This window comes from Pezoporus flaviventris, unplaced genomic scaffold (assembly GCF_033815535.1).
Source record: "Pezoporus flaviventris isolate CSIRO_AGI_PZ_B2104156 unplaced genomic scaffold, CSIRO_AGI_Pfla_v1 ptg000341l, whole genome shotgun sequence".
Classification (NCBI taxonomy): domain Eukaryota; kingdom Metazoa; phylum Chordata; class Aves; order Psittaciformes; family Psittacidae; genus Pezoporus; species Pezoporus flaviventris.
Window position 1 is genome coordinate 40,593 of NW_026892888.1, and position 72,089 is coordinate 112,681.

General features: G+C 41.8%; 1 protein-coding gene across 2 annotated transcripts; it reads right to left on the minus strand.

Moving 5' to 3' along the window:
- Positions 1–19,260: 19,260 nt before the first annotated feature.
- Positions 19,261–58,495, minus strand: LOC133263520 (72 kDa type IV collagenase-like). Of its 2 annotated transcripts, XM_061443306.1 has the most exons (13): positions 58,183–58,492; positions 53,763–53,989; positions 52,131–52,279; positions 49,914–50,042; positions 48,141–48,314; positions 45,360–45,533; positions 42,303–42,476; positions 40,994–41,149; positions 39,091–39,238; positions 29,947–30,083; positions 28,019–28,178; positions 21,336–21,445; positions 19,261–19,937 (listed from the first exon to the last, which is right to left on the minus strand). In XM_061443306.1, the coding sequence occupies exons 1-13, from the start codon at positions 58,324–58,326 to the stop codon at positions 19,834–19,836; spliced, it is 1,986 nt and encodes a 661-aa protein (XP_061299290.1). In that variant the 5' UTR covers positions 58,327–58,492; the 3' UTR covers positions 19,261–19,833. The 2 variants fall into 2 exon arrangements, with proteins under 2 accessions (XP_061299290.1, XP_061299291.1); XM_061443307.1 differs by lacking the exon at positions 48,141–48,314 and having other exon boundaries at positions 58,183–58,495.
- Between the last annotated feature and the right edge of the window lie 13,594 nt (positions 58,496–72,089).

Sequence of the window (72,089 nt, forward strand, 5' to 3'; positions counted from 1 at the left end):
ATTATCCCCGTGCGTCTCAGTGCTGAATAAAAAAGCATACCTACTTTACAACTTTAATGAGTTGTGGAGTCAATCTGCGCATCACAGTGATTAAAACCCTAATGAAGAGGAATGCGTTAGTGCCCACAAGCTCACTCTCCCCCCCGTCTTCCTCTGACTGGAAGGGGAAGACAGTTTGGATCAGTCCACAGCAGATGGACTTTTTCCTGAGATAATCTGTGCCAAGGATGCGTGGAGCCTCTGAAGCAGTCACAATAGGGTGCTTTTGACACTCCTTCCCAGTCAGGCTGATTTCAGCCTCCAGCACAGTCAGCTTTTGGGATCCAGCTGCCACTCCAGAAATACAAATGGGTTCCACCCCTTGGTAGTGCCATGGTTTAAGTCATCAATGTACCTTGATGGCATCAGGGTACCCTGTGCACTGGTATCTACTAGAGCCTTATACTCCTGTGGGACTGATGTGCCAGGCCATCTGATCCACGCATTCCAGTAAACCCGATTGTCCCTCTCCTCCACCTGCCTGGAAGCAGGGCTCCTCTAATAGTGATCATAAGATTCTTCACTTCTTTTACAAAGGTATTAGCATTTATAATAACAAGAAATAACAAGGGAAGAGAATACAACATCTCACCACCTGACAACCGACACCCAGCCCAAACCCAGCAGAGATCTGTCCTTCCAGGTTTATATACCGGACATGACGTGCTCTGGTATGGAAAACCCCTTTGGCTAATGTGGATCAGGTGTCCTGTCTCTGCTTCTTCCTGGCTTCCCCTCCTCCCTGGCAAAGCATGAGACTGAGAAAGTCCTTGATTGGAGTAAGCATTACTTAGCAAGAACTAAAACCATTGGTGTTATCAGCGTTGTTCCCAGACTGAAGTCAAAAACAGCACTGCACCAGCTACTAAGAAGGAGAAAAATGACTGCTACTGCTGAACCCAGGACACTTAGAGAAAGTAAGCTGGCAGATTTGCCAATGTTGCAAAACAAATACAAAAATTGTAAACAAAAAGACACTATTTCAGTCATTATTAGAGATGTGATTTAGGAAGTTCAAAGCTGAAAAGGCCCATTGCAAATGTTCCTCTAGTATATCTATGTACCAATCCCCTTCCATATTAAATACAGATGCTAGAGTGTGTGGTTTGGGGTAGTATTGACTCAAGAACATAAAAATCTTCAGGGGATGGTTATTTAGGATGCTTAAAACAAAGCTTAAATTCTCTAGGGAAAAAATATTGCAAAACTCAAAAGGATCTCCTAACAGTCATTAAAGCTGCAGAGTATTTTTAACAGCGGCATAGTAAGATGTTTATGGTCAGGACAGAGCGTACATCCCTGAAGTGGCTCACTAGGTCCTGCAATACTGAGAAGATTGTCAGGTGTATGTAGAAACTGCAGCATCAACATTTTACAATTACATCTACTTTGTTTTGTGCCTTATTTTGTTGACTTGTGTGCAGGACTAATTGGGAAGGTGAGAAATGATTTCTGTAGAGAATGAGGATGCTCAGAAGGAGACGAGCCATCTTTGATTTTGGCATAAATGAAAATAATACTGTTTATCCAGGAGAGAATTGTCTGTAGTAATCAATAGCTTCCCAAAGTGGTCATTGTGTCTGGATAGTGTGTAATGGAAAATGATTCGGCAGTGCAGACAGTTTAGAAATGGTATGTTTTCAGAATACCATAGTAAAAAACCTTCTTAGAACAGGAAAGCACTGAGTGTAAACATGAAGAGAGGAGAAGAAGCCAACTGATCACTGTCTCAGGTATTACCCGATTACTAGCTAGTTCTATGAATCATGGACTCAAAAGACGTGTTAAGAAGAATCTGGGTTGACTGCTTGCATGATGCAGTCCAGTGTTTTACAAAGAATTTCATGTGCATGGAGCTGGATAAGATCCTTGGCCAAATGGTGTCTGATCTCATGGGTGAGGTTTTACATCTGTTTCTCAAGCTTACATTCCCTAGGGGATATGTATACCACTGAGTCTATGCTGACTCTTTGTGTCTGTGCTGTGATGAGCAGATTGACTCCACAACTCGTTAAAGTTGTAAAGTAGGTATGCTTTTTATTCAGCGCTGAGACGTACGGGGATAATTCCTCAAAGTCATGCGTGCCTCAGTGTTGTTTCCTTCTACATTTATAAGGTTGCACAACACGGCTATACATATTCATGTCCTATCCCCGCTTCGTATTATAATGAGCCAGAAGGTCCTCTGCACCTGCGCAGTGCCCCCTCTGGTCATGGGCAGGGGTCTCAAGATGAAGTGAATGACTCTTCCTCCTGTAGGTAGGGGTCTTCAAGATGAAGTAAACGAGTCTTCCTCTTCTTGCATTTTTCACCTTTTAGTCTTCACATATGGCCTTAGGGTTTGGTCGGTATCCCAGCCATAAACCATCTGCTTGTCCCCCTTATCACTAGATTCAGGCTTCTGCTTTTCCTTATCAATAGCTGCTTATCAATAGAACCAAGTGTCTGCTTTTCCTTATCAGTAGGACCAGGTGCCTTTGTTCTGCTTAGCAGGCATTTACAAAAGACAATACTTTTGTTTAAGCAAGCAAATTCCTCTAACCAGCTTGTACAACCCCCCTGTACATTGGTCAACTCTCTGCATCAATCCCCCCTTTTTCTATAAAGTTAGTAAATTCTTTTACTATATTATTCATGACAGAGCTATCCATGTTCCTTCTATCGATTTATGAAGTTATTTTGATATACACTGTATTATACAAGGTACAATCATTAAAATGAGTAGTCCTATAGCTAAGATAAAAAGGCCTTGTTTCAGTATGTCCCTGAACCATCCAGTAACTCCTAGGTTATTTAACCATTGATCCAATCTGCCTCCAACAATTCTAAGCTCTTGCATATTTTCCTGCAATTTTCACAGTTTAGCATGAATTGATTCAGAATGGTCAGATAAATTCATGCAGCACATATATTTGAAATTCTCACGACCATCCTGTAACAATCTTTGTTACCTCCCGGGCTTGTGCACTTCTAGTTGGAAAGGCTTCTGGCCAGCCTGAAAAGGTGTCTATTAGTATTAACAAATGTCTATACCCCTTTTTTCTGTCCTTTTGCAAATTCTTTTGCAACATGTTTTCATCCAGAGTCTTTTTGAAATAGTTTCTTGTTTCTATTTGCTCCTGAAAAATTCTTAACATAAACCCAGTCTCTGGATCTAAAAGGGTGAGTCGGGTAATCCACGCCTCTCACTCTTGTCCTCAGTATTCTCTTATTTTTTCTAATTGTTTTCCCAGATTGACCAGAAATTTTAGGAGATAACCTTCTCCCACTTCCAGAAGACTTTAAACTGGGACTGATATGGTCTTCTATATAAAATTTTTACATAGGATAGCCTCTGGTACTCCAAAACCTACAAAGGAATGCTTCTGGCCACCCTAAAAAAGTATTCGTTAACACCAACAAATATTGGTAAAAATTTATTTGTCTAATTGAACTATGATACATAGATTCCTTCCTTCAATTTGTTCATCTAAGTATTTATATAAAGACTTGTTATCTCAATGAGTTTTATTATTGTTAGCGTAAGAACTGACACATAACCACCGGAATGGTTATATGAGGTGCTTTATTGCAGCGCTGGGAAACCAGGGGCACACGCCCAAATCTGGCTTCAACCCCGTTACATTGCGCTCGCAATTTATACACTAAAAATGTCATCACTAATACATATTCAACACAGATTACATCATTGACTAATACATATGCATCAAGGATTGCCACATCAGTCTATTACGACATCAGCCTCTTCTGCACTTGCGCAGACCCCCTCTGGTGGTCGTCCTGATTAAGTAAGGAGTCTTCCTCAGATGAAGAAGTCTTCCTCAGATCATCCTGTTCACTTTTCTGTTCCTTGGACATGTCCCAATCATTATGTGGACGCCAGCATTCCCTTATTTTCACTTGACTACTCCTGGTACCTTCGTGAGTTCTGCTTCGGTACAGTTTCACAATACTCCCCTGGATCCACCCATATACCCTTCCCCATATATGGCTATGTTAATTGCTTATCATTATAGCTACCATTGTAATATTTAGTTATAAAGTAACTAAGATACACAATAGCAGAATTTCAACTTGTTCTTAATACAAAAAGAAACCCTCTACTGATTAACAGATTTTCAAATATAATCATCTCTTCTGTTTGTACTATTGTTTCAACACACAATTTCACCTATTACTAACATTTCCCCCCTTTGAAAATACTTCATTTAACTTAAGCAAGTATTTTCATTTCCTCAGATGATTGTCTCCTGATAGGTAGGTGGAGGTGTAGGGTGCTTTGGATATTCCCTAGTAATTGCTCCTATAATTCGATGGGTCCATGCACTGCTTTGGGTTATTTCCTTCCAGATACAAAGATACATCAGATATAGCATTAAAAATACAATCAGTATTACAATTACAGTTTGCACGAGGGAACGAATCCATCCTGCAAGGTGAAGGCCCAAACTATCGAAGAGTGCTCCAATCCAACTTTGCTCAATATACTCCTTTTCTTTTTCTGCTTCCTGTTCTATTTTAGTCAGTTGGGAAATATCATATTCTATATTCGCAGTTACGTTAGGAATATGAATACAACAGTGATCTATTCTGTCTTTCAAATATTCACAAACACCATGTTCTTTAATCAATAATATATTCAATACCATTCTGTTCTGCAAGGTCATTTTCGTTGTTGTGAGCCATTTTATTTTAGCCTCTTGACATATTTTACTGATCTGTCTTTTTTATTGTCTGATTCATCTTTTCTACCTGTCCACTAGATTGGGGCCTCCAAGGAGTGTGTAAGTTCCATGATATTCCTAGTAGTTTACTAACTTCTTGTACTATGGTTGCAATAAAATGTGGACCCCTATCTGATGATATCCCTAAAGGGACTCCAAATCGTGGAATGATTTCTTTAAGCAACCACTTCACCACTTCTTTTACCTGATTGGTGCGACAGGGAAAGGCCTCCAGCCATCCAGAAAAGTATTAACCCCTACTAACAGATATTTGTATCCTTGTACCTTTGGTAGTTCCGCAAAATCAACCTGCCAATAATCTCCTGGTTCCATTCTTACTCTAATTCTTCCCATTTCAACTTGTCTTTTTACAACTGGATTGTTTTTTTAAACAAATTTCACATTTTGATTCCACTGATTTTGCCATAGTTAACATCTGTGTGGAAATTATTCCTCATTTTAAATAAGTTACCAATGCTTCTGCACCCCAATGACATTTCTGATGTTCAGTTTGTAGAATTTTCCGCATTATTGTCGGTGGCACTATTACTTGTCCTATTGTTGTTACATACCACCCTTCAGAGTTCTTTTGGGCTTTTAAGAGTCCTGCTAACTTTTCATCTTCTTTTAAATGTTTGGACTTTGGGGAAGATAGGTGTGAAGCAGGCTTACCTTCAGAGGTATCAAAGCCATCATGTTCCATACCTTCCAGGCTATTCGTCAGGCCGTCCAATCTGCCAAGTATTTCCTTCAGATATCTTTGAAGTTCCTCCTTGATGCGCTTTGCAGTGCATAATAGCCACCTGTTTAGGCTTTTGTACAGCAATTATTAATTCCAAAATTTCTTTCTGATATTTTATATTAGTTCCTTGTGAGGATAAAAGTCCCCGTTCTTTCCATAACGTTCCATGAATGTGTACCACACCAAATGCATATTTCGAGTCTGTCCATACATTTACCTTCTTGTCATTACTCAGTTCCAGTGCTCTCGTGAGAGCTATTAACTCTGCCCGTTGGGCCGATGTTCCAGGAGGTAGTGGTTTGGCTTCTACTACCTCTTGTTGCGTTGTCACAGCATATCCTGCGTATCGTGTCCCGTTCTCCACAAAGCTGTTTCCACCTGTGAAGAGTTCCCAGTCTGGTTGTTCAAGAGGTACATCCTTTAAGTCCATTCTGGTTGCATATGTATGTTCGATGACTTCTATGCAGTCATGTTCAAGAGTTCCTTCTTCTAGGTCAGTTCCTAGAAAAGCTGCTGGGTTTAGCAGATTAGTAGTTCTCAAATTTATATCATCCTCTTCCATTAGGATTGCTTGATATTTCATCATCCGGCTAGGGGACAACCAATGCCCCCCTTTTTGTTCTAGAACAGTGGTTACCATATGTGGAACAAATACATCGATATGCTTTCCCAAAGTTAATTTCCTAGCTTCTTGGATCAAAATGACAGTTGCTGCTACTGCCCTCATGAATGAGGGCCATCCTGCACTCACCGGATCCAGTTGTTTTGAGAAATATCCCACCGGTCTTTTCCAGCTTCCGAGTTTCTGAGTTAATACTCCCAATGCCAACCTCTGTCTTTCGTGGACAAACAATTGAAAATCTTTTGTCAAATCTGGGAGTCCCAATGCTGGTGATTTTGTTAACGCCTCCTTCAGATTTTTGAAGGCCTCTTTCTGTGGTTTGTTCCATGTAAGGCATGTAATTTTTGGGCTTCATATAAGGGTTTGGTAATAAGTCCGGAGTCCATTATCCATAATCTGCACCACCCTGTCATGCCCAAAAATATTCTTAATTCATGCAAGTTTCGTGGTTCTGGGATGGCACAGATAGCCTTTATGCTATTTATTCCCAGCTTTCGCTGCCCTTGTGAAATTTCACATCCTAAGTACAACACAGTCGTGCATGCAATTTGTGCCTTTTCTTTTGAGACTTTATACCCGTTCAGGCCTAGTTGGTTTAAGATTTCAGTGGTTACCTTTATACACAATGACTCCTGTTCTGTTGCAATAAAGATGTCATCTACATATTGTAACAAAAGGTATTGTGATCTCGGTACCTGTATTTTCCCTTGGGTGGCCCATGCTTCCAATTCCTTGGCCAGTTGGCTTCCAAATAGTCGGACTGTTCTTGAATCCTTGTGGAAGTCTGATCCATGTCAATTGTGTTTTCCGTCCATTCTGTGGATTTTCTCATTCAAATGTAAACAGTTTCCTGCTACTTTTGTCAAGGGGAATGCAGAAGAAGGCATCCTTTAAATCAATTACTGTAAACCATTTATATTTCTCCTTCACAGATGTTAGCAATGTATAAGGGTTTGCCACCACTGGGTGGATGTCTTTTGTTATTTCATTTATTGCCCTCAGGTTTTGTACTAATCTATACTCACCGTTTGGTTTCTTTACTGGGAAAATTGGCGTGTTATATTCTGATTCACATTCTTCTAAAATTCGATATTTTAAAATTTCTCAATTGTTTTTATAATTCCATATCTTGCTTCTAGCTTCAGTGGATATTGTTTAATTCTTACTGGCCTAACCCCATCCTTTAGCTCCACTATTACTGGTTGAGTTGCTTTTGATTTTCCCAGGGTTTCTGTTTCTCAAACTACCGGTATTACAGCCTCTTCTACCTCCTTTGGGATTTGAGCAATAGGCTTTTCTTTAAGAACCAAAATCTGTCCTGCTTTTGATTCAGGGATTTGCATTATTAATTCACAATTCTCAAAAATGATCATTGCATCTAATTTGGCCAATAAGTCCCGTCCTAAAAGGGGAATGGGGCATTCAGGTACATATAGAAATTCATGTGTTAATTCCTTTTCTCTAAATCGCAGATCTAGGGGCTGCAAGAATGGCCGTATTTCCTCCTTCCCTGTGGCTCCCACAATTGTCGTAGTTCTTTCCCCTAACCTCCCGTGTAAATCATTTAAAACTGAATAGGTAGCCCCTGTGTCTATTAAAAACTTCACTTATTTTCCTCCCAATTGGATTTTGAGTTTTCATAATCATTTTCATTACACGGGCTACTTTATCAGGGTTTTCGCTATACGTTCTTGCTGATTGTTTCCAGATGATTAAATCTCCAGGTGAGAAAGGTACCTTAACATACACCGGGCCCTCAGCTCCCACCCCCTGTCTTAAAGGCGCCAGCACTGCTTTAGGTACCTGGATTCACATTTTTCCTTCCCAATTTCCCCTCCAGTGAGTTCTGTGTGAAACCAGAGTAGCGGGGAGGGTTGCCCTCTGATCTTCCCTACGCTGGCAACTTCCCATGCTTTCAAGATCACTATCACTCTCTTCCTCACTGTCATCTTCTCACACCCCCCTCCCTCCTTCCTCCATTCGAAGCCAGTGGGGCTGATGGGGTCACTACTAAATCCAGACTTTCAATGTCCCTCTGGTGTTGTAAACTATTGTCTACAGCAAGGCATTGCATATACCTTTTTGGTAACACATCCCTTATACTGTTGATTAGCATTTACCTTCACATCCATTATTCCACAGGATTTTTTTTTTTTTTTGCCACTCATCATTATTTCTTAAAGCAAAGAATAGATAAACATATGGTACCTCATCCCATTTTCCTTCCCTTTTACAATACAACATCAACTGCAATATAGTATTGTACTGTAAAGTCCAACTTTCGAGCCATTTCTCCTGATCCTCTAGTTCATACTGTGTCCACCATACATTACAGTAATCAATCAATTTACTTTTTCCGCATACTTTGCCCAAATCCCCCTTCCTTCCAATGGCTTAGCAGACAGCCTAGTGGAGAGGACTTGGGAATCGGCAGCATCTTGTGAGTACAAAGGAGTTTCCTTTTGTACCACAAATCCTAAGGAAAACTGGTTTCCCTTACACCACTAAGTTACAACACTTATTTAAACCGATGCTGTTCCTGCAGCATAAATGCCAATACCGAACCACGTTTGCCGAACCTGCAGAGCTTTCGCTACTGTCTAACGGACGGCGCCTAGGCTTTTACCCCTGAGAGCTCTCTAGCCCCAACCAAGCGCAGCTTTCGCCGCGTCTAACAGGCAGGCTTTACCACAAGCCTAGCCAAACACAGCCCCTTTGCTGCGTGTAACAGGCAGGCTTTTACCACTAGCCTAACCAAATGCAGCCCCTTTGCTGCATGTAACAGGCAGGCTTTTACCACTAGCCGGCTTTACCACTAGCCTAACCAAACGCAGCCCCTTTGCTGCGTGTAACAGGCAAGCTTTTACCAGACCTTTACCAAAGGTTAATACCATACCTTTACTAGAAATTGGTACCGAAACCCAAATCAAAAGCACCTTTCTTACCGTGTAAGAGGTCCGTCGTGAGCAGCGGAGGTCGGTCGCGGTAGATGGCTCCCCGAGAATTTCTCGGTGCCGGCTGGAGCAAGATCGAAACGCGATCCGCCTCAGCAATGCCCACGAGGTCCCACCTGGGTCGCCAAAATGTTAGCGTAAGAACTGACACATAACCACCGGAATGGTTATATGAGGTGCTTTATTGCAGCGCTGGGAAACCAGGGGCACGTGCCCAAATCTGGCTTCAACCCCGTTACATTGCGCTCGCAATTTATACACTAAAAATGTCATCACTAATACATATTCAACACAGATTACATCATTGACTAATACATATGCATCAAGGATTGCCACATCAGTCTATTACGACATCAGCCTCTTCTGCACTTGCGCAGACCTCCTCTGGTGGTCGTCCTGATTAAGTAAGGAGTCTTCCTCAGATGAAGTAAGAAGTCTTCCTCAGATCATCCTGTTCACTTTTCTGTTCCTTGGACATGTCCCAATCATTATGTGGACGCCAGCATTCTCTTATTTTCACTTGACTACTCCTGGTACCTTCGTGAGTTCTGCTTCGGTACAGTTTCACAATACTCCCCTGGATCCACCCATATACCCTTCCCCATATATGGCTATGTTAATTGCTTATCATTATAGCTACCATTGTAATATTTAGTTATAAAGTAACTAAGATACACAATAGCAGAATTTCAACTTGTTCTTAATACAAAAAGAAACCCTCTACTGATTAACAGATTTTCAAATATAATCATCTCTTCTGTTTGTACTATTGTTTCTACACACAATTTCACCTATTACTAACGTTATGTTCCTCCTGAACTAGCGTCCAGAGTTGGTTATAGGGGATTATAATTCGCCCATCAGGTATCTGAACCCAATCTTCTTTGTTTTCCTCTCCTCCTCTGAGATCTTCAATACATTTTCTATCCTCCTTTGATTTTCTAGGTTGTCCTGGTTTCATCAGTAGCAGTCATGTTTTTTCCTTTGTGTTAACTGGTGCAGTGCTGTGTTTTGACTTCTAGTTTGAGAACAGTGTTGGTGAAGCCGACAGCACTGCACCAGTTAACACAAAGGAAAAAACATGACTGCTACTGCTGAACCCAGGACATAGGTTTAGATTTCTCAATTGTTAGTTTGCCGTCAGGGATTAAGGGAATGAGTTTAGATTGTTAAAATCAGCCAAATTTCACCTTGTTGATATCCTTGACGATACATAATAGCTACTTCCTCAGGTAGCTGAACAGCTTTCAGTAGTCGTAGCATGTTTATTCTGTTTCTCCTGTGTGTTCAAAGGTCCTCGTTCTTTCCAGATGGCACCATGTGCATGGACCACACCAAATGCATATTTAGAATCAGTCTTTCAAATCTGGTCTTTCTGTTCCAGGAATGCTGATACAACACAGGACACTAGTAGAGTAATTTTTGTCCCAAGGTAAATATGCGGGCCTCTTCAACATTCATGACAACTGCTGCTATAGCTCTTAGGCATCTGGGCCATCCCTTGCTTGCTTCATTCAGCTGTTTTGAAAAATACACCACTGTTCTCTTACAGGGTCCTAGTTTCTGAGTAAGGACCATCAAAGCTATTCCCTGTTCTTCATAGGAATATAGCCAAAAGGGTTTAGTCACATCCAGAAGTCAGAGCTGAAGCTCTCATTAGCTCTGCTTTTAAATTTCTAAAGCCCTCCTCTGCTGAATCAGTCCATTCCAAAGAGAGAGGGGTTTCTTTTAACAGTTCATAGAGGGGTCTTACCAGAACACCATAATCATGCATCCAAAGTCTGCATCATCCAGTCATTCCCAGGAACGTCTGGAGCTCCTTGATGGTTGACAGTCGTGGAGTTTGACAAATGGCTTCTTTTCTAGCAGTTCCCAGTTTTCTCTGTCATCCTAGGTAGGAAACTCGGGTTTGGATTAGTTGGGCCTTTTGTTTGGTTATCCAATAACCATTCAGTCCCAGAAAATTCAATAATTCCACCATTCACTGGACACATTCTTCCTTTGTTTCAGTAGCAATTATTAGGTTATCCACATACTGTAAAAGAGTCCCTGCCTGAGTGGGTGGTTTCCATGATCCTGGTTCCAGTGCTAACTGATTTCCAAAAATCGTTGGTCTGTTTTAAACCCTTTAGGTAATACTGTCCAAGTTAATTGGGTTTTCCTTACCGTGTCAAGATGTTCCCATTCAAAAGCAAATAAATTCTGGTAAGCAAAAGTCCTTTAAATCCAAGACGGCAAACAATTTCTGATTTGATTTAGTCAATACGGATTAGCTATTACTGAATATCCTCTACAAATTTGTTGATTCCTGAGATCTTGAACTAATCTGTAACTTTTCTTTACTGGCAAGATAGGAGTATTATATTCCAATTCACATTCAATTAAGAATTTATATTTGAAAATTTATCAATGATTTTTTAAATCTCTTTCCTGAAATTTTAGGGGATATTACAGTATCACAGTATCACAGTATGCTAGAGATTGGAAGGGACCTCAAAAGATCATCTAGTCCAATCCCCCTGCCGGAGCAGGAACACCTAGATAATGTTACACAAGAATGTGTCCAGGTGGGTTTTGAATGTCTCCAGGGAAGGAGACTCCACAACCTCCCTGGGCAGCCTGTTCCAGTGTTCTGTCACCCTCACTGAGAAGAAGTTTCTTCTCAAGTTTAAGTGGAACCTCTTGTGTTCCAGTTTGTACCCATTACCCCTTGTCCTATCATTGTTTGCCACTGAGTAGAGCCTGGCTCCATCCTCGTGACACTCCCCCTTTATATATTTATAGACACTAATAAGGTCACCCCTCAGTCTCCTCTTCTCCAAACTATAGAGACCCAGCTCCCTCAGTCTTTCCTCATAAGGGAGATGCTCCACTCCCTTAATCATCTTCATTGCCCTGCACTGGACTCTCTCCAGCAGGTCCCTGTCCTTCTTGAACTGAGGGGCCCAGAACTGGACACAATATTCCAGATGCGGTCTCACCAGGGCAGAGTAGAGGGGAAGGAGGACCTCTCTCGACCTACTAACCACCCCCCTTCTAATACACCCCAGGATGCCATTGGCCTTCTTGGACACAAGGGCACAGTGTTGGCTCATGGTCATCCTGTCGTCCACTAGGACCCCCAGATCCCTCTCCCCTACACTGCTCTCTTAACAGGTCGTTCCCCAACCTATGCTGGAACCTGGGGTTGTTCCTGCCCAGATGCAGGACTCTACACTTTCCCTTGTTATATTTCATCAAGTTATTCCCTGCCCAACTCTCCAGCCTGTCCAGGTCTCGCTGGAAGGCAGCACAGCCTTCTGGCGTGTCAGCCACTCCTCCCAGCTTAGTGTCATCAGCAAACTTGCTGATAGTACACTCAATTCCCTCATCTAAATCATTGATGAATATATTAAATAATACCGGTCCCAGTACTGACCCTTGAGGCACTCCACTAGTTACAGGCCTCCAACTAGACTCAGCCCCATAGACTACAACTCTCTGGCTTCTCTCCTTCAGCCAGTTCACAGTCCACCTCACTACCTGATCATCCAGTCCACACTTCCTCAATTTAGCTGTGAGGATGCTGTGGGAGACTGTGTCAAATGCTTTGCTGAAGTCAAGGTAGACCACATCCACCGCTCTGCCATCATCCATCCACCGTGTTATTTCCTCATAAAAGGCTAAGAGATTGGTCAAACATGATTTCCCCTTGGTGAAGCCATGTTGACTGCCCCTCATAACCCTCTTATCCTTGATATGCCTTAAGATGGCACCAAGGATAAGGTGTTCCATCACTTTCCCAGGGATGGAGGTGAGGTTGACCGGTCTATAGTTACCCGGGTTCTCCTTCTTGCCCTTTTTGAAGACTGGAGTGACATTTGCTTTCCTCCAGTCCTCAGGCACCTCTCCCGTTTCCCAAGACTTGGTAAAGATGATGGAGAGTGGTCTAGCAATGACTTCCGCCAGTTCCCTCAGCACCCGCGGGTGCATCCCATCTGGACCCATGGATTTATGGATGTCCAGATTGCTCAACTGGTCTCTAACCCATTCCTCATCGACTAAGGCAAACCGCTCTGTTGACCTGACTTCATCTAAGGTCTCAGGGGTACAGGGCTCTTCAGGACTGCCTGCAGCAGAGTTTTTTCTAATTGGGCAGGCCCCCCTTTTTATTTCTACTTTAACAGACAAAGCATTTTTCACTTCACCTGCAACTTCAGATGCCCATACTCCCAGGTATACCTTCGTAAAGGATTTCTTCTATTTCAGGGAAGTCCTCCTGTTTGTTTTTTCTGTTGAATTAAAGATAAACTCAAAACTGCAATTAATTGATTTTTAACTCTTTAATTCCATTTTGCCTTCTTTGAATGTTGCTTCTTGGCCTAATAAGGATGTCAGAGAATTTAGCATGCAGAAAAATTTTATGCATTCCTATTTGTTCTTCCAATTTGTACTTTAAGGGTTTCAGAAAGAATGCCTCTTTTTGCCTTTTTTTTTTTTTTATACTGTTTTGGTTATTTTTTTCTTTTCCTTGGTGGCCAGTAGCTCCCACATCTGTAACAAATTCTTTCCCCTCTGAATTAACGCCGAATAAGTTGCTCCTGTATCTGCTAAAATTCCACTTTATTTCCTCTGGTCTTGATGCAGAGAGTTGACCAATGTACAGGGGGGTTGTACAGGGGGGTTGTACAAGGGGGTTAGAAGAATTTGCTTGCTTAAACAAAAGTATTGTCTGTTCTAAATGCCTGCTAAGCAGAACAAAGGCACCTGGTCCTATTGATAAGGAAAAGCAGACACTTGGTCCTATCCATAAGCAGCTATTGATAAGGAAATGCAGACACCTGAATCTAGTGATAAGGGGGAGAAGCAGATGGTTTATGACTGGGACACCGACCAAACCGTAAGGCCATATGTGAAGGCTGAAAGGTGAAAAGTGCAAGAAGAGGAAGACTCATTTACTTCATCTTGAAGACCCCTACCCACAGGAGGAAGACTCATTTACTTCGTCTTAAGACCCCTGACCAAGAACAGAGGGGGCACTGCGCAGGTGCAGAGGACTTTCTGGCTCATTATAATACGAAGCGGGGATAGGACATGAATATGTATAGGCGTGTTGTGCAACCTTATGAATATATATAACTTTAGAGAATAAATGTAGAGGGAAAGAACACTGAGGTACGCATGACTTCGAGGAATTATCCCCGTGCGTCTCAGCGCTGAATAAAAAGCATACCTACTTTACAACTTTAACGAGTTGTGGAGTCAATCCGCGCATCAGTCTCTAGTTTTAATTTAACCAGTGGATCTACTAGTGTAGATTCCCCAGGTCTCTTGTCAGTCTAGTTTCAATTCAGCCACCGGAGCCACTCCATGGCACTCCCCCCCAGGGCAGTCTCACTTCCACCCTCCAAAACTCTCCACAGCACACACACACAGATACAGTCCCATAGAAGAACCCACTTCCCCCACCTTTGTCCGAAATTCCTCCTCCACCAGTTCCAAAACATTCAACAACCCCTCAGTCCCGTCTATCAACATGTCTGTTCCCATTTGTTTGCCTGCCCCAGCATCCATCCCGTGCTCAAACACAGGAGCTACGCGAGCTCCCCTCCTTTCCCCTTTGGTTTTCCCTTTTTTTTTTTTCTTTCTCACAGCTGCTCACCCTGCTCTACAGGGGTTACAGCTGCCTGCCTCTGCAACAGCATTACTGGTTTAATGTGAATGTGCTGCTTGTTGCCATGACAGAATCTCCTCCTCCTTATCAATATCTGATAGGACAGAGATAGAGGATGCTCCTCTCAGAGGTATCTGTGATATATAATTTTTCCATTTATTTTCCTGATTATTGGTTTTTCAACTTTTAAACATCATTCTCCCAATATCACAGGCTGAACAACATCTCTCCAGCTTAGCTTTCTGGTTTTCTCTGTCCTTTTCCAAAGCCAAAAATAGGTTTTTCACTTTAAGAAACCATCCAGAGTGGCAGACAGAATGCGAAATTAACATAGCTCTGCCAGATCCCTATCTGTATATAGTACTTCATCCCATTTTCCTGGCCACCTCAAAACCAACATTAATTGTAGCAATGTATTATAATTTAAAGTTCCATTTTTAGGCCATTTCTCCTGATCACAGAATTGTAGAATTAACCCGGTTGGAAAAGACCTTTAAGATCATAAAGTCCAACAATTACCCCAGGACTGCCAAAGCCACCACTAAGCCATGCCATTAAAGGCCTCATCTCAATGTTTTTTTTTTTTTTTGAACGCTTCCAGGGACACATATTCCACCACTTCCCTGGGCCACCTGTTCCAATGCTTGATCACATTTTGGTGAAGAAATTTTTCCTAATACCCAGACTAAGCCTCCCCATGCCCAGCTTGAGACATGAGATTAAAATGTGATTTTTTTTTTTTTTTAAATCTCTCCTACAATTCAACCATTTTCATTACTTTATATAATCAAATTCACAGACAATGGGAGCTGTAGCCCCATTTTCTGATCTGATAAAAAATAAATAAATTATACATGTACACACTGCCATAAAGGATCCTCTGCTTTAGGCATCAAACATCCTTAAAGAACTGCTATCACACCCTAACACACGACAGACAGAAGGAGGAATCCAAGCCAGGGAAAATTCCATATCAAATTGGAAAAATGCTTAGCAGTCTCCAGAACAATCCAAGTCTGGAAAGGCAAATCAAACACATATAGATGATGACCATGGGAAAGAGTCATTTCATTGACACACTGTTCTCTTTCCATATCATTCCTGAATGTCTTACGGGTTTTTTAACAGATAAGCATATAATAAATAGGGGGCTAATACCTGGCCTCTGGTACTCAACTTCAGAGACTTCACACCAAAATCCCAATTAATACTTTCCCCAATCTCATAAACAATCACAAGCTTGGCAATGAATTTTTCAAAAGTAAGCGTTTTACACTCACAATATTTTTACAGAGATGAACATCACAGTCTTCATAAAAAGATACACCTGCACACAAGACCTGATATTCCATACGTATGCATCAAGTACTCAACTTTATCCAGAGAAGTTTCCTATCAAATTTTACAAGTTAAAAATAACAGGGGTGTACATCATGCAAAATTACAGGAGGGGAAAATTTTAACTTTTAAGTTAGCAACAGTCTAATTAAAACCAGACATTGGTTACAATATTTTATCAACGTTTTCTTGTTTACCGAACCCCCAGAAGACCCTCCCAGTTCTTTCCAATGTGCCAAAATGTAACCCAATGGGCTTTTCTTCAGAATTCCCTTATTTTGACCGGCTCCCATTTCAAACAATCTTTTACAAATCTATAGCTTCTCTTTCCTAGTGCTCTGCAAATGCACTTAAACATATGAGAGCACCTACACACAAGTTTTATGATATTCTCAGGGGTTCAGTAAAATCATATCTCTGGGTTCTGCAGATCAGTTCCCCTGTTGTTAGATCATAGTTTCGGTTCCAGCAAAATTTACACTGTCCTAGTATCCACGGCAGGTTCCACTGTTCAGAAGTTACTATGCACCCATATGTGAGGCTACAATCCTCTGGTACTGAGAGTAAAGTCCAGATCTCAAGAATAGGACTACAGATATTAGAGGTTATACTTCTCTTATACAGCCACTGGGGTGCAGAGAGGGAACTCTTCTTAACCCCCCATTAGCCACAGTTTACTTTTGTCTACTCCTCCCCCACCTCTTAAACACTAATCTTTAACACTAACGACAGACATATACACACACAAAGCACTTAGGCACAAAACAAAGACACTTTGTCGGTCTCCCGCCGCTCTCCTCGCGGACACTTGCTTCGTAGCTATGCTACGTCTCAGTCACACAGAAACACAAACACACATGGGATCCCACACACTCACACCATGGTTCCGCCTTATCCTTCTCCTGCAGACCTAGCAGGTCTGTCCTGGTTCCCAGAATTTGAGATGCAGCGGAGACATGGTGGGTTCGCCTACCCGTTCACCTGCTTCCACTACGGTCATTAGCAGATTCTTCCTGGCTCCCAAAACTTGGGATGCAGCGAAAACCCAAACTCACCCGATCCACACTCAGGATCGCTAGCGGCCGCTCTACCGGTCGGTGAGTTCCCTGCTTGCAAGCCCTACCTACCAAGGGAACTACGCTGTGCGCCAGACGTCTCTGCGTGCCTTACCAGCAGCCCCGGGCCACTCGTACGCCTTACTGGACCCCTAAGTTTCAAGCATACCGTTTCTCCACAGCCGGCATTGGTTGTTGTCTGTCCTCGCAGTGAGCGGACGAGGAGCGGAGCTCCTCCAGGCAAGCGGCCTGGGGCGCCTAGGATGTCCGCCCCTCAGCCGGTCCTGCAGCCGAACAGAGACCTCCTGCCTGGCTCGCCAAATTGATGCGCAGATTGACTCCACAACTCGTTAAAGTTGTAAAGTAGGTATGCTTTTTATTCAGCGCTGAGACGCACGGGGAAAATTCCTCAAAGTCATGCGTGCCTCAGTGTTGTTCCCTTCTACATTTATAAGGTTGCACAACACGCCTATACATATTCATGTCCTATCCCCGCTTCGTATTATAATGAGCCAGAAGGTCCTCTGTGCCTGCGCAGTGCCCCCTCTGGTCATGGGCAGGGGTCTTAAGACGAAGTAAATGAGTCTTCCTCCTCTGGGTAGGGGTCTTCAAGATGAAGTAAATGAGTCTTCCTCTTCTTGCACTTTTCACCTTTTAGTCTTCATGTATGGCCTTAGGGTTTGGTCGGTATCCCAGCCATAGACCATCTGTTTGTCCCCCTTATCACTAGATTCTGGCTTCTGCTTTTCCTTATCAATAGCTGCTTATCAATAGAACCAAGTGTCTGCTTTTCCTTATCAATAGGACCAGGTGCCTTTGTTCTGCTTAGCAGGCATTTACAACAGACAATACTTTTGTTTAAGCAAGCAAATTCCTCTAACCGGCTTGTACAATCCCCCTGTACATTGGTCAACTCTCTGCATCAGCTGTAGTGAGGTAGCTGCTGATAAGAAGAAAGAGTATGGATAAGAGACAGGCGTGTATACTGTTGTGAGAAGGCAGTGGGCTTCATGGACTGTGGGACCATATAATCTGTTTAATGTAAATTGCTGCAGTTACAACTTAGAACTAACAGAGAAAATAGTGTAGGTTTCTAAATAAATTCAGCATCAGTTATATACTGGGGTGATATTGACTTTCCTTTGTGTCCTGGGTTCAGCAGCAGCAGTCATTTTTCTCCTTCGTAGTAGCTGGTGCAGTGCTATGTTTTCGACTTCAGTCTGGGAACAACGCTGATAACACCGATGGTTTTAGTTCTTGCTAAGTAATGCTTACTCCAATCAAGGACCTTCTCAGTCTCATGCTCTGCCAGGGAGGAGGGGAAGCCAGGAAGAAGCAGAGACAGGACACCTGATCCACGCTAGCCAAAGGGGTTTTCCATACCAGAGCACGTCATATCCAGTATATAAAGTGGGGGCCGTTACCCGCAAGGGCTTGGTCACTGCTTGGGTGGGGCTGGTTATCATTCGGTGGGTGGTGAGATGTTGTATTTTCTCCCCTTGTTATTTCCCTTATCATTATTATTATTGGCAGTAGCAGTAGTGGTTTTGTGTTATACCTTAGTTACTGGACTGTTCTTATCTCAACCCATGGGAGTTACATTCTTTTGATTCTCCTCCCCATCCCTCCGGGAGCAAGGGGAGGAAGGGGGGGAGTGAGCAAATGTCTGTGTGGTTCTGAGTTAGTGGCTGGGCTTAAACCATGACACTTTGACAGGTATTTCACTGCAACATGCTACAGAATTTCTAATTCGAAATGATGCAAGGAAGACTCTCCATGAGAAGTGTTGACAGTGTAATTTGATTTTATTTGTATTGTTGGCACTTTGTATGTGGGACATTCTTTTCTGTTTTTTTTTTGTTGTTGTTGTTTTTTTTTTTTTATGAGAAACATTCCATCAGGTTGTGAAAAGAACATTTTCTGTTGCCGAGTGCATAAGCAAAAAACCTAACCAAACAAACCCCAATTTCATAGAGAACAGAGAAATAAAACAAGTTAATAATATTTGACTTCTGTGTATAACACATTGACTTAAAAAATTAGTCATTCTATACTTATAAACAAGTTATATAGTAGCAACAAAGTGCATGAAGCAAATTTCTAAATTTAACTAAGGTATTAAAATAAAAAGTACTTTAGAACAATACTTTAACACAGTTTTTTGCCATGATTCCATCATGCATCAACACAAATCAAATCCTGAGGCAACCTATGCCTTTGACAGTCTTTCTTTAATATTATGTAAATAAATGGAAGTAATGATCAAACTTGCAGGAGGATGAAGAGCATCAAGACAAACCATCTATTTATAACAGAGTTGTATTAAAAAAGGTAAAAATCAGAGTGCACTGCTGGTACATCTCATTCAAACCTTTTTGGGATATGTATAACACAGTGGTGTGATCCAGTCCCAATGGTTTCAAAGCTTTGTTTAAGCATCCAGGGAATAAAGAATGATGGATATTCTGTTACTAGCATTACTAAGATTAGCATGAAAACTGAAAAATTGTACCAGTATATGTAAGCATCTTTTGTATACTGAGAAGGCAAACACTTTTAAATTATCTGATGTGTACAGTACTGGTACTTAATGTTTTGGTGACAGCACCAGACTGGTCCAGTATTTAGCATTCAGATATATTTCTAATTACAGATAAGGCATATAATGAAAAAGTAAATAAAATGGTTATTAAATTCTCATATAGTTCAACAACCCAACCAGTCAGAATTTATCTTGCCAATTTTAACAATCTTCACACTCTTGTCTTCCATTTGCAGGTAGCACTGATCTTTGAAAAAGTAGGTGTATCCTGTGAAGGTAAATGAAAAAGCATACTCAGATTATGGAGTACATAATTCCTGATCAAAGCCTTTTTGCCTATTTGATTTCATGAAATTTAATGAACTGGAAAACTTATTTCCCAAAATATTTGCACACAGTAAAAAAGGTTTATTTTAAAAATACATAAAAGTTCCCATCCTGGAAAAGACAGGTCTTGTTAAATGGAGACTGAAGCCATGTTACCATTTTGTGAGTCAGAATTTTCTGGGAAGAAATGGTTGCTGGCAAAATAGATGTTGAAAATGTAATCAAGACTCATGCGATACCAGCAATGCTTCCAGACATGCAGAGAATGAGAGACTGAAAAGTCCTTGATTTAGAGTAAGCACTACTGCACAGCAACTAATGCACCGGTGTGTTATCAGCATTATTCTCACACTAAATCCAAAACATAGCGCTGTACCAGCTACTAAGAAAAAGACCTATCTTGAGACAAGAGGGGACACAAAATTACAAAATGGAATATATAAACCTTTAGAATCAGTTTTAAGTAATGTTAAGTTTGATGGCTTTTTAACAGTAGCAATGGAAAATTACTGAGGTGCATGATACACAGAAAAAAAATGTAGACTACAGCTAGAGAACATACTGAGAATTCTTGTACAAGATAAATAGTTATAGTTGACATAGTTTTAAGAAAAACAGTCTAGAAGAACAGGACACAGGGATAAGGAGCATCTGGGAATGGCAGGTGTCCAGGATGGGCTACAGTTAAACTAACTGATAAGTAGGAGGATAGGAGGATTATTATGTCTCTAGTGCTAATGAACCGATTAAGCTCATATAAGCATCACTTCTGTGTGTGCTCCAAAGGCTGCCAGAAGTGATGAAGATTGTTGGAAGAAGTAAATGACCCTCAGAGACCACCACCACAATTCTGTACGCATGCGGGAAACTTTCTGGAAAATGATGTAATCCATACATAGCCTCATGAATATGTATGTATGCTCAGGGACTATATAAGAATGGCTTGTGTAGCAATACGGGGACAGACATTAGGAGGAGCTATCCCCCATGTCTCCCCGTGCTGCAATAAAGAATACCTGCTTGTCAGCCTGAAAACTTTGTAGGCAAGTTTGTTCCTGGAGTTTTCTCCGAATCAATCTCAGCTGAAACCAGGACAGCCCTTAATGTTTCATTTTAAAAAGTCTAAGCTGTGATTAGTAGTAGGGTATTTATCAACTGATATTTAATGGGAAAATAGAGACAAAATATTTTGTTTGAACTGGTAGTTTACAAATCTGAATGGGAATTTGACTTAATTTGGCTCCTAATCATGGACCACAAGAAATTAAAGTCTCCAATGAGTTTCACAGCAAACAAATAAGAGAGCTTGTTAGTGATTTAGATTGGAATTACAGCTTACCACTGTCACCAAGACCCAGGACAGCATCAAGGTTATCTGGAACGCCATTCCAAGAGTCTGCAATGAATTTAGGGGACGAAAGCTCCATTTTCTTCTTTTCTTCATTGTACCTGAAAAAGTTATTTCCCTGTGTTGCAAATCTGTATTTAATGTTAAAATTTAACATAACTTTTCAGTGTGTCCTCTCAAATGTGACCATATAAAACAATCAAATAGAAATATACTAAATGAGTTTTTAACATTGTTTCTATTTTATTACAATTATTCCTGACTCATTTAAAACCCTGTGAAATTTTACATCTTTCCTTTTGGAAATGCGATTCTTGCTTAATTGAAAACACACTTTCTAAGCAAAACCCTTCTCAGAAATGTAGCTTTAAAATTACAGACATAATTCTAGGAAAGGTAACTTTTTTCAGGCAGCAGCCAACATCTGAAGACAGGAGATTTTAATGTGAAATGGCTATCTTTTAAAAATCATATTTGAAATATGCTTGTAATCCATGTAATTGATTAACTGTTATTAAATTACTAATTACTTTCCCTAACATTTCATTAAAAATCCTTACTATTTTCACACAGTCTCTCTCTCTCTGATGATTAAAAATAGATGCTTTTCTTTGGGGGGTGGAAGCAAAACTACAACCACAATTGCTTTCACAATCTATGCTTTCCAGAGGAAAAATTCAGGTGATGTAAATCCACCTAATGTCATGGAAGTTGGATCTAGTTTGCAATGTCCTTCAGGAGTGAGTGGATCTGTTGGTGTCCATATCCGCAGATGATGATTTGTTTCATTTAGTCTGTGTGCTTTCTGCTGTAGAATGCAAAGATAGATTTGTGTAAAGCCAGTTTTGCATTCCCACAGCCAAGTAAGTCCAGGATCTCCCTTTCCATATATAGAGAATAAATATCCCAGGCATGCAAGGTCCTTGAGAGTGAAGATCAAAAAGCAAGACTGGCCTGTTTTCCTAATTTTTCTGATCCATAGATGGGAGTCAGTGCTGAGCAGAAGTGGAGATGTCCTGAGGAGCAGTGACGTGGTATAGTTTGAACCAGACTTCCAATGCATGTGAGGCCTCAGTCACCCTAGCAGCACCTCTTCAAGAGCAGTGGACTTCAAAGAGTTCATCTTTCCCTAGTACTGGAGGATGATTTATGTTCTTGATTTCTATTAATCCATATCTGTATGTATCTCAGGTTGCCTTTCCCTCATTACTGAATAGACCTGGATTCTATCCAAAGTTAAACCAATAAAAATGAGCAGTAGGTTGGCCAAAATCAATTCAAAAGACTAATTTAAATTGCTTCCTATTTTTTCCTAGGATATCTAAAGAAAATCTAGTACATTTCTGGGTAGCTTTAAAACTTCAGAGGGTGGAATATGAGCCAACTCCTGTTCCTCTCCCTCACAAAACTTTGTTTAACAATCTTGTTATGATAACACTAAAATATCTTGGGGGTGGAAGGAGAGAGAGAGGAGAAAGCTTCCAAAAAATCCATTTAAAGTAAGTATGATAATGGCACAGGAAGGACTATGGTATGTAACTTACTGTTTTGCTTCCATGTGGCAGAGTCCTTGTATAAAACAAAATAAAATATACTTAAGGGTTATAGCATCTATGTTAAACAGAGATGTATTTTTTTCTGAAATATTTGTCAACTGCTTTTTTCTTTACACAGATAGGAATCACTTAAGCTTATTTTGATTCTTTAACAATAAATTATGTTTTATGCAGTGACTGCAGTTGATAAGGTACTTTGATAGAAATGCTGTCTGTGATTAGATTGATGAATTACTTGGAGGCCCTGGAGTACAGTTAGTCAAACCAATAGTTGGTACAGAGAAGACCTGCAAGTTTGCTGGCTCATAGGTAGGAATCTGAAGTATTGCAAATGGCTGTGTTAGAACTACTTGTAATTGTGTTAGATGGTCTCTACAATAATATGACATTAAAAATTAATAATGTTTTTATAGTTTTTAAGGTTTTGGTTTTCTTTTTTTTTTTTTCCTCAAGATAATGGAGAAGAGTACTGTCCTCAAAGTAATTGAAAGTTATGATCAAGTGGCAACTGTGAAAGAGTATTTTACTTAGAGAAATCCACAGCCGTTAGGATATAATAAAGACACTCATCCAGTTTGATCAGAACATGAAATTAATGTTCACATAAAATGGACTCAATTATACTGAGACCTCCTTTGATATTTTATATGGAATATCTCAGCAGCCCTGTGGAGAAGGACTTGGGGGTGTTGGGATGACAAGAAGCTCCCCATGACCTGGAAGTGTGTGCTTGCAGCCCAGAAACCATCCATGCCCTGGGCCACATCCAAAGGAGCGTGGCCAGCAGGTCAAGGGAGGGGATTCTCCCCCTCTACTCTGCTTGTGTGAGACCCCACCTGGAGTACTGCATTCAACTCTGAGGCCCCCAACACAAGAAGGACATGGACCTGCTCAAGCTAGTCCATAGAATCATAGAATCAACTAGGAAAAGACCTTTAAGATCATCAAGTCCAACTATTACCCCTGGACTGCCAAGACCACCACTAAACCATGTCACTGAGGGACTCATCTACATGGTTTTGAACACTTCCAGGGATAATGATTCCACCACTTCCCTGGGAAGCCTGTTCCAATACTTGGGCACCCTCTCTGTGAAGAAATTTTTCCTAATATCCAGTCTAAACCTCCCCTGGTGCAGCTTGAGGCCATTACCTCTTGTGCTATCACTTGTTACTTGGGAGGAGAGACTGATCCCCACCTCACTACAACCTTCTTTCAGGTAGCTATAGAGAGTGATAAGGTCCCCCCTGAGCCTTCTCTTCTCCAGGCTAAACAACCCCAACCATTCCCTCATAAGACTTGTTCTCCAGAACCTTCACCAGCTTTGTTGCCCTTTTCTGGACCTGCTCCAGCACCTCAATGTCTTTCTTCTAGTGAGGGGCCCAGAACTGAACACAGTACTCGAGGTGTGGCCTCACCAGTGCTGAGTACAGGGGGATGAGCACTTCCCTTGCTCTGCTGGCTACACTATTTCTGATACAGGCCAGGATGCTGTTGGCCTTCTTGGCTGCCTGGGCATACCACAGGCTCATGTTTAACTGTCCGTCAATCAGCACACCCAGGTCCTTTTCTGCCAAGCAGCTTTCCAGCCACTCTTCCCCAAGCCTGGAGAGTTGCATGGGCTTATTGCAGCCCAAATGCAGGACCCAGCACTTTGCCTTGTTGAACCTCATACCACTGGCCACAGCCCATTGACCCAGCCTGTTCAGATCCCTCTGCAGAGCCTTCCTATCTTTCAGCAGATCAATACTCCCAGCCAATTTGGTGTCATCCACAAATTTACTGAGTATGCCCTCATCCAAATCATCAATAAAGATATTAAACAACACTGGCACTAACACTTAGTCCCGAGGGCCACCACTAGTGACTGGCTGCTAACTAGATGTGATGCCATTTACCACCACTCTTTGGGCTCAGCCATCCAGCCAGTTTCCAACCCAGCGAAGAATCCACCTATCCAGGACATGAGCAGCCAATTTCTCCAGGAGAACACTGTTGGAGACAGTATCAAATGCTTTACTTAAGTCCAAGTAGACAATGTCCACAGCCTTTCCCTCATCAACCAGGCAGGTCACCTTATCACAGAAAGATATCTGGTTGGTCAAGCAGGACCTGCCCTTCATGAACCTGGGCTGACTGGGCCTGATCCCTCTGTTTTCCCACACATGCTTTATGATCTCACTTAGGAACACCTGCTTCATGACCTTCCCTGTCACTGAGATCAGGCTGACAGGCCTGTAGTTTCCATGGTCTTCCTTCCTGCCCTTTTTGTAGAGAGGTTAGCCAACCTCTAGTCCCCTGGGACTTGCCCACTAGACCAGGACTGCTGATAGATGATGGAGAGTGGCTTAGCAAGCTCCTCTGCCAGCTCCTTCAGCACTCTTGGGTGTAACCCATCCAGCCCCATAGACTTGTATATGTCTAAGTGGAGCAGGAGGTCTCTAAGTAATTCTCCCTGAATTATGGGGACTTCAATCAGCTCCCCATCTCTGCCATCGAACTCAGGGACCTGAGTGGTCCCTGGCTGGTGTGACTATTAAAGACTGAGGCAAAGGCAGCATTAATGACCTCAACCTTTTCCTCATCCTCAGTCACTAGGTTTCCCCTAGCATACAGCACAGGATGGAGGTACTCCTTGGCCCTCCTTTTATTGGCAATAGATTTGAAAAAGTACTTTTTATTATCTTTATGGCAGTGGCCAGATTTAGTTCCATCTGTGCCTTTGCCTTTCCAGCTTTCTCTCTACATAACCTAACAACATCCTTATACTTTTCATGGGGTAACTGTCCCTTCTTCCACAGGTGATAAATTCTCTTTTTTTTTCCTGAGTTCTAGCACTATCTTCCTGTTCAGCCAGGCTGGTCTTCTTCCCTGCTGGTGTGATTTTTGGCACATAGGGACTGCCTGCTCCTGCGCCTTAAGTATTTCATTCTTAAAGAGTGTCCTTCCTTCCTGTACTCCTTTGTCCTTCAGTAATGATTCCCAAGGAATTCTGCCAACTAGCACCCTAAACAGGCCAAAGTCATCCCTCCAGAAGTCTAAGGTGGAGGTTTTGCTGACCTCCTTCCTGACTTCTCCAAGGACTGAAAATTCAATCATTTTGTGATTGCTTTGCCCAAGATGGCCTCCAACAATCACATCACCCACCAGTCCTTCTCTGTTTGTCAACAGCAAATCTAGCCAGGCATCTCCTCTAGCTGGTTCACTAACCAGCTGGGTTAGGAAGTTATCTGTCTTCCACATCTTCCAAGAACCTCCTGGACTGTTTCTTCTCTGCTGTCCTGTACTTCCAGAAGACATCTGGTAGGTTGAAGTTCCCCGCATGAACAAGGGCAAGCGATTGTGAAACTTCTCCCAGTTATTTGACAAACACTTCTTCTATAGCTTCATCCTGGCTGGGTGGTCTAGAACAGACTACTCCCAGGATATCTGCTTGGTTGGCCTTCCCCCTGATCTTTACCCACAGACATTCAGCCTTCTTACTCACAACATTGAGTTCAAGGCAGTCGATGCACTCCCTGACATACAATGCAAACCCACCACCCCTTTTTCCTTTGCCTATCCCTTCTGAAGAGCCTGTAGGTATCCATTTCAGCACTCCAATCATGCGAATCATTCCACCACGTTTCTGTGATGGTGATTATGTCATGATTTCCCTGCTGCACAATGGCTTCCAGCTCCTCCCGTTTGTTGCCCATGCTACGGGCATTGGCATAGATGTATTTAATAAGTTGCCCTGTGGATCTGGACTCCAACAGTGGCATGCTACCCCATGGCTCATGTCTAGTGAACCTGGTCTTATCCCCTTTCCCCTTGCAACCTAGTTTAAAGCCCTCTCTGTAAGCCCTGCTAGCTCCTGGGCTAGAATCCTTTTCCCCCTTTGGGACAGGTGTACCCCATCTGCCACCAGCAGGCCTGGTGCTGTATAAATTGACCCATAGTCAAACCCCCCAAAAATCTGGTGCCGACTCTAGTCGGCAGCCAGGAATAAATTAATCTGACTTTTCTGATGCTACCATTGACATTGTTTGTGACTGGCAGTAGGGACAAGAACACTACTTGGGCTCCCAAACCCTGAACCAGTCACCCCAAGGCCCTGAAGTCCAGAGGAGGGTCATGAAAATGCTCCAAGTGCTGGAGCACCTCTCCTATGCAGACAGGCTGAGAGAGCTGGGCTTGTTTAGCCTCAAGAAGAGAAGGCTCTAGGGAGAACTTAAAGCAGCTTCCAGTGCCTGAAGGGGCCTGCAAGAAATCTGGAGAAGGGCTTTTGACAGGGGCATGTAGTGACAGGAAAAGGGGAATGGCTTTAAACTGGCAGAGAGGAGATTTTGATTAGATATTAGGAAGAAGCGACTTTACTGTGAGGGTGGTGAGGCACTGGAACAGGCTGTCCAAGGAAGCTGTGGCTGCCCAATCCCTGGAAGTGTTCAAGGCCAGGTTGGACAGGGCTTTGAGTAATCTGGTCTAGTGGAAGGTGTCCCTGCCCATGGCAGAGAGGTCAAAACTAAATGATCTTTAATGTCCCTTCCAGCCTAAACCATTCTATGATTTTCCCAGAGTACCAAGATACACTTCTTGTGGTTTGTTCATATCTCCTCAGTGCCAAGTCTATTAGTAGAGCAGATGTGTTAGTGACTAGTACATCAGCTGCTGAAGGATTTCAGTCATCCCCAGCATGCCCTGCTAGTCACACTACTGTTTCTTTTACATCCAGTGCCTCCAAACCTGATGGTTTACTGAAAGAATTTCTAAGGCAATCTGGCCAGTCTTTGGCTTAAAGTGATTGGAGGTCAGCCCATTTCTAAAGAATTCCTGCCAGAGTTTTCTCCCAGCAGTTGTAAGTTGACAGCAGGGACAGCTTACCCCTTTTAAGAGTCTGAGACTGACGTGGGGCAGCTGCCACTACATAGGGGTTGAAGGGTGAGTTGTTAGTGTGAGCAGCCGGACAGGGCCTCCCAGATATCCTCTTCCATTGCAAGCTGTTTTCTCAAGTACTCATCTCCAAGGATGACCCCCCCTGTGTTTGGTTCCTGCCTCCTGAACCTCAGTGTGCATTCAGCCCTAGAGACAGTTTGGCTAACAGTATACCACCACCACCACCTCTTCAATGTGTCTTACTTCCAGTATCTGTCTCCAGCAAAAATGTATGTCCTCTTGTTTCTGCCCCAGTTGAAAGCTGCATCAACACGTTGCACATCTGGGGTTAGTCCCAGGTTGGTGAGTTTCTTTGGATAGCCCCTATCCAAGTTACTGGCTGAATAAACCCAGTACTCGTTTCCTAAGTAGGGGAGAAAACAAAACAAACAAACACTGTTTATTAATCAGATACAGAGGAGTGTTTCTTCTTTTATGCTTTGCTATGCAACTTTTTATTGCACTAACTGTACTATCAGTCTTTCTAATATTTTACCATCTGTGAAGCACCAGATTAGAGTGCAAGTGTACTGCGAATACAGTTTCTGCTTTTGCCTCTTAATTGTTGTGTTCCTCTTGGCAAAAGACATTACCTCAGCATGCTCTTGCTTCCTCCCTTATTAGCTGTCTCATCTTTGAGGCAGACAGTATCTTAATACAGTTGGAGTTATGTTAAAACAGATAGTTAATATTGGTAATTTTTTGCATGCTGAAGATGGTTTGAAACAAGGCATGGGCACCTGAAGGTCAAATGCAGATGCTCATGTTCACCCTCCATGTGTTTGGTTGAGCAGTTATATTGAGTAATTAGAAGGAAGTTTTTGCTCAGAGTTCCTGTTTCTGTTGTCTCTTGTCATACAACATTTTCTAATGACTCTCCAAATACATACTAATGGAAGAGGTACTAGTATTCTGTGTTCTTTACATGGAATTAGTTTATTTAATAAATGCCTTCACTAGATTCACTGAAAGCCAGGGAAAGGTTCATTAATGAAAGGACATTTCCTTGATTCTGTGCTAGTGGGAAAATAAGTCAAGTGTTAATATGAGAAGTGTAAAATGTAGTATTTGAGTTCCTGAGAAGTTACTAACTCACCATTCAGCAGCAAAGGGGTGGTCTCAGTAGTGTTTTAAGATAGTTGGGCTATGTGCAACTTTCAAAACAATCTTTGTTTTATAGTTATTACTTATTTATTTAAAAGCAGGTTAGCTACATTTTCCTGGAAATTATAAAGAGAGGGAGAGAGGTTTAGATGCAATAGGATTATATATAATATATGCAATATTTCAAGTGGTTTGGTTTGCTGAAAATAAAACTTTTTTAAGCTGCTTCTTCCCTCCATGTAAACTAATGCAAATGGCCTTTGAAGCATATGGAATAGATTATCATTACTTTTTTCCCTCCTGTACAGAAAACGTACAGCAGCATCAGCCATATAGTTTTTACATGATTGGAGGTATTTAGTCATGTTTTTAGTAGATACTGGAGCCCAGTTTTTGCTGGGTCAGTTCTTCATGTTGAAAACAGTTTCTCAGCTCCACTAATTTGTCAAGTACAGGGGAACCATGTGTGACTTAAGATGGACAGAGCAGTGCTTCCTGTTAGCCTTCTTTCCTGTGGAGGCAGCTAGCACAGCTGCCTGTATCCTCTGCCTGATGAGCCACAGGGAAGACACTTGGAAGCCAGAGTGGAAGTCAGTCTTTGGCAAAAGAGGAGACAAGGAAAGGCATGAAGAGATTTAATCTTCTCAGGCAACATGTACAGAGACAATAGCTTGAAATGAGAGGAAACAGAAGAAAACCAGCAGTGACGGATGAAACAGAACTCCACTGTTGCTGTTTTGTTTTAAATAATTACTTATTTAGTTTTGCTTATTGTTGAATGTATCTTTTTAGATGCTTATAGCTCCCCTTTTTGTAATGGAGGCTGAATGATGTCCAGAGTCTTTCAGATCCAGCTGTTGTCCTAATATACTCAGCATGGGATGTTTGACATCTGTCATGCATACCTGCTAGCTATACTGGCTCTTAGGCAGGCCATTCCTTGGCCCAGTTACAACTGGGAGGAAACTGAGCGCAAATGCAACATTTATGCAAATGGCTACTTACATTTTACAACTTAAAACCAATACCTGAAAAAAATACAGCCTTCTCATCCTGAGGGGCCTCATAGACAGCATCGATTTTCTCCGGCAGATCAGGCCAGAATGTAGCAACAAGAAGAGGACCTGTGGGTTTTCCTTGGGGGTTTACAGTCCTCCACATGAATCTGAGCAGAATAGAACATTGTATGAGATTTACAGTGAACTAATTCACCAGCACATCTGTTTCTTATAATTTCTGGCAAAGGCTGTGTAAGCATGCACATACAGAGACACGTGCGCACACAAACGTTAGCAGCAACACATGTTTGTAACCATTTTCCTACAGTGACTGAAAAGCCAAATCATTCATTTGGAAGCCTGTTGCTAAAACAACTGCACAGTAATCTGCATGCTGGATTGCAGGTGAAAATGCTTGCACTGATTGCACTGCTTGCTTTGGAGTTTCTGTTGCTTTTTACATCAGGGCAAAACTTATTCTGTGCTTTGAGTATACAAATAAACTCCTTTACAAGGCATTTAAATTATTAGAACTCTCCCGCTATTGTGTATGGAGCAGATGGATGAGTGTTTGAGAAAAGCAGAGATTTATATTCCATGAATTGCTCTTGCAATTACTATTGTAGTGACTAAAAGTTCAAATTTAATGACAGTATATCAAACTGCTTGGAAGTGAGCTTGGCAGTAAAAGAAACTGCTAGCACTAAAAATGTTCATTACAGAAATGCATAGGGTAATTTATTGGCTATTTTATGTATAAGTAGGATCATCATTTGATTTAAGCTTTAAAAAGCCGCAATTATCTTTAAATGGCAGACCTTTGTGCTGAGGGCTTTTGGTTTAAAATGGCACTACTATTTCCTCCTCCACAGAAGGAACAACTTCTTTCCTTAACAGAACAAAAGTTTTGCCATAGTGATAAAATGAAAAATCAGCAGCTCTTGCACTGAGCTATAGCTATTACATTCTCAGGTCAAACAGCTTTTACTGTTATTGTGTTACTGGAGCTCAAGGTTCTACTGGCACCTTATTTTTTCCAGACTATAAACAGTCATTACCTATTCCTACCTAGAATAATGATCCCTTTGAGAAACCCAGGATCTGAAACTGAGTTTTGGTTGTGCCTAAAACTTGGAGGAGAGATTCTAAATTAATTTAATAAATTGCTGTATTTTTATCTGCAGAAGCTTGACTGCAAACAGAGCTAGCTAGGACAAATAAAACATCTTGAAATGCATTTGCAACTATAATTAGTTGCTGCATACTGAATTAAGATACAGTGTTTGATATGAGAAAGAGTAAACTGGCAAGTTGTCGTGGTTTAAACCCAGTCAGGTAATTCGTTCACTCACTTCCCCCCATTTCTTGCCCTCCCCCTGCTCCCGGAGGGACGGAGAGGAGAGTCAAAAAGAATGCAACTCCCACGGGTTGAGATAAGAACAGTTTAGTAACTAAGGTATAACACAAATCACTACTGCTACCACCAATAATAATAATGATAAAGGAAATAACAAGGGAAGAGAATACAACACCTCACCACCAGCCAACCGATAACTCACCCCCCAGGCCCGACCAAGCACCGACCCATACCTCCTCCAACCCTGCAGTCTCAGCCCTTCCAGGTAACTCTCAGCTACATCCTGGGCATGACGTGCTGTGGTATGGAATACCTCTTTGGTCAGTTTGGGTCAGGTGTCCTGTCTCTGCTTCCTCCTGGCTTCCCCTCCTCCCTGGCAGAGCATGAGGCTCACAAAGTCCTTGGCCAAAACCAAAACATCGCTATCAGCTCTGTTCCCGAGCCGAAAGTCAAAACACTGCACTGCACCAGATACCAAGAAGGAGAAAAATGACTGCTACTGCTGAACCCAGGACACTATCTACCCCTTATTCCATACCATTCACGTCATGCTCAGATCCCACATTTTCAATATACCCTTATCTTAGTGCACGGACCAGTCCCTATAAAGCTGCTGAGTCCATCTGGTCCATGATGTCAGGCTCCATCTCTTGTAACAGTCTTCCAGAGCAGGAGAGACTGTGTGCAGTGTTCACACTCGTGAATAACCTGGGCAATAGTGTCCATTGCTAAGTCCACCCCTCGATCATGAGTCCATCTTTATGTTGCATCTCTGCTCTGATGGCCTGAAGTGTCATGGGCCCACCAGGCTCAAAATAATTCACTGTCCCCGTCAACAGTTTCTGCAGCTTGCAGCTGGGGACTCCATACAGCTGCCTTCCATCTCCAATGCTTTCAAAGCACTGGAGGGGCCCAGTGGACTAGATACCTGCCTATACTGTCCCACACACCCTGCCACTCATGACTGTCCAGCCTTGGGGAAAACCTCTTGGTCCTCCCATATCGTCGTCTAACCCCAGACAAGACCCAAACCTGACACTGCTTAACTTTTGAGATCAGACAAAATGGTCGTGGGTAATACACAGTCTGTGTGTGTGCCAACATGCTGATCCCCATCACAATCAGCAGGCAGGTCCCAAGGATACCCAAAGGCCATTCAAAACCTTCAGAACTCTCAAACGATGCTGCTGTACTTGTCACTGGGGCTGGTGTAGCTGCTGTGCTTGCCGGCTCTCCCACCACCAGCTTTTCTTTTTCTGAGTCCAGCTCTTCCTCCTCTTCCTTGCTGGGAAATGCTGCGTGGTCTCCTGCATCCTCCTGGGGCTCAGCGGGCGGCTTCCGGGGAATGCTTTCGGCCGTCTCGGGGCTGGGCTCGGCCGCCGGGCTCGGCTCCTCCGCAGGGCTCGGCTCCTCCGCGGGGCTCGGCTCCTCCACGGGGCTCGGCTTCTCCACGGGGCTCGGCTCCTCCGCCGCCTTCTCCCTCTGCTCGGCAACCGCCTCCTTCCTTTCCTGGACCGCCCCGACCTCCTCCACCGGCAGCCGTCCCCTGCCGGCCTCCGGCCCCTCTCCCGCCGCCTCTTGGTCCCCTGGGCAGCTCTCCCGGGCCGCTTCAGCAGCCGCCGGCTCCCGGGGCCGCTCCCCCTCGGCTCCCCGCGAACTCACAAAGATGGAGGCGAGGGCGAGGGCCAGGACGGTGAAGAGCAGCCGGACGGCCAGGTACAAGTCCACGGCCACGTCCGTCCGCCCTGCTGCTGGAGCCCGCCCGTATTACAAGTCATTGCCATAAAGTACAGTGAGACAAGAACCTTAGCCCAAGCCCCACACTTGATAAACACTAACACAGCAAATACCGGCTCTAAGTAAGTTACAACATTCTGAAGCTGTGAGATCAAGAGAAACAACTCTGAGAGCCAATAAATCAGCATTGTGACGAGTGACTATTAATCCAGTCAGACCTGTCGTTATCTCAACCCCTCGTGCCCCACATTGGGTGCCAAAAAGAACTGTCGTGGTTTAAACCCAGTCAGGCAATTCGTTCACTCACTTCCCCCCACTTCTTGCCCTCCCCCTGCTCCCGGAGGGACGGAGAGTCAAAAAGAATGCAACTCCCACGGGTTGAGATAAGAACAGTTTAGTAACTAAGGTATAACACAAATCACTACTGCTACCACCAATAATAATAATGATAAAGGAAATAACAAGGGAAGAGAATACAACACCTCACCACCAGCCAACCGATAACTCACCCCCCAGGCCCGACCAAGCACCGACCCATACCTCCTCCAACCCTGCAGTCTCACAGCCCTTCCAGGTAACTCTCAGCTACATCCTGGGCATGACGTGCTGTGGTATGGAATACCTCTTTGGTCAGTTTGGGTCAGGTGTCCTGTCTCTGCTTCCTCCTGGCTTCCCCTCCTCCCTGGCAGAGCATAAGGCTCACAAAGTCCTTGGCCAAACCAAAACATCGCTATCAGCTCTGTTCCCGAGCCGAAAGTCAAAACACTGCACTGCACCAGCTACCAAAAAGGAGAAAAATGACTGCTACTGCTGAACCCAGGACACAAGTGCATTGGGTTTTTGTCTCAATTAAAAAACATTAATTTAATCTGACATATGCTACTAATAATTAAGACAGTAATAAGCTAACTTACTCTCATTTTGCATACATATATGTATTTTTAACATGTACAAAAATATCTCTGAGTATAACTCATAATAATTTTAATTTAAAAAAGAGGTAAGGAATAAGATATTTAGCTAATTATTCTTGCTCTTGACAGGGCATAAACACATTTGAAGCACTGTAAAAGGTAATAATATGTTTCTTGCATCTCTTTTTAGCCAGAAAAGCAGATCCGGTAAGGTATGAAATGGAAATCACTATAAGAAATCTTTCTAACAGTGCATTCATAAAAGTATCTATCTCCTTTAAAAATCCGAGTTACAGAATTCTCAATCAAATTTGGACTTCAGTTATGGCTGAGTCAGCACTAATAATTACTATCTGCATAAATTCCATACTCTCCAGAGCCAATGGAGACTTGAACACCAGGCTTTTATTAAAGCACACATTTCAAGGGACTTGTTAAAATGTGAGGTTTTCTCGTGGAAAGGGAAGCTTGGTCAAAGCTGAATTTTTTTTTTGCTTTTGAATCAAACAAGAGGCATTTCTATTGCTACTCATCATATTGAGAAAATGGTGAAATTAATTATTTGGCTTTCTCATTTCAGTTTTAACATTTTGAAATATTTTAACTCATTCAGGTTAAATTTTAATTTTACCTTTATAGACAGATTTAATATCTTGTTACAGTAAGTATTTTATATTATATTTTAACATAATCAAGATTTGCCTTTATTAGTATTATTTTTATTAGCAGGTATCTAAAGGGACCGAATCAGTGGGTCTTTCTAAATGTCTTGGTAAGCTTCAGAAGTTTGAATTTTTGTTCACTTTTAGAACAAAACCATCTGTATAAATGCTGTACTAAGGCACTCTGGTTGCTTGAAGGATTCTGTTTCCAATGGAAAAGTTCAACTGTTCTCTATGGCCAGTAGCACCTCCAGTGATTCCCTTTTATTTCCTTACTTTGAGGGGGGAGGGGAAAATACTTTTTTGAATGAATTCATCTTATCTGACCTCCTTTCTGCTAGCTGTTCCTTTTGCCTGTGTAATATGACAGTTGGATACTGTGGTCATTTTCATGACTCGTAAAAGGCACACGACACGATAGACATTTGTTTTTTGAATTCCAAAAGTGAGTCATAATGCTGTGTGCCTGATGTTTGGAAAGCTGCAAGACTGACAGGCAAAGCCATTCCAGAATAAAACAATTCAATAATTGTCTGCTTTTGCTGCATGTTAGATAAAGCATGAGTCGGTTGGAACAGACCGTTTTCATATTTGCATAGTTCTTTGACCAACTCCATCTGAATGTGAAATACTTCTGTTCTGTTGGGATTATATAGAATACTGAATCACTTTGCTGATTTAGGAGTAGATTTAAAATAATTCCTTCTTGGATCAAGCCTTGTGTGATTACCAGTTAACAAAAGCAGAAGCAAGGTGAAGGTCTGGCTGAAAACCAAGGCCCACAAGTGAGCAGAAGAGGATCAGTACACTGTAGATACTGTGGAACTTGGAATGGTTTCTACTGTTGTGAGGATATGTTTTTCCTTTTGAAGGCACTGAGCTGAGGTGGATACTTTAGCTCTTTGATGACTATGCTAGCAAAAGTGGGTACCAGTTTTGGTAAGCTTGTTAGTCAAGTGAATGATGGGGCCAACTCTGTGCAGCTTGTTGGTGGAAGGCTCCAGTGCTGGCGTTCTGTGAGACTGGTCTCTTGGTACTGTGGGACCATTTCATGGCCAAGAAAGGACTGTTTCTCGCCACTAGGGATCACTGGCTTGTAAAGAATCTTATCCTGCCACTGACAGGGCCAAGAGGAAAAGTACAAAAGGTATAACAGGTCTCCCCACAGTTGAATAAACCCTTTTTGCCCCTAGCAGCTGTAATAGAAATGCTCTTGCATCCAGAAATTCTAAATCCTATTTCTGCATTACTAAAACACAAGCCTGTGATAAAGATTAAATTAAACTTCAAACCCAAAGCACCATTATTCTGGGTATCGCATAGAAGGGAACTAGAAAGAAATGCATTGAAGGAATTGCTGTGTACCACAGCCTGTAAAATTACCCAATTGACCATGACTTTTTGTTATGAAAAGCTGGTGAGTAGAGTTAAACCATGCAGCATAGTAATAAATCCTTCATATCTTCTGTCTGAAAATGTAAATCTGGAGGAGAAGGCTGGACTTTACAGCGCCAGGAGATACAAATAACTGTTAAATTGCTGTTTTGTGAGGAGGACCTTGTTTATTGGTTCCTGCTTCCTTTTAAATTTCAGCTGACATCTGGGAAGAAGCAATGAACAGATCAGTTCTAATACTTGCATCAGCTTCAGATACTTATGTATGTTTCTATATGGTAGGAAACAGCATTTGATTTAGGTATGCGCAGTGAATGTACATGGGCTCATATCTTCAATGGCTTTGGATTCCGGGTAATTGAGGATAAATTATATCAAATTGGCATTGATTTATGGCAGGGGAAAAAGGAGCTTTAGTGTCTCTCACTATGGTGCTGCCAAGTCCTGTACTCCTTAGGAGATGCTCTCCATTGCTGAGCAGCTGGGTAATACAGGCCCTGTCAAAGGCAGTGGAAGCTGCAGCTGTGCAGCCACCTCATTTTATCAGGAATGTTTCTGCTCTTGCATCAAAACTGCCTTTTGAGTCTGCTTTGTGTCTGCTTTTGTGTCCCCTAGGCTCCATGTGTGCAAGGCCTCCTATCCCAATCACCAGTGTCCTTGATATGTCATTACAGCAGCCACAAGTCATATAATTCTGATACTTAATGATTTTGGACTCCACCTGGATTAAACCACTCAGTGACAAGACTTTGCTCATAGATTTCCATGATTGTATCTTTATGAACATGGGGACTAGTCTATCATAATCAAAGTTATGCTAGAACTGGAGATTTGCTAAAACAGTGTTTCTATGGTGGAAGAGGCATTTGAGATTATTGCCACTAAATTTGGATGAACTGTTTTTTTGGAGGAGTGTTCCTGGAAGTTAAGGGAAGTTTTTCTGCAATTAGATATGAAGCTTTTCCCCAGAGTGCAGACTACATGAATGAAATCAGGAAGGATAGCTCTTCCAGAGCTCTACTCCACTGAAAGTAATAGGATTTGCATTGCTGAATTACAATCCTTGTAGGTTTTGCTATAAAAGGTTTCTGGAAATGCTTTATAGAGAAGGAATCCTTCTTTGGCAGGCAGTAGCCTGGCTAAAGCATCCCTTCCATTGCTAATTTTGTGATTAACGTTACAGATGGATAAATCTCTAACGAGAAGTTTGGATGTGTCTCCCAGCTACTTCCCCCTTTTTAGCAACCTTTGTGTTGCTAAAAAGTAGGGTTGACATGAGGGTTAATTTTTGCTCCCCAATCAGTGAAGTTGGGCAGAAAATATCTTGAGAACAGGCTTTTATGTGAGGTTTGTGGCATTTCCTTGTCCTTATTTTAGCTAGAACTACCACCAACCATAGCATCAACCATAGCGTCATAGACTCTTGGCATGTGCAATCCCAGTGTAGGGCAGAAACCAGAAATTAAAAAACATCACAAAACTGCCTAAAACAATGAGTGAAGTTGAAAATTCCACATTCTCAAAGAAGTTTGAGAGTAGCTCTAAGAAAAGGTGAATTTAGGCATAATCATCTCATGTATATCTAATTGCAGACAATCTTTTGGACATGAACGGGATTGGGAGTAGTCAGCATAGATTCTCAAATGGGAAGTCATGCTTGACCAATCTGATAACCTTCTATGGTGAAATGGCTGGCTTGGTAGATGAGGGGAGAGCAGTTCAGAAAGGTTTTTGACCCCATTTCCAATGAGGTTCTCATAGAGATACTGTTGAAGTATGTGTGAGGTAAGCAGACAGTGAGGTGGACTGAAAATTGGCTGACTGTCTGGGCCTAGAGAGTGTGGTCAGAGGTATGAAGTCTAGCTGGGGGCCAGTAAGTAGTGGTGTAACTATCCCAGGCATCAGTACTGGATATAAGACTGTTTAATGATCTGGGTGACGGGGCAGAGTGCACCTTCAACAAGTTTGCTGATGACCCGGTACTAGCAAGAGCGGCTGATACACCACGGATTTATGCTGCCATCCAGAGGGCATAATGGAAGAAATAGGATGTCAGGAACCTCACACAGTTCAGTAAGTGGCAATGCAAAGACCTGCACCTGGGGAGGAACAATCCCAAACACCAGTACATAATGGGGGCCAACAGGCTGGAAAGCAGCTTTGTTAAAAAGAACCTAGGGGTCCTGGTGGAAACCAAGTTGACCATGAGCCAGCAGTGTACCCTTGTGGCAAAGAAGGCTATATTATTTAACCGTAAAACCAAACTTCACCATCTCTTTCCCTTATGACTTGACAAGACACTTTGCTGTCTCTGAACACACAAAAGAAAGGGCAGAGACTGTGCCTGATCATAGAATCATAGAATCATAGAATAGTTAGTGTTGGAAAGGACCTTAAGATCATCTAGTTCCAACCCCCCTGCCACAGACAGGGACACCTCCCACGAAACCATGCCACCCAAGGCTCTGTCCAACCTGGCCTTGAACACCGCCAGGGATGGAGCATTCACAACCTCCCTGGGCAACTCATTCCAGTGCCTCACCACCCTCACAGTAAAGAATTTCTTCCTTATATCCAATCTAAACTTCCCCTGTTTAAGTTTTAACCCATTACCCCTTGTCCTGTCACTACAGTCCCTAATGAAGAGTCCATCCCCATCCCCAGCATTCCCATAGCCCCCCTTCAGATACTGGAAGGCTGCTATGAGGTCTCCATGCAGCCTTCTCTTTTTCAGGCTGAACAGCCCCAACTTTCTCAGCCTGTCTTCAGATGGGAGGTGCTCCAGTCCCCTGATCATCCTCGTGGCCCTCCTCTGGACTTGTTCCAACAGTTCCATGTCCTTTTTATGTTGAGGACACCAGAACTGCACACAATACTCCAAGTGAGGTCTCACGAGAACAGAGTAGAGGGGCAGGATCACATCCTTCGACCTGCTAGTCACGTTCCTTTTGATGCAGCCCAGGATATGGTTGGCTTTCTGGGCTGTGAGTGCACACTGCCGGCTCATGTTTATTTTCTCATCAAATGAGAAAATAAGAATAAATGTCTAGATTTTGATGAATAGGTCTGACAGGTTCTTCCACATTGGTAAGCAATTTATTTCACTTACCTTTCTTTGAAAAAAAATGTTTCTCCTCTAAGTTGTGCAACTCCATCAAATACAATGTCGTACTTGCAGAGCTCTGGAGTGACAGGTCCAAGGGTTGGATGTGGGCTGGGCCCCGGCCCTGGCCCAGGTTTGACATCGGTCAACACTTCTGTAATGGTGAAAAGAGATGTTCTGTTACACTGAAATAGAATGCTGCATAGGTTCCACAGAGCACATGAACTGACATAATTACTAGAAGGGGAATAATTTGGAGGAAGCACTTGAAGGAGCAAAAAAACTTATAATAAAATCTTTTCAGAGGAAGGGTGGTCAAGTACAGCTGAGAAGGCCTTAGCTACCAGTCCTGCCTTAACCTGCTGCATGGACTTATTCATGCTGCCTGTGTGATTGTCTTTCCATGCTGTGCTGTCTGTCTAACTTGAAAGATACTCAGAAGTGACTATACCATGTGTAAATGTTAAAATTACAGTGCTTATTTCACTGGCTTCTAAAAAGATGAGAAATGCATTTCAAAGTCCTTCTATTCAGAATTATCTTCAACTCCTCTGAGAGAGATGTCAAAGTGCCAATATTTTGCAAGTTACAAAGATGCTCTTTAAGCCATTTGAATGATCATTCTGCCCTCATCAATAATCAAAATGTATTCTTCAGAATATGCACATTGCCATCTGGTTTATTTTGTTTTGGTTTATTATTTAGCTGCTGCTGTATTGTTTTATGAGGCATTTGCCTTTTTTCTTAGACATCAGGTTTATTTACTGTATGAAACAAAGTGAAGTGCAGCTGATTTGAGATAATAATGGAAGAAAACAAAGGCAAAGGGTTTTTTTAATGCTTGTTTTATGTAGAAAGCAGTTTGTAAAGGGTTCTATCAGTTATGAAGAAGCAAGAAAGATAGTTTTGTCTCAGGTTTTGAAGTGTGCCTTGAGACAACTGAGTTAAATTCTAAACTCTATCAAAAATATGCTGTGTGAGTTTCAAAAGTTCATGGAACCTTGCCCATGTCTCAAGTCTCAGTCTTAAAGCAGCTAAGAACAAGGGGAAAAATGAAGATTCAAATCAGATTTTTGATAAAAAGGTGTCTAATGTAGTAACCATTTGGTATATTCCTATTATCATTTCTAAGGCATTGAATACTGTAGAATATAGTCACAATTAGGAAGATATCTCAGTAGAAAAGTGGAAAGCACACAAAACATGCCGTAGGCTTTCTCTGCTTAATTGACTGTAGTAGATTTGTGCCTCTACAAGGTAGAAAATATATACATGGAAGTAATTTTAATCATAATAATACTTATGCATTTTATTAAGAGTATCTGCGGAGAAAATAATAAATTTTAAAGATGCACCAAGATAAAAATACTTAAGTCTACTATTTCTCCAGGAGCTTGCCAAATACATTTATGTCAACATAACAGCTCCCACACACTCTGAAAATGTTATTATGATGGTACAAGTTGGGTTATTGTGAGCAGGCAATATGAACTGTTTCCAAGCTAGGACAAGAAACAACTTTCTTCCCCTCTCCTTACAGGGAGTTGCAATTTTTTTGCAATCAGAGTGTTGCAGACAACACCCAAACTCACCCACAGCAGGTACTTCAGGCTGGAGAAGAGCACAGCATTTCATTGTCCCAGGAAAGGCATTAGAAATTTTAATCTAAAAATTTGGTTAAGGGATGTTTTGGGGCTTCTGTTAGTTCAGTAAATTTACCCCTCATCGTTAAATTGTGTTTTTTTTTAAGTAGGAGCCTCTTAATAACATAAAGCAGGGAGAAAGGAACAGAGGGTGTTTCTGGCATTGATATTGTGCAGTATGTCATTTACTGCAAGTTCTGAGTTCCAAATTTCACCCTGTGCTGCATGCTTTTCCGATGAGTTCTGCTGCAGAGGGAGGACCTTACCATATAGCTCCTGTATCCCTTTAATGTCATCCTGAGAAAGTCGAAAGTTCTTGGTGTAGGTGTAGATGGGGGCCATCAGAGCTCCTGGATCCTCTGAGTGCTCTAATCCCATGGCATGGCCAAATTCATGAGCAGCAACTAAGAAGAGACTGTATCCTAAATAACACAGCAAGATAGTATTAGCTGCCTGCATCTAAATAGAAGTGTACCACACAGGTTATTCATAGTCTTATAATTTTATTTTCCTTGCTATCCATCAAAAAACTCCCAACAGTAAATATCATCATTATTTACAGTCTGAAATGGTGAATGTCATACATATTGCCAGAAATAACATTTTAATAGAGATTCTAAAACCTTTTCTATAGCTGATACTTGCTGCTGTCTCAAATGCAAGTGACTTTGACCATAGCCTTAATACTTCTGTAAAAAAAGGAAGTGTAGCAAATAGACTTTGGTTTTGGTTTGTTTTTTTTTAAGCACAGAAGAATTAAACTTGCAGTCTAGACCTCAAATCTTACTTTTCATCATGAAATGGCATGCAAATGATAAACAGGTCTGTATATCTGTGTGTCCATGAACAGAGCCTGGATCACTACTGTTGTACCAAATATTGTTCGCTTAAAAAAATCTTTTCTCATAGGATGACATTTTATCAGTTATCCCCATACAGTCTCTGAAATTTGGCAGTTATTTTCCTCCTAAAATGAAATCCTGAATCTTGCATTTGTTGGTACATGTGTAAAAAGCCTTTTGCTATATTTAAGTTTATCCATGTTAAAAATAAGGACAAATCTTAACCAAAATAGTTTTAAATATTCACCATATACACTTCATACTGTCTCACTTTTTAAATGTGTTTTTCATCTTCAGCAATATCAGTCACAAATGTATTAGTTTTTTACATTTAGCATTTGTTCATATTTTTTCCAATATCAGGGTATAATTATTACATCCTAGTGAAATACTATAGTGCTTGTGGCTTTTAGCCTTGGATGGAAAAACTGGTGACGAGAAAAACATTTATTTACTTTAAAAAAAAAGCTGTTTTTTTTTTAATGTTTTGAAAAGACACTTCATGGTTACAAATTATAGAACATCGAAATGTTTCAGGCAGATGAGCTCTGGGACTGACTCTTTAACAAACACTCTCCCACTTAAATGTAGGGGTTTTGCTCAGATTTTGGGCTGGGGAGGTGTATTGTAACCAGACAGGAGTGCTAAGTATGAGGATGAAATCATCCTAAGTGTGATGTCATCGGTGAGGTCAGTATGCTGGTACCAGTGTATTGCTGTGACAAACTGTTACCTTGATCTGGACAAAAGCCCCACTTGCGGTCATCATCATAGCTACTGGTAGAAGCGCACCACAGCTTGCCATCATTGCGACCTGCACTCGTACAGGACTCGTATTTATTCCCAAGGAAGATGAAGGGGAATACACAAGGGGCTCCCTCTGAATTTCCACCAACTGTTGACATAGCTGTGGAAAATGACAGGAAAACACAGTGAGAAGAGAATCCCTTTTGTGAGATTAAGCTGATGCACCTTTTCCTAAGCCACACATTAAAACCAGAATGCAAGCAGAAATTTCGCAATCCTCATAAGAACATGAGAAGTCAGATTAAAAGTAATTGAAAACAAGATTGCCTGGCAAAGAGAAAATGGAAACGGTCTAGGCATTGCCATTGCAATGAACTTGACAGTAGTTTTGGTGGGAGTAAGAATGAGCCCCAGACTTGTGTTCACAGCTCTGAGAAAATAGCAGTTAACAGTGTTTTGTGGAAGGTGACTGCAGAGCAAGCATCTTTTGATGGTCCATCCTAGTGATTGTTTAAAGTGTGTATAAAAGGTATTTTTAGCATGAGAAAGGTTAAAGGGTATCCACCTGGTTAGTAGGTGCCCCACTGAAGAATAAGCTTTGGAGATAAAAAAAACCCAAAAGGTCCAGAAGAGAAGTTGTATCAAATAAACTGATCATTGCATTGTTTTATGCTGACAGCAGGGTACAAGGACTCGAAAAACAGAATACACATGGGCTTGCCTGTAGCTTCAGGGGGCTACAGGGTGTCGCTTCACCTTGGCTCTGTAAAGGGTCTGAGATTTTAGAACTGCCATAGCTAACTTATACAGTCTAAATACCTATGACTCTAGTCTGCATCCTAAAATTGAACACCTGCCAAGCTATACAAGACTATAAATTAATTTTTGTTCCTTTATGTAATAAAACTCAAGTTTAGAAGTATAAAAATAGCGAAGAAAGCAGTAATCTATTTTCTTGGCTAAACCATTTCACTTAGTTCTTTTGAATTGCTGAAAAGATCTATTAACACAAGATTAACATACTAAAAAGGATTCCTTTATTTTTTTTTAAGAAGTGTAAATGTAATTATTAAGCTAAAATATTTTTCATGCTTTCTTCTATCACATGAGACTTCTCTTCCAGGGCCATTAGCAAATTGTAATCTAAGTGTAATTATTCTGCAGTGGTAGACATATAGTCCTCTGGTTCAATGACATTTCTGTATCCTGATAAACTTGGTGTGCTGTGGCATACCGTATCCTTCACACAGACCTGTTCTGGTTACTTCCTTGGCCACCTATAGAATCATAGAATCATAGAATAGTTAGGGTTGGAAAGGACCTTAAGATCATCTAGTTCCAACCCCCCTGCCATGGGCAGGGACACCTCACACTAAACCACGTCACCCAAGGCTCTGTCCAACCTGGCCTTGAACACTACCAGGGATGGAGCATTCACAACTCCCTTGGCCAAGCTATTCCAGGGCCCCGCCACCCTTACAGTAAAGAACTTACTCATATCCAAACTAAATTTCTCCTGTTTAAGTTTTAACCTGTTACCCCTTGTCCTATCACTGCAGTCACTAATGAAGAGTCCCTCCCCAGCATCCTTATAGGCCCCCTTCAGGTACTGGAAGGCTGCTATGAGGTCTCCATGCAGCCTTCTCTTTTTCAGGCTGAACAGCCCCAACTTTCTCAGCCTATCATCTTCATACAGGAGGTGCTCCAGTCCCCTGATCATCCTCGTGGCCCTCCTCTGGACTTGTTCCAACAGTTCCATGTCCTGTTTATGTTGAGGACACCAGAACTGTACACAGTACTCCAGGTGAGGTCTCACAAGAGCAGAGTAGAGGGGCAGGATCACCTCCTTCAACCTGCTGGTCATGCTCCTTTTGATGCAGCCCAGGATACAGTTGGCTTTCTGGGCTGCAAGCGCACACTGAAGCCGGCTCATGTAAAGTTTCTCATCGACCAACACCCGCAAGTCCTTCTCCACAGGGCTGCTCTGAATCTCTTCTCTGCCCAACCTGTAGCTGTGCCAGGCATTGCTTCAACCCAGGTGTAGGACCTTGCACTTGTCATGGTTAAACTTCAGAAGGTTGGCATCTGCCCACCTCACAAGCGTGTTGATGTTCCTCTGGATGGCATTCCTTCCCTCCAGTGTATCAACTGAACCACACAGCTTGGTGTCATTGGTAAACTTGCTGAGGGCGCACTCAATCCCACTGTCCATGTCACTGACAAAGATGTTGAACAAGACCGGTCCCAACACCGATCCCTGAGGGACACCACTTGTTACGGGTCTCCAGTCAGACACTGAGCCATTAACCACAACATTTCACGTGCAGCCATCCAGCCAGTTCTTTATTCAGCGACTGGTCCATCCATCAAATTGATGTCTCTCCAATTTAGAGACAAGGATGTCATGTGGGACAGTGTCAAACTCTTTAAACAAGTCCAGGTTGATGACGTCAGCTGCTCTACCCCTCTCCATCAGTTTCATAGCCCCATCATAGAAGGCCACCAAATTGGTCAGGCAGGATTTCCCCTTAGTGAAGCCATGCTGGCTGTCACCTAGCACCTTGTTGTTTTTCATGTGCCTTAGCATGCCTTCCAGGAGAATCTGCTCCAAGATTTTGCCAGGCACAAAGGTGAGACTGACTGGTCTGTAATTCCCTGGCTCAGCCATTTTCCCCTTCTTGAAAATGGGGGTTATATTTCCCTTTTTCCAGTCGTCGGGAACTTCACCTGACTGCCATGATTTTTCAAATATGATGGACAGTTGCTTAGCAACTTCATTTGCCAGCTCCTTCAGGATCCGAGGATGGATTTCATCAGGCCCCATGGACTTGTGCACTTTCAGGATCTTAAGTTGGTCTCGAACCAGATCCTCTCCTACAGTGGGCCTAAAGTCTTCATTCTCAAATATGCTGAAATGGTGCCTAACTCTTCAATTTCTGTGTGCTCTGGTGAAGGTGTAAAGGTGTAAAAAAGGAGACTGTGTTATTTACTTTGCTTTGCAATGACAAATTAGACTGTGTTATGGAAGCAACATTCCCCATACCAGTCTCTGGACAGAATCCATATTTCTTATCTCTGTCATAGTCTTCAGTGGTTCCACACCATCGGTATCCATCTGTCCTGCCTTCGGTTGTGCACTGGTCATAGGACTGGTCTTGAAATTTAAAGGGAAATTTGCATGGCTGCCCCTCACTGTTGCCACCCATTGTAAAAAGTGCTGTAGGGAGAATGAGAGAGAGAATTGTCAATAGGCAATGCTCAGTGTCAACAAGGAATCACTATGTGCCAATGGTAATGTGCAAAGGTCTTGACAGAGATTAGACAGCTGTTTTGTGTGGTGCAGTTCACACCAAGAACCTCTATTTTACACCAACAATGAAATGCTTTGGCAAGATAGACAGTCTCACAAGCGTGTAGAAAGGAATGACTGGTTGATCGTTATAAATGAACTGGGAATGAAGAAAATTCTACCAAGCTGTTTGAATGTTGATTGAAATGCATATATCCTTTATAGCCTGCCTCATAACATAAAATTAATATCCCTTCTTGAAATAACATTTAGAAAGAGGATTGTGAGAAAGTCACTCATGTGCCTTAGTGCTCTGCTGATCCATTTACCTTGCATAGAAAAAGTTAGCTAGAATGGCACTGACATGAGTGACAGAGCCACTGACAGGTCAGATTGTTTTTTCCTAATGGCTATCCATGTACATTTTCAGTTTCTTTAAGATGCTGACATACAGTAAAGCAGGTAATAACCTGTAGGCTTTTCCTCTGTGCTTTGCTTCTCATTTCTGAGAATCCCTACAGCTATGCTCAGGCACTCAACAGATAAGCAAGAGAGGACAAAAGTGACTCCTCTGACAAAGCTGGGCACTGGAGGCCTCTCCTGTCTTTTGCTTGGTTAATGTGCCTAGAAGTAGTGTATTGGTCTTCCAATTGTTTATTGTCCATTCACACACACAAACAAGGCCCCATGGCTCAACCTGAGAACCAGAAATCTCTCTTGTGGTAAAGGACTACAGACTAAACTGAGTCAAGAGTTCTGGGATCTGTTTTAGGATTTTAGTAAACTTTCTGGAGGAAAGAAGATATCTAGAGGAAGACAGATAAAATATCTCATGCTGATAGGAAAATATATGTCCAAATTGAATTACATGAAAATACAGAAGTTTTGGAGCATCTGCCATCTTGTGAATCTGCCTGTCTTCTCTTGGCTGCTCTGTGTGAATCCTCCATGGTAAGACAGTGTCTGTGAGTGCTATGTGCCAGTGAGAGGAAACCATGAGGGCAACAAACCAGACCAGGCCTTGCACTGAACAGAGAGAAAAAACCTTCATGAAGCCATGCACTAATTCCCCTTGAGATTTAAGAACAGCACCTCAGAATGAAATGTCTGTCTGAAATCTCGGTGCGAAGTACGCATGATTTGGCCTTTTTTAAGGTACCATGGGGGACATGGCACCCTCTCCTTCCCCAGTTTAAAGTTCCAGCTAAAACCCAAATATGTATGTGGGAAAGCTTGGCAGGTTATTTCTAACTTTGCTGTTGTAATTTTTGATGACCAAAAAGCCATGATAACCCCAGTGTCTTTGTAGGACTTGAGGGGTTTTGCTTTTGCTTAGTCTGATATATCAATGGGAAAAGTAATTGTGAGCATGATTCACTTTTTAGAGTAGTAATAAATAAAAAGCCAAGGCCTTTTCTTGCTGAAAGTATTGTGACACAGATGATTCATTTTGCCTTTCCATACCTAAAGTGAGCTGTTGCCACTGCTTTGTGAGGAAGGGTCCTAAGACCTGGTTAAAAATAGAAACTTAATTTCTAAAAATATCAGTGCTCTCCTGACTAGCAATTTGCAATGTACCAACATATAAATAACTTTGCATCAACATAGACACTCACTTGAAATGCAGTCATTATTATTTTGAAAAGCAGTATGAGGTCATTTAAAGGGTGTTTTGTGACAATAATAGTGTCACATTGCAGTAAAAACTCAGAGGACCTGGGCCACCAGTTGGTAAAACTGGTGTGCAACCTTAGAGGTTTGGTTTAATGGGTTTCATCCTTAAGTGCTACTTTTTTTCAGTCACTGCTCTTGATGGAGATGCAACTTCAATTGTTTGTGGAATGGCCTGCAGATTAGGAAGAGATTTCTGTCATTTAGTGTGCTCAATGATCTACTGTCCTGGATTCAGCTGTAGCGGTCATTTTTCTCCTTAGTACCTGATGCAGTGCTGTGTTTCAGCTTTAGTCTGAGAACAGTTCTGACAATACACTGATGTTTTTAGTTGTTGCTAAGTAATGCTTACCCAGATCAAGGACTTTTCAGTCTCATGCTGTGCTAGTGAGGAGGGGCACAAGAAGCCGGGAGGAAACAGAGAAAGGACACCTGACTCAAACTAGCCAGAGGTATACCATGCCACAGCATGTCATGCCCAGTATATAAACCTGGGGGGACTTACCCAGAAGACCCAAGTCACTGCTCGGGTAGGTCTGGGTATCGGTTGGCAGGTGGTGAGCAACTGTATTGTGCATCACTTGTGTTTATTGTTTTCTTTTCCTTTTCCCCTTTTAGTTTCTTATTCTTTCCCCTTTCCCCTTCTTTCTTCCCTTAACATTAGTATTATTGGTGGTGGTAGTAGTAGTAATTTTGTATGGTACCTTAGTTATTGGACTGTTCTTATCTCAACCTGTGGGATTTACATTCTTTTGATTCTCCTCCCCATCCCTCTGGGAGCAGGGGGGAGGGAAGAAGGAGGGGAGTGAGCGAGCGGCTGTGTGGTTCTGACTTACCGGCTGGGCTTAAACCACATCTACTTACACTCATGGGGACAAAAGCCATATTTGCCATCTGCATCAAAGTCTTTGGTTGTGGAACACCAGAGGAATCCATCACTACGTCCTGCATCTGTGCAGCTGTTGTATTCCTTGCCATTGAACCAGAAGGGAAATTTGCAGTATTCAGCATCTGCATTTCCATACTTGACTCTAACAACTGTAAAGATAAAAAATGCAGAGGTGAAATTAGCCACCAACTGATATTAAAAAAAAATATACAGTTTCTGGAAATCTTTTCCTGGAGGATACTGGTGTAGAAATGCAGTCTGAATTTCCACTTTGAAATTCAATGTGCTGCTGGTCTCTCTATTGGCAAGATGATCATAGCTGAAATAATAACTGGTAATTTTGAAAGAATTAAATGTATATTACTCATGGGGAAGTGATAGAATGAGCAGTCCTTAAAATCAGCCCAGAAAAATGCATATGATGCTGTTAAAATGGCAAGGCAAACTTATAAACATGCTGTTAATACATTTAGTAATTTAGTTTCTTTGTTAATATGGACTAAAATGTTGAGTATAGTTTGAAAGGTTCTTGGCAGCAGTTGAGCATGAGCTGAACATGTCTTGTGCCTCTTAAACCACTTCAGTATTTCCAATTTGCCTTGAATGAGATCTGCACTGGGGGTTAGGGTGGTACCACAGGCACACCCAAGCCCAGGGTGTATTTCAGTTTGTCACATGTAATCTTAAGACTAGAGTACTGGTGCTGTAATATCTGTTGATGTACAGATAATTTGTGTAACCATAGCATTTCTTCTAATGGCAGTAACTAACTGGATGCTTGTGCAGTATTTTCACTAATACTAGAAAACAGTTTCTTCCTGATTGTTGCTAATCTGGGGCAGGGATCCAGTCCAGGTGGTACAGCTACTGGTCAGTGCTTCTGCCAAAGTTAAAAGAAAGCCAAACAGAAGGAAGTAGACTATTTTGGAATTAAAGTTCAATTATTCTTTCAATGGGAGGACAGCTGAGGAAACTAGAATTTGAAATGAAAGGCAAACATGAGTTTGCATTCTTATTCTGAGTTTTCCAAATTATTTTACAGTACAAGAATTATAATTAGACCTATATGATTGTGGCAAAGTTCAAGCAGAAAGAAGAGGTTCCAAAGTACTGTTAATTGGTCTTGTTGGTCTAGTTCAGGTGATATTATCTGGACTTCAGTTGTTTTCTTCTAAAGAGTATGGCAGCTGCCTGTTAAGGATTCTTGGAGATGCTCGTAATCCACTGTTTATGTCAATTTTGTTTCAGTCATCAGCATGAGGGATTTACATTCTATTTGGTTTTGACAGATGTCATGAGTATATAAAAACTTATTCAATAGGATGGTTCCATTTTTAACAACTGGAGCCACAGCTTAAGTCATCTTAAGAAGGGTATGTCAGCAGAAGAGCCAAGGACAGTCTGCCTCTTACACATGAACTTAAAGATGATGTAGTTGGAGTCCTTGAGAACTGAAGCATTCAGAATTATAGCTGAGGCTTTTTACTTTTCCCACGATTCATGAAGGTTGTGCAGCATCAGGCCCCATTATTAAATTAGTTTTTCAGGGGGCAACAGTAGAGGAACAGAAAGGTAACATTTATGGAATTACATAAACATTGTAGAGAACAATTTAAACAGCATAAATTAATTTTCACATACCTAACACTTATTGATATGCCAATAAAAGCATTTAGTGCAGTGCCTAAAACAGCATTGAAACAGCATCCAGTATGCTATATGTTCTGAAACATTAGAAAGTCTGGTACCTTGCCCCTCTCCAAGAGTCCACAGTTCATCATCATCAAAATGGGAGTCTCCTCCAATTCCTGGCCCCGGTGCAAAGGCATGAGCCAGGAGACCGTCTTTGCCATCAAATGGATAGCCATCACCATGTTCTGAAGGAGGAAGCAGGCAAAAAAAGATCAGTTTCTAATGACCTCACCTCTGTCAGAGTCTATGTATGAATGATAATCATCATCCCGCCCAAGACAGCAGCAGAATAGTCTAGTGAGTTAGTTTATTGGTGTGGGTTGTGCTGGCAAGACTAAACTAGAATGGAAGAAGCCAGTTCTTGCAAAGAACATTAAGTGTCAGTACTGCAGCAGGTTATTTTATATCTTATAAGTATTGTGGAAAGGAATCAGAGGGTAAAGAACAGTGAAATATTGTCCATTAGATGCATGGCTGCATACACACTGCTGTTTCTCAATGGAGACTGGTAGGCAGCTGTAAAATAAACATTGTAGATGAGGGGTATTTTCAGATAATTTGCATCAGTCTCCAACACAGATATTGGAAAGTAAAGGCAGATTTCTTTCTGCAGGCTACTCTTTTTCTGCTACACCTCAGATTGCTGTGGTCTTTGTGCAGGATACTAATTATTTTAAGCTGGAAAGAAAATCAGCTAAGTGTCTTAGTAGTGAGCCTATGGAAAGCCAGCTCTGAGTACTGTGAATGAGCCTATTCCTCCTTCACATCAACCACTCTGAGACTTGGGCAGCTCACATGACAGCAGCAGTTTAAGTAGCTCCCCCGTTATTACACTGTAGGCTTTTCTTGGAAGTACACTGCATGTAGGTAAGGCAGGATGGCAAGAGCATAACCCTGGTATTCACAGCTTTCCCACCATGCTGACCTGTGTATCAGAGCTGGCTGCCAGTATCTGCAGTTGCATCATTTCAGGCCTTTAGATCTGATGTCTTGCCATTTAACAGAAGCCTAAATATACAGGCCTGATTCTTTGCTCTGTTACACTGATTTCATGCTGGTGTCACTCTCTTAATACTGGTTCAGTTCACTAATTTCAGTAGACTAGTGTGTCAGTTGTCAAGGACAACATTTTGATATATATTAGATGCTCTACTCCCATTTATTTCAAATTAGATCCTTGCTTATGAGAAAGCTTAAAAAACAGAAACCTTGTGAATGTCCCAGCTCCTGTGAATCTGACATGCAGTTAGTGATAAGAATGAATGAATGTAGAGGAAGCTCTTCTCCCACTGTTTCTGAGCTGACTATAACCAGTACTAAACCCAGGAGAAACACTTCTGCCTTTGTGAGACTTCTGTTTTGCAAACTAGGCCAGCCTGGATGAGGATCTGAAGTTTTGAGTTCTGTACAGAATCTCTGAAGCTTTTGAGGTAAACTCATCAGTAGCTAAAGCACTGAAAACCAGCTGGAAATGGAAGTTTTTACAAAGAGCTCAGTTTATTCTTTAAACTGTTCACTTCCAATCCCAAGTGACTGGCTGCACAAGTATCTTCATTAGTATTAAAAATTCTGTGACTCTGCATAAGAAGTTAAAATGCCCCAGGTTTACACTGAAAAGCTATAAACCTTCTTTCAGGGAAAACCAAAATTAATTGAGAAGGCATGTACAACAAAAATGAATCAAGTCACCTATCATCGGCTGGACTCAAACCATAATTCAGCTTCTGATCCATATTTTTAAGTTCCTCAAGACCAAAGATTGCATTGAAAGCCTGCATTCTGCTGTGCTAAAGAACAGAGACTAGATAAGGAGTCAAAATTGAAAGGCACAAATCCATTTTTAAGCTCCAATATGTTAGGATTTCCACCATTATCACTGGAAAACTGAGTATGGAGCTATAAATAGTACAATGGCATTCCATTTTCTGCCATGGCAGGAAGCCAGCTCACATCATCTGAAGATTTGTACCAATATTTTACAGTTCTATTTCTGATTTTTAAATTTAAAAATAAAATGTTGTCCCTAGCGATTCTCTTTTGGAAAGATAAATATAGTATAAGGAAATTGTATAAATACTTCTCTCTCTCATGTATAAGAAAGAAAAAAAAATCTTAGTGAAATTAGATCTTAGCTTGTATAAGCCAAGTGCAAACTAGGACAAGGTTTGCCAGAAAGGCTCAGAGGTACTATTTATTGAGGGTAGATCATTCCAATACTTAGGATTAATGAGAGGAACAAAACAAAAAACATATGTAAAAATAGAAAAATATACCCCATCGGCCAAAATTAATCATAATGTCTGCTTCTCCATCGTTTATTCGGTTAAATCTCAGTGGTGTGACATCACTCCAGACTTGAAAGGCTCGAGCAAAGGCATCATCTACTGTCTCAGGATCCAAATCTGGGGTATAGCCTATAATCCTTAGTGGTAAAAGGAAGAGTTAAATAACACATAAACCCCCTCCCAGTATTTGTCGTTTACTGATCAAAATGCTGAATAAGCTCAGTAGTGAAACTGGTTAAGAGGTAATGCTGCTGCATGCAAGATGTGGTGCTTACTATTTATTTTCCTTTGGGATTGATGCAGTAAAATGAAGAAAGTTACACAGCCAGGGGCTGTAAGGCCTGCATGGCAGTAAGGCCTGCATGGCAATGAGCCCTGCACAAAATATTCAGGGCTTTGCATCAGCACTGAGGTGCTGGCAAGTCATACTGTCACCTTAGACATGAACATACAAGGACATCTTCATATGTAAGATTTATTTGCCAGAAGAAGAGCTCAATAATGAGGTGAAAGTTTCAAGTGTGGATTGTTTTGCTCTTTAATACTAACAGAAATATAGCCCTTCTCCCTCACCTTTGTAGTTAGCTGTATTTCCCTGTTTCATCTAGGATGAAAGCTGTTAACTGTTTCATCCCAGTTGAATGCTAATCCTTTCCCAGTATGCTGGTTACATTGGCAATAGGATATATGGAGAGATAGGAGGTAAAAGCATGTAAGATAGAACCATAGACCTGACATGGGAAAGCCACACATTGCTTTCTTCTTTCTTCTTAGTGCCTTATATTATATCCAGCTAACCTCCATGTAAAGACAAGTTTCTAATTCTTTGCTGCTGGGGTTGTGCATAGGAAGGGAAACTACTTCGTGCCTAAGGAAAATGATGATGAACCAGAGGGAGCACATCAGGAAGTGGGGGCTGTGAGAGCTGCCATGGGTTTTTCAGTGTTTATTAGGCTAGTCACAGCATGAGGGATGCTTTGAGTCCTAACTTGTGAGGGAGCAGCAGACGAGACCAAGCAGGTAAGACAAATCTGCCTGTTTGTTCTCATTGGTGCTAAAAGTTTGTTCTTGGACTACCTAAGGTAGTGAGAATTTTTTTATTACTGACCAGTGAGAGATATATTAGTCCCTAACTCTTCAGAGTAAGAAATTAAAACATGCCAAACCTATTGCAATAGGTTTGCTTTAAATCATGTCTTTATATGTATCCAAAATATGATTATTTTATTTTAAAATTTATTTGATGACCTCCATTTTTATGACTGCTGCATACAGAGGAGTTTGTAAGTGCTGTGGTCCCTGCTGAGCAGGTGGGCAGGTGAGACATTGCTGCTCCAGTTCCCTTTGGATGCTTGCAGCAGAGCAAAAGATAAAATCTCTTTAGTCCCAACCAGAACTGTAAAGTTGATCATTAGATGATTACTGCTAAAATTTTACAATGTGAAGTTTCAGAGGTGTTTGCTAAAGCATCTGATAGTTATTCAAACACAGAGAGATCTTAATTCAAGAAATCCTGTCTAGCTCTCTAAGCAGCTACTACACTTCCAAATGTCTGGTTTGATGGGTTCTTACAAGCACCATGGTTATAGGTAAGCAAACCCCAACACCATTGGTCAGTACCTGTATGTTATATGATTCTTCTCCCATTTTGGCTTTCTTGGAAAGAAGTTGTAATTGGCTACATCAGGGTTACCACAGCGAGGTTTCTTCATTGTCTCAATAGTGTTTTGATCCAAATCACCTGTTTCAGGCAGCCCAAAAAACTTCTGCATTTTCTTCAAAGTATCTTTCAGGACAAATAAATTGCAATTGTCTTTTGGGCACCCATAGTATTTATTCAGGTATTGCTTGGGAAAAAAGCACAGAAAAAAAAGACTTTAAAATTCATAAAAGAAATACTTATTACAAATAAATACTGTAATTCCATGTTAGCTTTCCATCTATAATTTGCAAGTTTTCTTTTCAAAATTACTATTATTAGTAACTGAGGGACCAGCAGCATCTCCTTAATTAATACAAATCAACCTTGATCACACAACATTGCTAATTAAGCAATCATTTCCACTATTAGCTATCAGCTTTACTTATTGAGTTGCTTTATTAGTAAGTACAGCATAGAGACTTAATGCAGAACTACAATGTAAAAATGGGTTTATCTTTTTGTTTTTCTTTATGATGCATAAATCTGCTTACAGTACTTTTTTTTCTTAGAAGACTCTGGACTATTGAGAAATTTGTCAAGGTATCAAAGCAACCACACAAATGAGACCACATTAATTGCAAAGAAAAAAAAACCACTGTCAAACCATGTAAAGCTATTTGAATCTTGTATGAGTTTGCTTTTGAGTCAAACATTGCAAAGACCTGAAGAAGAAGGTCGTTGGTAGCAACTCAGTTGCCTGGACACTGCTGTCAATGAATATCTGCATACTTAAAACTCCATTGAATGCTCCAGCAGATCATGACAAAGCTGATGTTTGTGATACCCCCATGGTGGTGATCACAAAATTCTCTCTCCTCTGAAAACAGTGGCCATAGAGGATCAAACAGACAGCACAAATCCCCTTATTTTAAACTCTTATCTAAAATAATACCTACCCAAGTCTCCTCCACTTTCCATTTTGATCAGTATGGCTTAATTAGCAGGTGTAGTTCAGTAAAAAAAGAAAAGTCTGTCTGTCTGCTGCTGCCTTTAATCCCAGAGGAACAATGGGTTAGTCTATTCCCTGGCAATTCTTCCAGGTAAGCAGCCATGTCTTTCAGATGTGTGTTGGCAAGTTGTGTATTTATGTTAAATTAAACTGTAGATAAGCAGTTGTGGTCCTGATTACCCATATATGGTCCCCACCTTTTGTGCAAGACACATGTGAGATCACACAAACAATTTAGTATTTTTTATTTTTTCCCTTCAGTTCAGTGTTGACTGAATAACTATGAGCTTCTCGGGGTAGGGACCAACCCATAGAGAATGCCTGTCAGTCTCTAGCACGTGGTGAAAACCACCATAAACCCATAGTCATTCAAATGAAAAAAAGTGACAAGAAGTTATATCTTCAGCAACTGTCTAAAATCATTTATCAACTCTGTTCCTAACTGGAGACTAGCAAGCACGGCCACACAACAGGCTGCTGGCCAGCTGCAGGTTTTGGATTCAGTGTTTGAATCCAGGCTGAATTTGAGGAAACCTGTAGCTTGAGCTGCTGCCTTAGCTTGGACTGTAGCACAGGTGGGCTCAGTCACAGTGGTTAGATTACATGCAACTTTAGAATGTTGAATTTATCTCCTCACTGATGAGTAGATAAATGGATTATGATGAAGATGTTAGTTTAGGTATTTCGATAATGATAATAACATCTCATTACCTAATTATTTTCATTCACAGGTTCTAAGCAGCTTGACTAAGCTATCTGGAGTTGTAGGTTTTATCCAGTAAAGTGGATCTTATGGTTCTTTTGCTCACAGATTTCAGGAATTCCACACTCAAGTGAGTTTGCAATAGTTTTATGCCTAGGTCTAAAAAACCCAAGCTACAGCCATGTCAAAAGGCGAATGTTCCCAAACTGATGTGTAGGGCAACCAAACTGGTGATTAGCATGGCACAGAGCTGATAAATGTCCTTGTCAATGATGTTGTTAGACAGGAAGGTTGCAAGTTACTGATCTTTACGGTAAATCAGTCTGTAGCAGAGGAAGAAGCATCCTTCAGGTATTGTATCCAAAATATTAACTACAAATCCAAGGTAGAAAAGCATCCCAAATAAGGTAAAGGTATATTTGCCAAAAATATATCAGATATCAGGGAGAATTATTTCTGAGGATTACAAGAAGCCTGACAAAATGACTGCACAAAGTTCTTGTGCCAGGAAGTATTTCTGAGGGAAACCTTACTGTATGTACCTAATTAATTGACTGAAAGTCACCCAGGAGATGGGATAAGACCACTACATCAGCAAAATACAGCAAAGGTTATTTGCTGACTGGCTGGTCAAGCTTGGATTTCACTACCTTCCTCATGAAGTCCTGGCGTGCCTCATCTGCCCTGAATAGGAAATGGTTCAGAGCTTACTCAAAAGAAGGATTTAATCAAGATGTTACACCATTTCTTTCAGCAGGTCCTCCATCCATCTACTGACTAAGCACAGACTGTGCCTTGGTTTTGTGATTTTTATAACTTCTGATGTGCCATTTCTCCAGTGGAGACTGGCACTGGCAAATAACAGACACAGAATGGCTTCACCTTTGCTACCACTAAGCTTCTGTCTACTCATAGTTAATGGGGCCTGGTGGAAATTATGTGAAATGCATTAAGAACATAATCAAACAAGCCAGTCTGGAGGACCTGTTCTTATCCCAATTTTAATTTTAATGTAGCTTGATAGATTTTCTTATGCTTCTATGTGCATCTCCCAGTGAACTACCATAATATAATATAGGCTATACATCAGAACTGAAGTTTACTGAAGAAGCAGGATGCTGCTCTTGCCATTTTAGGTTTGGGAGTAAGATACACAACCAAAAATATAAGATGAGGCATGGTAAAGAATTTTACTTGCTAGGATTATAAATAAAAGCTAACCTCTCTCAGTTTTTCCTAAACTGGAGTTTTTACCGAAGATGAGAAATGAACATAACCATCTGTTATATGAGAAGAAAATTTAGTATAAACCACATCTTGGCGTAGGCTGTGCAATTCAGTTTCCCCAGAATCAGCAGGGAGCTGTGGTGATCTGGAATTTTGATCCAGCCCATTAATGAAACAGGGTCCAGCTGCAACATAGCAATTTGTGTTCTGATGCTGAGTGTTGGGGCTGTTCCGATGGAGAGTGTGAGGGATAGGCAGCCAGTTAGCATTACCCAAGAATACTACAAGGAAGACAAAGAACTGCAGTGTTAAACCAGCTTGTAATTTTCCTTTGAGTACACATAATAAATAGGTTGTTCAAAAGAAACGGAGATGAGGGGAGATGTGGATTGCTGTTATTGAATAAAAGCCTGACCATGTCTTAGAAAACAGGTCATTTAAGAGTGGTTAAACTATTAGACATCTGGGACCTCACTCTCCTTTCCCACATGCACTGCCTCCCACCCCCTGGTTGCTGTGCTCCTAAGGAAAAACCTTGGATGAATTTGTTTTGTTAAAGGCAGAGGAGTGTCCTTTAGGGGTCAGTTTGTCTGTGTTTTCCCAAACTTTCCCCCACAGCTCCCATCTGAAAATATTCCCTCTACCCTCCCCCAGACCTTCTTTAACCTGGCAAGCTTTCCCAAAATGCACGCCAACTCCTTAAGAAAAGTGATCCATTTTCAAACCTTTATGTCCTAAAATAAGAATAATTTATCTCAATCTTCCTTAAAAGGGACTTACTGCTGAAGAAGAAAAATGTCTATAATTTACATGCTAAAGTAAGGATAATCTATCTCAATCTCCTCTTAAATGGACTTCCCCATAATGTCATTTTTATGAAGGTCCACAGGGCTAAACTAAGGTCAGAATAAAATGCTGTAGAGTTATAGCTATAATTTGCTAATGTCACACAAATCCAAACTCCTTTTTTTTTGTTCCAGATTGAATTTGGAAAAAAATATTTTTTTAAGCCTCTGATGTGATTCTGAGCCTCCAGCCAGCCTTCGAGTATCCCTTAAAGCTGTGTTTGTGCTGAGAGCTGTGATACATGCATTGAGTCTCCACAGCCCTCACTTCTACTTATTTAAGTAAAAATATTAGATGGCTCTTATTTGCCCTTCTCCCCTCTTGCCATTTCAATTTTCCAATTATAATCGTGATGATTTAATGAAATTATTTTGTATGTTCAGACCTAAGGAAGAAAAAAACCCCAAACTTTCTTTGCTGGCTTTAAAAAATTTGAGAGGAAACATTACTTGGCACTAGTTTTAACTTTTGAAAGCTGATAACTTTGCTAGCTAGCTAGCTGGCACTTCCAGAGATTCTGCTATAGTCATTCCTTTGCCTCAGCTGAAACAAGAAGCAAACTGCTTATGAAACAACAATAGAAATCTGAACCAAAGATGAAACCAACACTTACCACTGCTAGTTCTTTGTCTGTTTTGGGAGTGCTGTCTCCAGGAAACTTAATGATTGGTGACGGTGCAGCTAAAGCATTGTTAAAAAGATACACTTGAATTAATAGTACTTTAAAAATGAAGCCACAGACACTGTGAGTCTTCATTCTGCCTAAACTTGTGCTCTCCTCTTTGGAAAAAGCTTTTCCTCTCCTGCCTGTCCCTTCCTTTAGCCAAACGTTGCACCAGTTGCTTATCTGCACATCTTAACTCCCTGCACCATTTTCTTTTGCTTGCTCTAGCAATTCCTTTGTTTAAAACATCCAGATGCGCAGCCTCAAGCTACCACAAGAGGAAGTCTGAAAACTAGTGGAAACATGAGAAAAGGGCAGTTACCAGATGTGATTGCTGTGATTTTAAGGTAGCAACAGGGAGATACTTATTACTGCTGAAAGAAGCTGCATTTTCTCCTCATTTGCACATGTGAAAGTGTTTTGTTATGCCAGAGAGCAGAAAAAGGCAAAATCTGACTTAATCTTGAAGGTGAAGTGTCCTACATATATTTTAAATTTAAAAAAAAAACAACAAAAATTAGGCATATGTGGTTGCACTCCTTCACAGTGACTTACAGGAAACATTTTGATGAGGGATTCTGAGGCAGAGCCTGCACAGCCCAGGGAGACTACTTGGCCCACTGCTGCTCAGGCTGCACAAACTGTAGGTCTGTGTACACAGGGCTCACCTGCGCTTGGTGCCAGTGTCCTTCCTCCCTGCTCTGTGCAGAGTTCTGAATAAGTTTCTTGTGGCTTGTTTGGGTTTAGAACCAGCTTGAGTCTTTGCCACCAACAGGCACCATGTATCACCTTAATCTGCAGGGTGAGAGATAATCAGGCAGATTCAGCAATAGAAATTGTCCTCATTGATCGATGTCAGGGGAACTGTACAAAAATCAGGGTTTCTACATTCTGGGATTTGGTCTTCTGGTGCAGCCACCTAAGTCTGAAATTTTTATGTAAAACAGCCATTGTGACGGGCAGTCTTTTATCGTGTCACTTATTATATTGCCAGCATTGAGATGTTATTGCAAGAGGAATATTTTTGTAGCTGGATATCCCTAATCTAGACACTTGGCTCATGACTTTTTAAGACAGGAGGCTGGCAGTTCTGCATGAATGCAAACTGTGCTCTGGCTAGCCAAGTGTCTACAGTTTTTATTAAGGATGAGTCCAGCCATCTCTGTTCCTCTGAGGTGTATGTCAGCATAAAGGTTGTCACAGACTTTCACTGAATGTTAAGTAAAAGTTTTTCAGACACGACTCTTGTTACCAAATAGGGTGGTAATGAATAGGAAATATTTTGCTGGTGTTCAGTATTCATATTATTTTGATATTTAATTGTAAATGGTGAATATTGACAGTTCTTTGATTTAAGCTAATATCAAGATATTTTGCTAACTGCACCCCATTATCCACTGATAGGAAAAGACTCATTTTACTGATTGTTAGCTGAAGCAAACCGCCAAGTTGAACAAAACCATACATATGTCAAGAAGGAACAAGACAATGGGTAAAGAACATTCTTTGCCTATCCAGCTCATTGAACTGAGAACCATTCTTCACAAAGTCAGAAGAGAAGCCAGACCATAAAAGGAAGACGAGAGTTCAGGCAAAGGTCAACAAAATCCGACCACCAGGGGTCCCAAAGACCCTTGGGACCCTCACCCAAAATAATGGCACATGCTCTAGTGGGTAGCAACCTATGTTAATTAGTTCTGGGAAGATATAATATGCATAAGATTTCTGGGAATTATAATGTATATAGAATAGAATATGTATGAGATGAATGCCTGTAAGCAAGAAACCTGTAAGAATCAACATGCACATTGGGAGGAGCTATCCCCTATCCAGCACCATAATAAATGATGCCTGCTTCTTACTGCTATATTGGTATTAAGGTGCCGCAGAAAAAATATGGACCCAGTGTGGAGACAGTGTTCTCACAGGAGAATGGATAATTGGTACATAAACTCTGAAAATCCTGAAAGATACAGCAAGACCATGAGAGGCCCGAGGAATCCTAAATAAACAAGATAAGAAGAAGCTGGATTTCACTGAGGTAATGAGAACTGTGGACTGTTGGCAAGCTTTCGAGGTCAAGTTCCCACACCTGTGCTTAACCAATTATATGCTAGTTGCAAAGGGTCTTCAGGACATGTATCCAATCATAATATGCCAAATCACTGTAAGTGCCTGTAAGAAACAGTATTTAAGGGGTTAAGGCTTTGTAATAAATGGCTTTTGTCTGAGCATATTGATCTCTGACTGAGTCCATATATTTTCTGCAGCAAATGGCGCCCGAACAGGGACCCCCCATATTTTTCATATTGAAACTGAAGGGATTAAAGCGCGTGGCACCGAAGAAAGTGGAAAACGCGGAGCCACAGGGATGTTGGCTGGGTTCGATCCAGCAGGACCAGGATCAGGAGGTAGTCACCTCGGAACGGAGCCTAGTGAGCCCGGAAGACACTGCGCAGTGCAAATAAGGTAACAGCCGACGGGGTCTGGAAGAGGGTTAGTAAAGAAAAGTAAAGAAAAAATGGTCATCCTTAAGCTCTTCCAGCATATCCTCTCAGTGAGAGGGATAGAATATGACAATAATCTGTTAAAAAGATTGTTGCTCTGGAGTAAAAAAAAAGAGCTGATCCAGGGGGTTAATGAAGCTTTTGATCTCGGGACTTGGAAAAAGATTGGGGCACCCTGTGGGATCAAGTTACTTGTGGGTTTAAAGAGGCAAAGTCTCTTGCTGCCCCCTGGTTACTACTAAAAGGGACTCTAGCCACAATGAAGGCTGAGAAACAGGCAGCAAAATCCATTTTTACAGCTCTCTCTGACTCGCCTTCACAACAGCAGGGCTCAGTACCTACATTAGATTCAGCACCTGGTGCTACAGCCATGGTAGTGTCGTCTGCTTCAGGCATAAAACATTCTGGCCAAAAACTGGCGCGCAGTACAGTACAAAAGTTTGAGGACCCTGCACCTTTCCCCTATCCTGTGTCAACAATGCCTTTACTGGAGGTAGATCCAGCTGATACTCGGGAGTCAGTAGCGGCTACTGAGCAACAGAAACAAACTGATGTTAACCCTTTTCGTGCTGCTACTGCCCCTGAACTTAGTCCCCAAGAATTTTTGCCGGGGTGGGAGTCTCCTGAGGAGGAGAGTGTAACTCCTTCACAGCTCCTACATTTTAAAAGTGGGTTTGAAAAGCTTGCTACAAAGGCTGCAGATGAGAATTTAGAGTGTAATCCTCATCACCCTTTGCACGGTGTTTCATCTGAAATGTTATTGGGAAAGGGACATTTCACCCTGATGGAGTACAAGCTTGTATGAAAACTGAAGTTTTACAGCAAGCACAGCAATTGGCTTTAGCTGCTCTGAAAACTGCCGGAAGCAGGAAAACCTCATATACATCAGTAAAGCAGGGACCTACTGAGCCCTATATGCAATTTATTGACAGATTGACAGAGGCTATCGAAAAGAATATTGATCTGGCATCTAATGCTAAAGAATCCATGCTTATGTCTCTGGCTATGGAAAATGCTAACTCAGCTTGTAAGCGTATTTTGCAGGTTTTGCCAAAATCTGCTGGTCTTCAAGAAATGATGGATGCATGTTCTAAAGTGGGCACAGCAGAGGAAAAGGCTGGATACATGGCTACTGCCTTCGCTGCTGCTGTTAAACCCCTTCTACAACAAGGTCAGGGTGATCGTGGGGGTACTAAAGGACAAGCTACTATTGAATGAACACATCAAACTTTGAAACAACTGTTGGAAAAACAAAAAACGGGGGAAGAAGGACTTACACCGGTAGCAAGGATACAGAAAGCTGTATATGTTATGAATTTTGTGCAATTGACAGGAGACTTTAATGACCCCCCCGCCATAATACATGGTCAGGCATTAGGTTCAGGTTATATGACTAAAACTCCGGGTATACTGATCCAGTATAAGGACTTGGAAACCGGCATTTGGAAAGGTCCTGCAGAAGTAAAACTAACTGGTCGAGGTTATGTGTGTATAATTACAGATTCTGGTCTGTGGTGGGTGCCAGCACGATGGGTGAAACCCTGGAAAGAACCAGCACCACCCCAGGACAACTCCCCTTGTCAGTGATTGAATTAATTGAAATTTCAGCTTAGGACTTCCGTTTTATAGTGAAGGGAGCAATCATTTTTACGTTAAAGTAAAAAAAAAAACACAAAAAAACCACAAAAAAACAAAAACAAAAAAAACCATCCACCACCCCCGACCCACCCCCCCAAGCCTACAGCGAGACAAACACGGAATACAGGCATATTGTGTGCGTTTTCGGTGGTGGGAAGGTCTTTCATATGTTCTTATCAGGGGTACTAGGCATACTGTGACTCATTTAATACAGTCTCACTGTGATACTTATGAACTAGAAGTTGGTAAATATAAGTATGTCCAGGTTTCTATCAACCTTTGGAGACCTTTATAGATATTGCTGGCCACTTCTTCCAGCACAGGCTGGCCACCTGTGTCAGAATGAGTCAGTATAAAAGCCCAAGCCTCATGCGCTCTGGGGGAGGCAGATCCTCTGCGGGGACGCCCCCAAGGATGAACCTGCCACCTCACACTGCAATGATGCTTCTCGGAGCTGGTTTCCTGTTAGTCTCCACGGGGTCCTTGTGCCACGTTCTGTAGGTGGGACTGTAGTGGGAGTAATGATTGTCTGGATTTTGTGCTTCAAATATTGTAGTTGTGTGGAGTGTGCTTGTGGGATCCCACACGTGTGTGTGTGTGTGTGTGTGTGTGTTGAGGGCAATCGATGTTTTGTGTACTGTTGGGTTCATGTAAAAGTTTAACGGGTAGCTGTTTAACATTTTAGGCATGAAAGGGTTAATGTAAAAGTGCAGCTGCCGGCAGGTATTTATAGTTGCTGCTGAAGCTGGCAGGCGGCTGTAGCTGCTGCCCAGCAGGCCAGCTTTTGCAGGGGTAAAAAAAAAAAAATAAACCAAAAAAAATAAAGGGGGGGGGGAACAGCAATGATGCTGCGCATACGCAGTTTAACCTGTCTACTTCTCAAGAACTGATAACCTGGACTGCCTGCAAAGTTTGTCAAGGATCGCCATGAGCTCGACAAGACAAATGGAAAAACCTGATGCTTCAGCTACAGGAGCTGACCATGAATACCCCAAGCAGATAGAGGAAGAGAAAAAACAAATGATTGTAAAACATCACTTGGGGACAAATGAAAAGTAACATCCTGAATATGTGTGCTTGTAAAGTAGCTATTATTAGAGGTTGTGATTTTGTGTATAAAACCACCTGTATTTACTAGCTAGTTGCTAATAAGAAACTACACCTTGTATTGTATAGATTTGTCACTTGTAAAAGAGATGTTAGAGTATGGAAATTTGCAGTAGCTGCTAGAAAATGCTAAGGCAAAAGATAGAAAGATTTTAATACAATGGTAGTGTTATAAAGCAGGTGATGGAACTAATTAAGAGGGTGGGAGAATTCCACTGGTAAGAAATTTCTTTGGCTAGTCCCTCACTGCCACCAGCATCTTCAACATGCTGCTGCACCCTGTAATAGTTACTCTGCTAATGTAAATGTGTGTGTGCCTTGCTGTAGTAGCAATTTGTCACTGGATGAAGCAGGTGAAACTCTGCATTGACAATAAGGTGCAAGGACTGAGGCTGACAAAAGGCCTGCTACCACAATCAAGGGCAAGACTGGGTTGGCCTCTGTGTTTGCCACCAAGAAGAACCTTTAGCTCCGCTGTTGGCTGCAACCCAGCAGGCGTGGAGCGGTGGGGACACATGCCATGCCAGACCTTGATGTGAAGGATGGCCTCCCCTGTTGTCAGAGAGCCAAATCACTGTAAGTGCATGTAAGCAATAGTATTTAAGGGGTTAAGGCTTTGTAATAAATGGCTTTTGTCTGATCATATTGATCTCTGACTGAGTCCATATATTTTCTGCGGCAACAGAGTGATTTGGCATATTATGATTGGATACATGTCTTGAAGACCCTTTGCGACTAGCATATAATTGGTTAAGCACAGGTGTGAGAACTTGACCTCGAAAGCTTGCCAACAGTCCACAGTTCTCATTACCTCAGTGAAATCCAGCTTCTTCTTATCTTGCTTGTATAGGCTTCCTCAGGCCTCTCATGGCCTTGCTGTATCTTTCAGGATTTTCAGAGTTTATGTACCAATTATCCATTCTCCTGTGAGAACACTGTCTCCACAACTCCCCCTTTTTGTTTTATATACGTTTTGGGTGACTCTACTTGAGCAGGGGATTTGGGCTAGATCATATATCCAAGATATGCCAACTACAGGCTGCTGGGCCTGGCCCTTTTTTCTCCTGTATGGCTCTCTGACAACAGGGGAGGCTGTTCCTGAAACAGACCTGGAGGAAATCTGAAAACAAACTAAAATATTTCATAAAATGGTCAAGGATGATAACTCCTGGGGGTTTGAAGAAATGTGGAAAAAGTTACCTTCCTGGTTACCTGATCTCTCCTGGTTAAGGCAACTGGTTGCAGGAATATTAATATTAATTGTTTTAATCTTGATTACTTGTGGTATAACAAAATTTTCTTTCTGGAATTGTAAACTATCTATGATAAATTATGAAGACTGAAAAAAGAAATGAAATTTAAATATCAAGTAGAAACAGGAAACTATTTCAAAAAGACTCTGGATGGTAATGGCAGTGTATAAAATGTTGCAAAAGAATTTGCAAAAGGACAGAAAAAGGGGTATAGACATTTGTTGGTACTAACCTTTTCAGGCTGGCCAGAAGCCTTTCCAACTAGAAGTGCACAAGCCCGGGAGGTAACAAAGATATTGTTACAGGATGGTTGTGAGGTTTTCGAAGGTATGTTCTGCATGAACTTATCTGACCATTCTGAATTAATTCATGCTAAGCTATGAAAATTGCAGGAAAGTATGCAAGAGCTTAGAATTGTTGGAGGCAGATTAGATGAATGGCTAAATAACCTAGGAGTTACTGGATGGTTCAGGGAAATACTTAAACAAGGCCTTCTAATCTTAACTATAGGACTACTAATTTTAATGATTGTACCTTGCACAATACAATGCATATCGAAATCACTTCATAAATCGATAGAAGGAACATGGATAGCTCTGTCATAAATAAGATAGTAAAAGAATTTACTCACTTTATAGAAAAAGGGGGGATTGATACAGGGTTAACCAATGTACAAGGGGTTAGAGGCATTTGCTTGCTTAAACAGAAGTATTGTCTTTTGTAAATACCTATCATGCCTACTAAGCAGAACAAAGACACCTTGTTCTATTGATAAGGAAAAGCAGACACCTGGTTCTATTGATAAGGAAAAGCAGACACCTGATTCTACTGATAAGCAGCTATTGATAAAGAAAAACAGATGCCTGAATCTACTGATAAGGGGGAGAAGGAGATGGTTTATGGCTGGGACACCCACCAAACCCTAAGGCTTACTCCCTGAACCCCTCAGCCCACCCTTTGAAATCCTTCCTTTTATATGAGACTAGTCAGCTTTTGGTGTCACCAAGTCGGGAGAATAAAACTCCTTAATGTGGAGACAGTGTTCTCACAGGAGAATGGATAATTGGTACATGAACTCTGAATAATCCCGAAAGATACAGCAAGGCCATGAGAGGCCCGAGGAAGCTTAAGCAAGGAAGATAAGAAGAAGCTGGAATTCACTGAGTTATGAGAACTGTGGACTGTTGGCAGGCTTTCGAAGTCAAGTTCTCACACCTGCGCTTAACTGATTATATGTTAGTCACTAAGGGTCTTCAAGACATGTATCCAATCATAATATGCCAAATCACTGTAAGTGCATGTAAGCAATAGTATATAAGGAGTTAAGGCTTTGCAATAAACGGCTGTAGTCTGATCACATTGATCTCTGACTAGGTCCATATATTTTCTGTGGCACGCATGTGTTCTCATCGCCTCTATACTTTGGGAGGCATATAATGAGAAATTTAGCAATTACACATCTTATTTTTTTTCTCCTCGGGTGTCAACGTATGAAGGAGACATTCCCGTCTTTCCCCCCACTCCCCGTTTGCTTGTGCTGGGCTGGATGTTCAAAGGCAGAGTCTCCTTTGCACATAATGCAACCAATGCTAAATGGAATAAGTGGACCACACTAATTACACAACTAGCCCAAATAGGAAATCACAGGTGTCCAGGAATTCTAGAAGTCATCATGCAGTGGCCAGAGGGCAAAGGTTTTGGAATGTCACCAGAGGAGGAGGTGATGGGTGCTGAAGATGCCCCACCATACAATAAACTGTCAGAAACTGAAAAGCAGTATGCCTTGCTTATTGATGGGTCCTGCCCTATTGTGGGAAAGCATTGGAGATGGAAGACAGCTGCGTGGAGTCCCCTACAGCAAGTTGCAGATACTGCTGATGGAGAGGGTGAATCGATTCAGTTCAGCCCAGGTGAAAGCCATCCAGCTAGCCTTCGGCATTGCTGAATGAGCACTTTATCTATCTCTATACTGACTCATGGATGGTGGCAAATGCCCTGTGGGGGTGGTTGCAGCAATGGAAGCAGAGCAACTGGCAACACAGAGGTAAACCCATCTGGGCTGCTGCACTGTGGCAAGATATCGCTGCCTGGGTGCAGAACCTGATGTTGAAGGTATTCCACATAGATGGTCATGTACCCAGGAGTCAGGCCACTAAGGTCCATCAGAACAACAAACAAGTGAATAAAGCTGCTAAGGTTGAATTGACAGAGCAATTTTTTTCCCCCTTAAATGTTCCATTAACATGCACATTTTCACATGATCTTTATTTCATAGACAAAATATGCCTCAAAATGCCCACTGTCTTCTAGAAGTTAACACTTTTTTTCGGCTGTAAAGAATCCAGATTAAAACAGATTCAGTGGCCTCATTTCTAAAGCCCCAAAGAGGTTCTGTATTTAAATTACTATTTATTGAAAGGAGATGTATCTCCTAAAGTAATTTACTTTCTCTTTTTTGATGGCTCATTCTCTCCTTCTCACACACATGCACAGATAGACATGCATTTTAAAACCAATCCCTATAAATAAACTACTTCAAATTACCATTTTCAAGTTTATTATGAGTTTAATAAAATGTCACTAATAATTTAGAATGTTCTAGAAAACACAGTGGCTCTGACATACAGAATTAGATTAATGAGGCCAACTATAAAAATAAAACTTATTTATGCTGAACTGCACAACTGCAGATTACCACCTTCTGTAAATAAAGAATTGTTCACATTCCAGCTGGACCTGTTAATTTACGGGCATTGTACTTACATTAGTAAGAAGAATGATGCAGAGGGTGTTTGCCATCACAGTTTCAAAGGCATCTACACAAAGCACTTGTCCATCAAAATTAGCTTCAGGCATTTCACGACAACCACCTTAACATACAAATGTAACCTTTTAGACCCATTTCTAGCAAGGCACTGGAGTGTTCTCCCAAATGCATGGCTGGAAGTTCTAGTGAGATAGCAACAGGAAAGAATATTGAACATAAAAAAAAAATTGAATAGTTAAGAGATTTTTTTTTGTACATATTTATTATTCTAGTTTCTGGTTTTGGTCTTCCCATTTTGTGTAATAAGAATCAAATCACTGAAAACATTTTGGCCTAAGTTCTTCACTTAGTAAAATAAGTACAATGCCCGTAAATTAACAGGTGGTTTATTTTCTCTAAAAGACACTGGAGAACAGTAGAATGCTAAAAAAAAGAAAGTTTACAAGGGCAATTACAAGGTGACCAGTTACAAAGCCAACTAACCTGTATCACAATAACAATTAAAGCAATAGTTAAAACAATCAAGGCTATAGAATAAATTGGTACAAGAACATTCATGTATTCCATCATTTCCTGCTATTCTGATGCTATAAACTTGAGCAATTGCAATCCTTGTGGTCCACACAGTCTGCTGTCCTGGTCTGCCAGAGTCAGGGTCGATATACGCATCCAAAAAATCAATTTCCCTGCCCCTTAGCTGACGGTGCATGTGCTGTCTGGTTCTGGAAACTTCTTTCCCAGATTTAGATAGAGTTAAATGGGCAATAATACTATGTAATCTGTACTACTGATGGTGTAGTTCAGTACACAACATGAATTTGTTTGACATTGTCAGGCGAAACTGTAATAATAAATTGCATCCAAGTCGCAACATGTGGAATCAGTTGTATAAAACATAGAAAAATACATGGTAAAAACATTAGCATGGCAAAACCACATAACAAAAAATAGGATTCGCTTAACCCATAGACCACCAGGGAGTGAGGAAAACATATCACTGTCCCATCCTTTCCATGTCTGCACAGGAAAATGGGGCGAGCTTTCGAATTCCTGCAAGAATTCCTGCAATTTTGCTGCTATCATCAATTTTTAAACAACAGAATCATTTAGTTTACTGCAAACACCTCCTTCTTCGGCTAGCAGGTAATCGAGAACCATTTGGCGTTGGAGTATTGCTGTATGCATTTGTGTGGCCTGATCTGCCAATAGGTAAAGGGCATGGGCTGTCTCGTTAGTAGTGATCTCTAGGATGGCTTGCAATCGAATAATATGATTTAGATTATAGATAGGTTCTCGAGCACCGCTAATCTATTCACTGGGGTTCCAGGTGGCAGGTCCATAATGTCATATGATGGGTTGAGGGGTCCACTTATTGTTGCGCCAGGTTTGATCACTACCACCTGTTATAGAGGTATCAAAGGACCGCCGATGTCGATTGAGATATATCCTAACTCCCAAACTGTCTTGTCATGGTTTAAGCCCAGCTAGCAATGCAGAACCACGCAGCTGCTCACTCACTCCCACCCCACCCCCCCATTCCTCCCACCACTCCCGGAGGGATGGGGAGGAGAATCGAAAGAACGTAGCTCCCACGGGTTGAGATAAGAACAGTCCAGTAACTAAGTTATAACACAAAACCACTACTGCTACCACCAATAATAATAATGATAAGGGAAATAACAAGGGAAGAGAACACAACCATTCATCACACGCCGACCGATGCCCATCCCGACACGAGCAGTTATCTAGCCTGTCCAGGTAGCTGCCCCCAGTTTATATACTGGGCATGATGTGCTGGGGTATGGAATACCCCTTTAGCTAGTTTGGGTCAGTTGTCCTGTCTCTGTTTCCTCCTGGCTTCCCCTCCTCCCTGGCAGAGCATGAGACTCAGAAAGTCCGTGGTCAGAGTAAAAATTACTGAGCAACAACTAAAAACATTGGTGTTATCAGAGTTGTTCCCAGGCTGAAAGTCAAAAAAAACAGCACTTCACCAGCTACTAAGAAGGAGAAAAATGACTGCAACTGCTGAACCCAGGATAGTAGCCACCCCTTATTCCATACCATTTGTGTCATGCTCAGATCCCACATTTTTCAATATACCATCACTCTTGTCTCATATATATATATATCCACACACACACAAAGAGAGAGATAACATTCCTTAGTGCATGGACTAATCCCTACAAAGCTGCTGAGTTCATCTGGTCCATGATGTTGGGCTCCATCTCTTGCAACAGTCTTTCAGGGCAGGAGAGACGGTGTGCAGTGTTGGACTGTTGCCTGCTGATGACACCGCGGAGCTTGTCTGGTCACTGCTGAGCTCCTCTGGTTTAATCATTCTTTGTTGGAATGAAGGTCAGAGAGAAGTCAGGGCCAGTTGCTGGTGACCTGAAGACATCTAGCTATAAAAGTGCTACAAAACAAGCAACAGCATACAGTTGAGTTCATTGGCTGTTTTCCCCTAAAATCAAATCCCCTTGAGGTACACATCGGACTTCCCCATCTTCCCACATTACTCACCAAGTATGCCCAGGTCCCTGAGCAAAAGCAATCCCACTAGTGGGTTTGCCTGTACCTGAAGCAGGAATAACCCAACCTGTCTTTCCCAGCAAATTCTTTATGTGCACCACAGGAACTTTATACCCTTCTACAGTATGTAAAAGTTCTGACTGGGCTGGGCCAGCCCTGTTGACACATCGTCTGGTGTTGACCAACCAGGTGATTTTGGTAAATCTCTATCCCAATGTTTGAAAGTCCCACCACCCACTGCTCTCAGTGTAGTTTTTAACAGCCCATTGTACCATTCAATTTTCCCAGGGGCTGGTGCATGATAGCGGATAGAATCATAGAAGAGTTAGGGTTGGAAAGGACCTTATGATCATCTAGTTCCAGCCCCTCTGCCATGGGCAGGATGTCCTGGGTTCAGCAGTAGCAGTCATTTTTCTCCTTCTTAGCACCTGCTGCAGTGCTGTGGTTTTGACTTTCAGCCTGGGAACAACGCTGATAACACCAATGTTTTTAATTGTTGCTCAGCGATGTTTACTCTGACCAAGGACTTTCTGAGTCTCATGCTTTGCCAGGGAGGAGGGGAAGCCAGGAGGAAGCAGAGACAGGACATCTGACCCAAACTAGCCAAAGAAGTATTCCATACCACAGCATGTCATGCCCGGCATATAAACTGGGGGCAGCTACCCAGAAACGCTAGATCACTGATCAGGTCAGGCTGGGTACCAGACAGCAGGTGGTGAGAGGTTGTATTCTCTTCCCTTGTTATTTCCCTTATCATTATTATTACTGGTGGCAGCTGTAGCGATTTGTGTTACATCTTAGTTACCGGACTGTTCTTATCTCAACCCGTGGGAGTTACATTCTTTCTATTCTCCTCCCCATAACTCTGGGAGCAGGGGGGGAGGAAGGGGGTAGTGAGAGAGTGGCCGCGTGGTTCTGGGTTGTCAGCCGGGCTTAAACCATGACAGTTCTTTTTGGCGCCAAGCAGGGGGCCTTAAGGGTTGAGATAACGACATATCTGACAAGAGTGTGTCTAATCATAATTGTGATAAGCATTCATTGTTTGGATTAATAGTCACTCGGCACAATGCTGATTTATTGGATCTCAAAGTTGTTGCTCTTGATCTTGCAGTTCCAACATTTCGTACCTTACTTACAGACTGTATTTGCTGTGTTAGCGTTTATCGGTTTGGGGGCTTGGGCTAAGGTTCTTGTTTCATTGTACTTAATGGTAATCCCAGGCACAGCTACAGGTTGGACAGAGAAGAGATTCAGAGCAGCCCTGCCGAGAAGGACTTGGGGGTGTTGGTCGATGAGAAAAGGAACATGAGCCAGTTTCAGTGTGCGCTCGCAGCCCAGAAAGCCAACCATATCCTGGGCTGCATCAATAGGAGCATGACCAGCAGGTCAAAGGACGTGATCCTGCCCCTCTACTCTTCTCTCGTGAGACCTCACTTGGAGTATTGTGTATAGTTTTGGTGTCCTCAACATGAAAAGGACATGGAACTGATGGAGAAAGTCCAGAGGAGGGCCACGAGGATGATCAGGGGACTGGAGCACCTCCCGTATGAAGATAGGCTGAGAAAGTTGGGCTGTTCAGCCTGGAGAAGAGAAGGCTGCATGGAGACTTCATAGCAGCCTTCCAGTATCTGAAGGGGGCTTATAAGGATGCTGGGGAGAGACTCTTCATTACAGACTGTAATGATAGGAGAAAGGGTTAAAACTTAAACAGGGGAAGTTTGGATATAAGGAGGAAGTTTTTTACTGTGAGGGTGGTGAGGCACTGGAATGGCTTGCCAAGGGAAGCTGTGAACTCTCCACCCCTGGCGGTGTTCACGCCCAGGTTGCACAGAGCCTTGGGTGGCATGCTTTAATGTGAGGTGTCCCTGCCCATGGCAGGGGGGTTGGAACTAGATGATCTTAAGTTCCTTTCCAACCCTAACTATTCTATGATTCTCTATAGCCCACATAACAAGTTCCACTCCATTTATTTGGTAATTTTCGATAAGCATGATGACCAAAAATCCAATAATGTCCTTTTAAGGCCCAAGTTCAATTTCTAAATGGTCCATCACC

Coding starts and splice junctions, on each gene's coding strand:
- LOC133263520 (XM_061443306.1), bottom strand. CDS start 58,326: ATGAAGACTCACAGTGTCTGTGGCTTCATTTTTAAAGTACTATTAATT. Junction 52,280..53,762: donor AAGAATCATATAACATACAG/GTACTGACCAAT, acceptor TTTACCACTAAG/GATTATAGGCTATACCCCAG. Junction 39,239..40,993: donor AGGGATACAGGAGCTATATG/GTAAGGTCCTCC, acceptor TCACCATTACAG/AAGTGTTGACCGATGTCAAA.